The sequence below is a fragment of the Haliotis cracherodii genome, unplaced genomic scaffold, assembly GCF_022045235.1.
Source record: "Haliotis cracherodii isolate W230 unplaced genomic scaffold, xgHalCrac1.p SCAF_10, whole genome shotgun sequence".
Taxonomy (NCBI): Eukaryota; Metazoa; Mollusca; class Gastropoda; order Lepetellida; family Haliotidae; genus Haliotis; species Haliotis cracherodii.
Genome location: NW_027266265.1, coordinates 10,560,720 through 10,632,808, shown reverse-complemented (window position 1 = coordinate 10,632,808; position 72,089 = coordinate 10,560,720). Strand labels below are relative to the sequence as shown.

Sequence of the window (72,089 nt, the reverse complement as noted above, 5' to 3'; positions counted from 1 at the left end):
TGACGTCCAGCTATTGTTACTGCAGTTGATTCTGAGCCAGGAATTCACCTTTGGGGCTCGTTGATTCTATTTCCGGAATCAACAGATTTGAGTGATTTCTCCATTTCTGAATGAATGAAAAAGCTTACCCTGACAACACACGAAACCCCACCCCACAACATATGCCCATCCCACACGTGCATCTTCATCCCCACCTCGCTTCAAGCCCCCATCCCACTTCAACCGCCATCCCACTTCAACCCCCGACCCACTTCAACCCCTGCCCCCATCCATGTACATATCCACCAACACATACAGCAGCTATAGGACGTATGAATGAATGGGATCCACGAAACAAGCGCCTCGGCACATAACAATAGTATTTTCACTATTATCAGATCAACGCGGAAACATGACATTTGCGGCTACCTAATGCCGTTACCTAGGCTCCCGGTGGCTTCTGTCGCTCCTCGAGGGCTCGAAATACTAATCCTTGTCATTCTTAACTATTTAAAAACCGCTTCCTTGAACTATTGTTTTCGCGTGTAGGTGTGATGGTTTTTTTAGGCTATACATGTACTTAACTAAACTCGGCCACGGAAATCGGCTTTAAAATTTCCGAATGCGGTTTTTAAGAAGGAAAAGTTCAAATTAATTCAATCTAAATCTGATTTATACAACGGAGGCCCTATGCGTGATTGATGTTTGTCTTGAGAAACATAGGTAGGGCTGTTAAAATACGCAGGCATGTGTTCCTGGAGTTGGTCGTGCTCATTACAAATAATGATGGCTTGTTATCCGCTCGCTAAATGGCTGACACTGGGTGTCATGGTATTGGTTCTGATGAGTGATGGCTAGTTTAAACAAATCTAGATAATTTTGAGATGACATGTTAGTGTGGGGCGGGTTGATTGTTTACTTCAATGAACGTGTCAACTCGTCCGCATTTGTGAAAAATGATGTGGATACGCTGAGGGGATACTGATGATATTGCTGTGGTGGAGAGGACGGGTGTGAATGTAGTTGAGATGATGTATGTATGTGTGTGTGTGTGTGTGTGTGTGTGTGTGTGTGTGTGTGTGTGTGTGTGTGTGTGTGTGTGTGTGTGTGTATAGGGTGCTAATATTGCGAAGGTACCCACTCGATGTCACATAGGGTGCTACTGAATATCGTAAAGATAAACACTCGATGTCTCATAGGATGCTAATATTGCGAAGGTACCCTCTCGATGTCTCATAGGGTGCTAATATTGCGAAGGTACCCACTTGATGTCTCATAGGGTGCTTATATTGCGAAGGTACCCACTCGATGTCTTATAGGGTGCTAATATTGCGAAGGTACCCACTCGGTGTCTCATAGGGTGCTAATATTGCGAAGTCACCCACTCGATGTCTCATAGGGTGCTAATATTGTGAAGTCACCCACTCGATGTCTCATTGGGTGCTTACATTGTGAAGTCATCCACTCGGTGTCTAATAGGGTGCTAATATTGTGAAGTCACCCACTCGATGTCTCATTGGGTGCTAATATTGTGAAGTCATCCACTCGATGTCTCATTGGGTGCTTACATTGTGAAGTCATCCACTCGGTGTCTAATAGGGTGCTAATATTGTGAAGTCACCCACTCGATGTCTCATAGGGTGCTTATATTGCGAAGGTACCCACTCGATGTCTCATAGGGTGCTAATATTGCGAAGTCATCCACTCGGTGTCTAATAGGGCGCTAATTCTGCGAAATTACCCACTCGATGCCTCATAGGGTGCTAATATTGTGAAGTGATCCACTCGGTGTCTAATAGGGTGCTAATATTGCGAAGTCACCAACTCGATGTCTCATTGGGTGCTAATATTGTGAAGTCATCCACTCGATGTCTCATAGGGTGCTAATATTGTGAAGTCATCCACTCGGTGTCTAATAGGGTGCTAATATTGTGAAGTCATCCACTCGATGTCTCATAGGGTGCTAATATTGCGAAGGTAACCACTCGATGTCTCATAGGGTGCTAATATTGTGAAGGTACCCACTCGATGTCTCATAGGGTTCTAATATTGCGAAGTCATCCACTCGGTGTCTAACAGGGTGCTAATTCTGCGAAGTTACCCACTCGATGTCTCATAGGGTGCTAATATTGCGAAGTCATCCACTCGGTGTCTAATAGGGTGCTAATTCTGCGATGTTACCCACTCGATGCCTCATAGGGTGCTAATATTGTGAAGTGATCCACTCGGTGTCTAATAGGGTGCTAATATTGTGAAGTCACCCACTCGATGTCTCATTGGGTGCTAATATTGTGAAGTGATCCACTCGGTGTCTAATAGGGTGCTAATATTGTGAAGATACCCACTCGATGTCTCATAGGGTGCTAATATTGCGAAGTCTCATGCAGAAGTTATGCCGGACATTGAGATCACATCCCCCCAAAGTCCATAAGAAATTTCAATCATGAATATTCAATGCAACATAACATATTTCTTAAATGAGTGAGTTTGTGAATTGATCATAGTTGTTGAAGCGCTTTCCTTGACTCCCTGATGTCCAACAATTGACGGGTTCTGTTTAAACGCAGAAAGATATGGATTCGCACTGGCCAAAGGGTGCTACACGTCGCTTGATTTGTTGGTCATTTTCAAGTAAAGTTGTAAAAGTGATATGGTGAAGCAGAAACTGTCTCGCCTCGCATTACGTGTGCTGCCTTGGATTGTTTAATTCGCCACAAATGATGGTAATTCTCCAACAAACAAAGTGCAGTACTGGAAATAATGGTTCTTGTATAACTCACTTTAAATAATGCATGTAAATTGAGGCTTTTATCACTCACGCCGAAGTCTTTTTCTTGTTTTCAATCCTGACAAAATCGTCAGATCTTCTCGCTCAATGCGAAAATAACATGAATTTGGTCGTAAGTGCTACCGATATTTGAATATAATCTTTCTGCGGCGATGAAATATACGAAGGCTATAATTTGCGAAGCGATTTGCCACTTATATCCGGAATTCTATCGGCGAATTCTTCATCTCTATTCATAACGTTCATACAGGTTATCGGAAACGCTGGCCAAACCGTCACGATGATTGCAGAGCGTGTTTATTACATGGGAAGGCAATACGGCTCCCTATAACGCCAATTACAGCTTATGTGTTCCTAGTATATGCTCACGATGTATTACCGCAATTACCCTCGCTGACCGGTAATATGGAACCACGATATTTTCTCGCTCGATTTATGGCCTTCTTCCAATAAAAAGGTACAAAGTTGGTGGGAGAAGACCACTATTAACAGTTGTTATTTGGATGCTAATATTTGTAAGAGATCCTTTGCGATGCGCCTCTGCCAACAGAGCGTCTTAACATTCAATCAGTGTAGCAAACTATCATAAATAAAAGTCGTGAAAACGAAATCGCTCGTTTCGTATTTCGTCAGGTGAGTTATGTCCCCTTGTCAAATGAAAAACGTACACGCAATAACAGCAGCTATCATGAATTAAGATAATAGTACCATTAGCAGGAAGCTAGCGTGTTCACAATATCCCAGAAGACCAAGGGACCAGGCCCGAATTGAAGCAAGACTATATGAGAAGATTTGCAACGGGAATTAACTTTGACAATCTCGAATGACTTTAGCTGGGCCCAACAAAGCTGTCATCCCCTTGCTTGATTTCTCAAAGGAGAACGCCCTGGTATTAGACTTTGACACGGGGTGCAAGTCGCTTCATAAACACAGCGATGAGTACCATTTTGCCCATCCCTCTAATATCGCCTGTGATCCTCGTATGAATATTGACACTTCGAGACAATCTGCTACTTCCATTAATCATATTTTCATCCGTGAATCATAATAGTCAGTTGGCCACAACGTGGCTGATTCATCCGCTTCATAATTACTGCAGCAAATATGCTAAATACGCCGGTGTCTGAAGTGTAAAATTGAAGAGATGTATTTCAACTTTTAGAAGGAACCCTTGATCCTTCGATTTGTTGGATTCGATCCGTCATTGTATTTGACTTGGCCTTTTTTAGATTTTACCATCGAAAGGACTGCCTGGGCACATTGAAAACTATTCCTGAGAACTTCGAGTTACTGTCTGGGTCTGTTGAGAACTGTTGTTCCTCAGATCGTCGAAATGACTGAATGGATCTGTTCCTAAAAACGTCGAAAAGACTGACTGGATCTGTTTCTTAGATCGTAGAAATGACTGAATGGATCTGTTCCTATAAACGTCGAAATGACTGACTGGATCTGTTGAGAACTGTTCCTTAGATCGTCGAAATGACTGGATCTGTTCCTATAAACGTCGAAATGACTGACTGGATCTGTTGAGAACTGTTCCTTAGATCGTCGAAATGACTGACTGGATCTGTTAATATTAACATCAAAATGACAGACTGGATCTGTTCGAAAAAACGCCAACGACATGTTTGGTTGAATTCCTCAAGATGTCTTCATCCGACATGACTGACGGCATCCTCCTGTGCTCGTATTGGTCATTTTACATGTTTGTTTCTGGTGTTTCTGGTGTGGTGTTGCTAGAATTATTATAAAAACGACGTAAAACCTCACTCACTCACTCTTGAAGAACAAAGATAATTTAGATCTTAAATGAGACTTACCACTCACCATTTCTGGAGTGGTGGTGTTGGATTGTTATAAAAGAGACTCACTCACTCACTCACTCACTCGTTCTGTTCATCATCAGTTTCTGGCGTAAGAAAAACGATCACGTGGTCCGGCTCGGTGACGTAGTTGACGTGTGTCATCGTATCCCAATTGCCTATGTCGATGCGGTTTATTTGGTCCAGACTCGATTATTTACAGACCGCCGTCATACAGCTGGAATTTTTTGCTGAGTGCGGCGTCAAACAACACATAATAAATTCACCAGTCAAAGATAATCAACAGGGGCAATTCTTTTGTCTAACGCCTCAGCCAGCATGAACACGGTTATCTCCCGCAGGCCTGTAATTAACGAATTTGCTTCCGCCATACCAGTGTTTGACAGCATGAGAACGCCATTGGAATATATTAAAAAGGGACTCGTTCCACAAAGGATCGTTAGCGCTAAGACAACTCCAGTACTTTACATTGACTTTAATACCATATTAGTAGCGCAACGATAGCATTGTGGGTGGGTGTTTTAGCCAGCTGTGGGGCAAACATCTAGGCTTTAGTGGGTACAGGTGGTCGCAGAGGGTAGGGGTGCGTTTGGGATGGGGTGGTCAGGTGGGGGTGCGTTTGGGGTAGAGATGATCGGGGTAGGGGTGCGTTTAGGGTCGGGGTGTTCGGGTGGGGGTTGCGTTTAGGGTCGGGGTGGTCGGGGTAGGGGGTGCGTTTGGGGTCGGGGTGGTCAGGTGGGGGTTGCGTTTAGGGTCGGGGTGGTCGGGGTAGGGGGTGCGTTTGGGGTCGGGGTGGTCAGGTGGGGGTTGCGTTTAGGGTCGGGGTGGTGGTGTGAGGGGTGCGTTTGGGGTAGAAGTGATCGGGGTTGGGGTTGCGTTTGGGGTAGAGGTGATCGGGGTAGGTAGTGCGTTTGGGGTAGAGGCGATCGGGGTAGGGGATGCGTTTGGGGTAGAAGTGGTCGGGGTAGGGGTGCATTTGGGGTAGAGGCGATCGGGGTAGGGTTTAGGGTGCGTTTAGGGTCTGGGTGTTCAGGTGGGGGTGCGTTTGGGGTAGAGGAGGTCGGGGTGAGGGTTGCGTTTGGGGTAGAAGTGGTCGGGGTTGGGGGTGCGTTTGGGGCTGATGATGTGTTTCTTGTTACGTATATCCGTTTTATCCTGACCTTTTGTGCAGAGCTGTGAATTCATATGTCCCGGATTAAAAGTGCAAATGACGATGAATACGACCCCTACTGTTCGACGTTGAACTTCTGGTACATGTCAACAATAACCTGACTATTATATCTTCAGTATTTACTATCAAATAGTCAATATTTGATATGCTTGTAGATTGCGTGATAGTTCTGTTCCCAAAGCCCATATTAGATAAGTGATGACTAGAGACATAACCTTTACATCAATCTTGACTTACAGTCTTCGGTTTCATTTCTTGGGAGTTGGGTTGGCAGTGTTCTTCATCCGGCTGAGGTCTCCGCGTCTCAAACATAATGGGTTGTATGACAGGTAGGTCGGAGAATGTAAGTATAATTAGTGGTGCGGCAACCAGGTTACGGACAGCAGACGTCATGGGAAGGAATAGCTGTGTTTAATATCTGTGCGAACATCAGTGGTGTGTGTGTGTGTGTGTGTGTGTGTGTGTGTGTGTGTGTGTGTGTGGATGTATGTGTGGGTGTAGATGTAAGTGTGGGTGTATGTGTGGATGTGGATGTGTGTTGATGTTATCATGGTTGTGGATGTAAGTGTGGGTGTGGATGTTATCATGGTTGTGGATGTAAGTGTGGGTGTGGATGTATGTGTGGGTGTGGATGTAAGTGTGGGTGTATGTGTGGATGTGGATGTGTGTTGATGTTATCATGGTTGTGGATGTAAGTGTGGGTGTGGATGTAAGTGTGGATGTGGATGTATGTGTGGGTGTGGATGTAAGTGTGGGTGTATGTGTGGATGTGGATGTGTGTTGATGTTATCATGGTTGTGGATGTAAGTGTGGATGTGGATGTATGTGTTGATGTGGATGTGTGTTGATGTTATCATGGTTGTGGATGTAAGTGTGGGTGTGGATGTAAGTGTGGACGTGAGTGTAGATGTAAGTGTGTTTGGAAGTGTGACTGTAGATGAGAAAATTAGCTGGCCTTATTTCAACAAACATATTCACCATGTGGCGACAAATCAACACAGTGGCCACATTCTAGCTATGCCGCTCGTCATTTGAGCAAAGTCACCCATCACATTACAACAAAGCCACTCGTTACATTTTAGCAAAGGTCGGCACGTTGTACCCAGTCTAGCTAAAGCACTCGTCACATGGCTGTTGGACTACATACACTCTCTTCAAACAATAATTATACCTGGACAATTATATTCCTCCTCGGCTGTCGGCAGTAATGAGACCTGAAAAATATGCTGGCATTTCTCGCCAACAATGATCCTTTACCTACAGCTCTCGTGTGTATATATTCTCAAATTTTGTATAAATGGCAATTTTTCGAATGTGAATCCTATTAGCAAGGAGGCATTGTTGAGACATACGAGAGTTCAGAATGCCATGGAACAACCTATTACCTCGTATGACGCCTTCAAACCCAATTTGTCTATTTGCATCAGAAATCCTAGACGTCTTGCTAAATAAGCAATCTTCCTGATGTATCTCTATCGAGTGCTTACCTCTTCAAGTGTGTTTGCCCCTATATATGTAACTGAATATCTACATATGAGCCGCATTCAAGCTTAATCATTATCTCTCAATCCACGTCCGTTTATAGCCATGGGAGCGAACTTGGGCAAGTTATTATAAGATTCTAAGATAATGACATGGTAGCAGTTACTTCGGTGTTTAAATTAAAATTACAATGAGATCGCAACCGGATTCATCAGAGCAAGAAAGGATTTCAACATTAACACATTAAGCTGGGAGGGTAGCTGCGCTTAACTGGTAAGGATGTTTAGTACACTAAACAGTTTTCATGTATTTTTCATACAATACTTTGCACGCTTTAACGCTTCATTTGGACAAAATACACAACATTGCAATATATTTTTGCAGGGATGAAAGTGACTAGGTATTCTCTGGTGATGGAAATGGACAAAATTGGCTACGCGCCGTCCCCTTTTTTTCCAACTGAGGGTCTACTCCATGGTGTCGCGTCCAGGAGATGATGCTCCTTCCTTTGGTGGGCAGAAGAGTTCCCGAGAAGAGCGAGCCACGAAGATGATCCAAGATCAGGAAGACCTTCAACTGCAACCACGAAGGAACATGTCGATAAACTACATGATATGATTATTGAAGGTCGATGACTCATCCCACGTCACATGCCCAATACTGCCCAATACTACATGATATGATTATTGAAGGTCGATGACTCATCCCACGTCACATGCCCAATACTGTTGGCATGTTCCATGAGGGAGTTGAGAACATTCTGAGGAATGAACTCGGCATGACAAAGGTTTCACCACGCGGGGTTCCAGGACTTCTGATCCCGATCAGGTTCATCCTCCTTCGTGACAATTTACCTCATTTTGTTTGTTTGTTTGTTTGTTTCGAGTTATATGACGTTGTTCTGTAAATAATCGAGTCTGGACCAGACAATCTGGTGATTGAGCATCGATCCACGCAATTGGGATACGATGACATGCATCAACCAAGTCAGCGAGCCTGACCACCCGATCCCGTTAGTCGCCTCTTACGACAAGCATATACGCCTTTTACGGCAAGCATGGGTTGCTGAAGACATATTCTATCCCGGATCTTCGTTTGGAAGCAGACCCAGCTGATTTTGTTCAGCGATTTGTACCCTTAGATAACTCTGGGGTTCTCAACCATATTCTAAAAAACAGCTAAAGCAGTAGAAACATCTAATGTCTCCTCCGACGAAGAAGGCAAATGTTTTCCATCTGCTGCCAATGTGGTGGTGGTTTCGGTTTTCTGGTATTCCAAAAGAATCCCACCTCTGGACTAACTCCCTCATAGTCGGACCATTAATAGCCAACATAATCCCGAAAGGCAACTGCGTGAGAATGTCAGGCTAAACGTCGTGTAGGTTTGGCGTTCCACCAGGACAAGTCTGTTGTCGCTATGGTTGCTAATCATGACTGGCACTGAACTCATTGGACAACCTCCGTAATCACCATATTTGGCACTGTCACAATTCCATCTCTACTTAAACTAGAAGAAAGAACTGTCAAGAAATGGCAAGCATTATTCAAATCATGATGACGTAATTTCTGCCATGGAGAACATTTTACCCCACCAGTGGGATCCAGGCACTCCAATATCGTTGGCAGAAGTGTGTGGACCTCGGAAGGGTCCATCAACTCCATCGACGGAATCCATCGTAGTTTGGCTCAGAACTTTTCAGCCACTATCAAACTATCGTTCCGTCGGGAAACCATGTTGGCAGAAGTTCTGAAGAATACCAAGCAAAACTTTATGCTTTTCATATCTGGGGGTTACGAAAGACCGAATCATTTCAGAACATAAAAAAATGAAATATGAATATTATATGATATTATAAAATAACGCGAAGATGGTACCCGGAAGTTGGGTATGCTTGTTATTTTCATATGGAACAATATCAACTTGTCGCCATGGTCGTTTATCATGACTGGCACTGAACTCATTGAACATCCTCCGTATTCACCATATTTGGCACCGTCAGAATTCCACCTCTTCTCAAACATCTACCTCTCCCCAAACGTCCCCTCGTACAAATATTCTGGAACGATTATTTTTAATACATGTATCATATCGATACAAAATTAGTTTCTTCTTTTGCAATGTATTAGTCGTTGAGTAATTCAGAAAGGTGAGAAAATGACAATTAATTGGATGTGTTCCACATTGGAATTTAGTAAGGCATTTGTTAAAGTATTAACACCATTTACATACAGTATATAAGCAACCCGCGGGGTCGTGTGACTAATACTAACCAAACTCTCTGGAGTTTTTGCCGCAAATACATAGATATATATCAATATTTCTTTAATCGTTTAATGGAATCTAACTTGCCATTGTGTTGTATGTGTGCATGTAAAACCACAGTTTGAGTCGGAACGATTTTGTGCTTTAACCACCCTACTGCTTTTATATAAATGTCAGGGCATTATCGTTTTGAAGGCGGTATATATTATGCACATGGTGCCTATTTTTTTTACTACTGCCATCTCGAGGTTGCTGAGGGCGCATCAGAAATCACTAAGAAGAGTAGCCCATGGGTACAGGATGTATCAGTTAGAGTGAGTGAGTGAGTACGCCGCTTTTGGCAATATTCAAGCAAAATCTCGGCGGGGGACACCAGAAATGGGCTTCACATATTGTACCCATGTCGGGAATCGAACCCGGGTCTTCGGTGTGACGATCGAACAAACTAACATACTGTTATGATGTGTGAACCGACGCTAATAAACGCATCACGCGTGACGTCATAGATCCATGACTCCAGATGCACTATTTCTCTCGCGCAGGATTAGCGTGTAAAGTTTGGAAATCACGTGCAGCATATCGTGGTAAGAATAAAAACACTCTGTGGTAACCCTGACTGATTGGTGGTGAGTATATAATCTTATCAATGAGCTAATGGTGGACTGATCCGTGATCCATTAGATTTAGAGAGCGGAAGGTCCTTGGCTCGATCCCCTTGTCGCGTCATACCAAAAGATGATTGTTGTTACCATGCCTGGCGCTCGGCATTGAGGAGAATAAACAAGGACTGGTCGGCTTGGAGTATTCTGTGTCTGAGTGGGTATCCATGTTAAACAGCGGGATGGTATCTCTGTGGCCTAGTACCATAAAAGCGGCATTAGTTCGGACTAGTACAAGCACACACACGCACACGCACGCACGCACGCACGCACGCACACACACACACACACACACACGTCGCTATATAAATGTAACGATCTTGTTCAGGATGACAAGGGCATCATAATTCTATTATTGGTAGCTGGAATGTGATTTATATGTATGAGGTGTGGTTAACACACACCGCCGACGCCCTCAACACATATATAATCATAATAGCACCAAAACATTTATGAAAATCCACGACATGTAAATTACAAACACGACCAACACATCGCTTATATCTCAACTTCAGAGCTCACAACCGGGATCACTTGAGGTCACATTCCTCTCCTAGCAGACATTGTTGGAACCAATATTTGGGATATTCCATAGTGATACGGAACGGATGGACAGGTGCGTCTCTTTGATGTGGCCTGCCATTGTCTAAGTTATGACACCCAAGTGACAATATTCCCGATATGCTCCACTCAGAGGAATTCAAAATATTCAGCCAATAATCTTCGTAAATATTGGTCACGTGATACGGTCAGCTCGCAAATATTAGTCACGTGACCTACATGTCCCTCCCTGCGGCGTCTCAAATTCCAGGAATGTTGTCATAGAATTGCGGCATACTAACTCTAGCGTCAAAGCCGACGGGCTCATGTCGCATAGATGGTGCGAAAGAAACTTCGAAATAACCACGAATATGTTTCTAATAATTCTCTTTCTCTCTGTTGTGTCTTTCAAATGTTATTCAATAAAAAAATATCAAACTAGCGTTCCGTAGGGAAACCATGTTGGCAGAAGTTCTGAAGAATACCGAGCAAAACTATGTGTTTTTCATATCCGGGGGTTAAGAAAGACCGCAACATTTGAGAACATAAAAAAATGAAATATGAATATACGCCATGAGTCACTGCGGGGGCGAGCAGTGGCAGAATTATAACATTTTGTTTTTCTATGATATTATAAAATAACGCGGAGGGCTCACACCCTGCTTTAGGATGCAGACCAGATGGTACCCGGAAGTTGGGTATGCTTGTTATTTTCATATGGAACAATATCAAAACAACTTGTCAGACCTGCAATGCAAGCTATTCACTTTATGATCTGATTCGCGTGCTGCCAAGCTCGGAGTCAACAAGTGATGGGGGTTTTGGGGAGCACTCGACCGCCCTGAAAAGGACCGGACTGGTCAGTGTCGGCGGCGGAAGGAGATGGTCATCTGGAGTTGGCGTCGATGTATAAATGTGTATGATGCGGCGGAATAGCAAACTCAGGCATGGTGATGATGGTTACATATCGCATTCTTTTCGAGACGTGTCGCGTTCTTTGTTTGCTGACAATGTGTAATTTGAATGAAAATCAACAAATTTTGTCCATAGCATCCGGTCTTTATGGCTCTGTGGCTATTTGTACAAAATTGCTGACATCAACAAAAAAGTCCACACGTGTACCGGCTATGCCGATATGCGGATCTGCTATTTGCCCACTCGCTAAATTTCTGAAAAATATTGATACAGGCTGTTCGGTGTTTGTATGTTATCATTTGCATCAGTAAGGGCTAACTCACAAACGAATTTTCTCGTGTTTTCTCGCAGTAAGACGGGGTTAAAACATTCTCCGAGGCATTGTGAAATGAAATAGCGAAATGACTGTCATATCTTTTCGTTAGCACGTATAACGTGTCATAAGAGGCCCACGACGACAAGTTAGGATTTGGACGGTTTGCTCTGGGATCAACACCGTCTCGGGAAAACTGAATATTAGTTTATAATATTACTGCCAAAACGGGCGGATCAAGGGTCATAACGTTATCACGGTGTAAACGAGCGGCGTTATGTACTTTTCTCAAGACCTGACTCTTGTTAAAAGAAAATCAGTACGTGAAAATATGGACATTGTTAATATAGCATGTCCGACAACTGACTCCCTGCCGTCGGGGTCAATTACACAGGAACAATGGAGCCGTTGCATATTCTACATGACCATGTACTGACCGGTACAACTAAATATACCTTTGTAATACATAATATTTGATGTTTTGAAGTATGATTCAATATTGTTCGAGTTATTGAAGATAACGTAAATAGAAAACACGTAATGCTTTCCAAGAAACATATCTCACTGAGTGAGTAGGTTAAGTAATGGGGAAATCATGAGAAGCTGCTGATTCGGAAGTGGAATCAAATATCCCCGAACGGACTCGTTGATTCTACTTCCTTAATCAGCTGATTTCTTCATTACTTAAGTCACATAAACCATATAAAATCTCTCCATCTCCGCATAACCTAGTGTTGCGTCAGTTTTACTTGAACAAAATGCCCGTTCAGAATGGCCAGTGAATTCGTAAATTAGTGAGTGAGTGAGTTGTGTTTAACGCCGCTTTTAACAGTATTCCAGTTATATCACGACGTGCCAGCTTTATGTGGGAGGAAAGCCCGAAGTGATGCAGGTCTCAGACGTTTACCACTTCGGGCTTTCCTCCAACGGTTTACGTCCGTGTATGAGAAAGGTTTCACGCCAATGCATGGGAGGTGCTTGACGTTTTTCTTTTGTTTATTAAAGGGGTCTGACGGTTTACTTCGGTGTATGAGAGAGGTTTGACGTTAAACGTCCGTTTTTGAGTGAGGTTTGACTTTTTACGTCCGTTTATGAGACAGGTTTGACGTTTTACGTCCGTTTATGAGACAGGTGTGACGGTTTAGTCCGTTTATGAGACGGGTTTGACGTTTTACGTCAGCAATGGTTCACCTATGTCACAGTAGTTACTACTGACTAATCGTGTTTGGAGAGACAGAACCATTATATGAGCATCGACCCACGACCCCGGGGCACGATGACAAACTGCTTCAGCCAAGCTACGGGGGAGAGAAAACTTATCAGGTCGTCAACTATCCCACAATTTCCTCTAAATATCTCTATTGACGACTATTGGCCACCCAACCCCCATTTGTGTATTTGTGTATTTGCCTAGCACATGGTGACGTCAACCCACCCTAAAAGTCGCGACCATTCCCCGGATGCGTGGAACAACTAGTCTACTGACATTTCTACCAACAGTGACCGGCGTGAACGAGTATTTGCGCATGCGCACTGATTTCTCCAAGTATCCTTGCTTTACGCTCCCGCGTACGCACGTGGGTACACGCATGATCAGCAAAAAGAAGATCAAACGTGTCTTTCATATGTGCTTTGTTGCCGAACTGAAAAATGTGTTACTTTATCAAAATATATTAATTAATTATACTTTAGGAAGATTTACAAAAGCTATTTTATTAAAACGGTTAAATGCCCTCGTTTGAAAGTAACGTTTTGTTATTTTGTAACGTAACATTTATGAAAACTGAAAGATAATTTCTTATATAATAACAGTATAGAAACGTAAAAATGGACGAACAATATGCTATTTTTTTGTAATCAATGATTTTTTCATTCCAACCCAAATCAAGATATTGTTGAAAGCTTGGGAGAGGAAATTCGCTTACGAGGTTTGTCTTCCGGTGTTCGTGGTCAAGGGGAAATAACTCTTGTTTGTGGTAATTAGTAACTTGTTTGTGGACATTTTAAGATGGAAAAACATGAAAATAGTTCAAAATCAGGACAAAATGTTTCAAGATAACAAGACTTACTAACCACACACGCCAGCATAATTTCTTGCAGCCCAGATCTCAAGATTGCGTTTTATTGAGAGTGGTGTATAAATCTCGAAGCTTGGCCAATTGCTTGTAATCTGACAAATGACAATGAGTTAAGTGTCATAATAAAAGAAAATAGACGTCAGCTAAAACCGCCATCTCGTAAAGTCTCGTAACTCATCGATTATTCTCGTATTAGCGTGTATCTCACCTGCACGTCCAGCGGCCGCCGGAATTAAGCACGCGCGAGCCGCGTAGAGCCAGTCCCGTGATGTGAATGGAGAGTAGCGGTAATGATATGTAGAATCATAATACACCGTACCCTCAGCGATGCCGGCAAACATTCCTCGTCATCAAAGCGACATGGCGATGTCGCGGGGTAGTTATCGTAAATAACGACATGGTTTTCATCAGGCACTACAGCACAAATCCATTATGTACAATTATTTGATTATTTCCCTGCGTTCTATGCCTCGTCAAATAAACATTCTGCGCTTTTATGAAACTAATAATTTTTCTGTATGAAACCAGTTCACGTTTGTTGCCGTGACTGTTTGAGTCCGTCGCTAATATACTTCTCTTTGATCTGCACGTGCAGTCCATGGCTCGTGCAAAGGCCGCTCCACTAACGCTACAGTGAACATACGACATTCTATCCTACAAGCGCCAAGCCTGTTCCTGGCGGAGATGGTATCTTTGATAGGACGTCATCTTGACGACCCTACGGTCAGTAAAACTCGCTATCTATAGTAACTTTTCATGTTATGATCGGAGAGTTTCCTCGGCGTATATATCCATTTAATATTACGTCTTTTGGTCTATTAAATCAAAGCCGCATTCGGATATACGCACCGCATCTGACAATTAATACCATTTCCACCGATACCTCATTAATGGCGTGTTTTACAGTAAAGTTATTTCAACATTTAGCAATTATCCTGTTTATCATGATCGGCACAATAAATCTTGGCGTATAAAAATAACAGTAATCGAAAACATGACGTATCTAAGGCCCCGCTGATGGGCAGTAATTGCGGGACATGGTTTTGACATTTCCATATAACGTCATTACCAATTAATTGAGATTAGTTGCGTTAAATATGTATTGTGATCATTTATATTTGTTCGGTCCATACAAACATCATGTTCGACCAAAATGTCGTAAATCCTTCTGAATGAATGGCGGGGAATTGAAATCTGTTAAAAGGCGGAAATACCAATTTAACGTCAAAGTTCAAACACATGATGGGTAATATTATTCCATATTGTGTGAAATATATCTCAGTTTAAATAATGAAATAAATAATCGTCTTCACCCACATTGATTCTGTCTCATCCACCCGTGCATCATGTCGACAAGGGGCGGTCGGGTAGCCTAGTGGTTAAAGCGTTCGCTCGTCACGCCGAAGACCCGGGTTCGATTCCCATGGGTACAATGTGTGAAACCCATTTCTGGTGTCCCCCGCCGTGATATTGCTGGAATATTGCTAAAAGCGGCGTAAAACCATACTCACTCATGTCGACAAGGGAGGTAACTCGGCTTATCGCACCAGCAAACATACATCTTCGAGTTGTTTTTTTCCAAAGTGCGATTACATGTGGATATGATGGAAAGGATTGTTTTGAAAGAAATCGATGTGCAGTGTTGCATCCCTTTTTCATTGGTTTGAATCCCAAATTGGCCCTGGATGGGAACACCATTGCGCGTGGGTGTCACAAAAGTGGTTAACGTCTACGCCTGCATACGTTCAGGAACTCCTCACATACGGACTCAATCTTAATCCTACGATGACCGGGTAGTGTTACCGGTACATTGGTCTGATCAAAAGGCTGATCATGTCGATTCTTTTGGTGATCCAATCATTCGATGGTTGACTTCACGGTTGATTCGGCTTGATGTCCTAACCGGTGAGAAACGACTTGATGTCCTACCCGGCTGTTTACGGCTTGATGTCCCATCCGGCTGTTTACGGCTTGATGCCCTATCCGTATGGTCACGGCTTGATGTCCTATCCGGCGGGTCACGGCTTGATGCCCTATCCGTCTGGTCGCGGCTTGATGTCCTACCCGGCTGGTCGCGGCTTGATGTCCTACCCGGCTGGTCGCGGCTTGATGTCCTATCCGGCTGGTCACGGCTTGATGTCCTATCCGGCTGGTCACGGCTTGATGTCCTATCCGGCGGGTCACGGCCTGATGTCCTATCCGGCTGGTCACGGCTTGATGTCCTGTCCGGCTGGTCACGGCTTGATGTCCTATCCTGCTAGTCACGGCTTGATGTCCTATCCGGCTGGTCACGGCTTGATGCCCTATCCGGCTGGTCACGGCTTGATGTCCTGTCCGGCTGGTCACGGCCTGATGTCCTATCCGGCTAGTCACGGCTTGATGTCCTATCCGGCGGGTCACGGCCTGATGTCCTATCCGGCGGGTCACGGCTTGATTTCCTGTCCGGCTGGTCACGGCCTGATGTCCTATCCGGCTGGTCACGGCCTGATGTCCTATCCGGCTGATCACGGCTTGATGTCCTATCCGGCGGGTCACGGCTTGATGTCCTGTCCGGCTGGTCACGGCCTGATGTCCTATCCGGCGGGTCACGGCTTGATGTCCTATCCGGCTGGTCACGGCCTGATGTCCTATCCGTCTGGTCACGGCCTGATGTCCTATCCGGCGGGTCACGGCTTGATGTCCTATCCGGCGGGTCACGGCCTGATGTCCTATCCGGCGGGTCACGGCTTGATGTTACATCCGGCATGTTACGGCGTGGTAGCCCTCCCAGCGGATCACGGCTTGATATCCGACATGGCGGGTAACGGCTCTATATGAGACCAGCTATTAATATACACTACACACCGGCATGGTATGACATGACTTCATTCGCAAATACACAGACAAACCCCTTTACATTATGCTTCTTTCTGATAATGCATGCCCTTCAAAACAGCATATTTCTTGACTTACATACAGATAGCTTCCCAAGAGCCGTTGAAAAAAGATGTTGTCGAATCGATTCCTTCGAGAGTTAAGGCCCCTTTGTTTCTACATGAAAACGCCTGGCTGTATTGGTGTGATTTCCTACTCCAACGTCATGTATCGATTTTTGATAGTAACAGTTTACTTTGTTCCGCGCAGCAAATACACATGAAAGACAGAATAATACCAGCAGTGTACCTTAAATATACAATTACCCAATGAAATTCCAGACACCAGTGCAGCATCTTCAGACTTGGTCGGATGTTCTGCGACAACCATCCTCCGTAATGTTCTATTTTGCGATATGATATTACCCTGTCAACTGCTAATAGATGCCATCGAGCGTCTGTCGATCATACCCCAGACGGTTGCTCGTGTTAAACGTGTCTAATGAGAGATTGAAGAATCCAAGAAAAACAGTAGGAAGTGATCCATAACCCAATGTTATTGGGGGCAGAATACCAGGTCATTTCTGCGCCATATACACACAGGTCTGACATGGCTTGGACATAACACGGAAATCATTTCAATATGTCCGCCAAGAAAATTGACGCTCCGATTATACCGTGTATGTGAAGGCCAAAACCCAATATCCTGAGTATGATAAATTGCTGTATAATAACCAGTTTAAATAATGTCAAATATGGAAATAACCGATCGGGATAATCTCCAAGATTGCCCCAAACAGTACGAGTCCATTATACCCCATCAGGCGATTTCCTTTCGTGTTTATGCTCTATGATCAAAATTCACTTAGTTCCAAAGATCAATGTCATGTAGCCATCAGATAATAGCCGGGTTATTAACATGACAGATTCGAATCAACACAATCAGTCATTACACTTTGTATGTCGATTTCATGGATGAACAATGTCGGCCTTTATCGCTTATTCTTCGTTTATGTATTCCGTAATAAGCCAGAGTAAGCGATGCGCCTGATGGATGTAAGAGGACTATTACTGGTGAGATTTTGAATGCGAGATCATCGAAAACTGGGACCAGGCTTTTTCCATTCATTTTGCAGCCGGATTCGGCTCATATGAGGCAATTTAACGTAGTTTCAGAAATTTCATTTTCTACTTTATGAATGTTTGTGTCGTGTATTATATCCTTTGATGTTTGGGCTATAAATTATCCAAAGGCTGCGGTTTATGACTAGGGAAAACACGCGCACAAGGCAATGCAGCCGGGGGATATTTTCTCTGTTTATGAAAAAGCAACATATTGTTGATTTAAACTTTATTTAGATTGTCGTATTCTCTGTTTCGCTTCGCGTCTGTCATGGCATCACCTACGCGCTTCCATAACGGCTATTGATACGTCACTTTAAAGGAACGTTTTGAGTCGGGTTAAAAACTTGTCACCAATAGAAAAACAAATGTAGCCATTTTGGAAATTAGACTCGGGACCAAAGGGAATGATGGTATGTTTTTCTCACGCCCAAAATTGGGGATTGTCATATGAGATATCTGGCTGTAATTGATTGAGTGCCCGTTATGGCTTTCAATACAAACTCTCATCCCTGAATTCCCGATGATTCAGCCAGGTGCTTTTATCTGAGTCAATAGCAATGACCCTGTTTGTGAATAGGTTGCTTTGGGTGCGGTTGTAACAGCTCATCAGAATGTGTGAATTAAAAAGTAAAAACGAAAAATACCACCAACAAAAGATTTTGAAAACCCTCAAGCTCCTCCAAGACGTCAAAGTCAGGTCAGTTTCAACATTGTTAGTGAGAGTATGGTTTTACGTTGTTTATATGGCAATATTACAACAATATCATGACGGGGGACATGAGAGGCGGGCTTCACGCGTGAAGACAGCGTGAAGTATGAAACAGTGTCGGGGTACGATGACTTACACACAGGTCACACTTTGTAATCACACGAACCTATTTGTACGTGGCTCCTGCCACCAGTATTGGGGATGCTAGGTTCTGTTCTTCCCCGGAACCAGGGGGCACGGGTGGCTCAGTTGTTTAAGGCGCCGCGATTCGTTGTGCAGAGTTGCGTCCCTTGGGCACGCCAGAAACCTATGATTGTAGGTTCGAATCCCAGTTCACCCCGATTATGTTTCTAGGTTTGTCAGCACCATACCCGTGCTCGTGGGTTTCACCGAAGTGGTAAACGTCTGACATCTGCATCATTTGGGGCTTTCCTCCCACATTCAGCTGACACGTCGTGATATGACTGGAATACTTTTAAAAGCGGCGTTAAACCTAACTCACTCACTCACTCTTCCCCGGAACTCCCTTGGAAGTCAATCATGTGAGTGAGTGAGTGTGAGTGTGAGTGAGTGAGTGAGTGAGTGAGTGAGTGTGTGTGTGTGTGTGTGTGAGAGAGAGAGAGAGAGAGAGAGAGAGAGAGAGTGTGTGTGTGAGAGTGAGTGTGTGAGAGTGAGTGTGAGTGTGAGTGTGAGTGTGTGTGTGTGTGTGTGTGTGTGTGTGTGTGTGGTTATATACAACTGCATGCACTATCACAACGAGGAACACCAAAAAAGGGCTTCTCTCATTGTGCCTACGTTGGGACCGATTTTGATAAAAAAATAAAAGATTGAGTTGTATAATAGTAATGACGATGATGATGAGTGGGTATTGTTTTACGGCGCTTTTCGCAATATTCCATCAATATCAAATGGGCTTCGCACATTGTGCACACAATTTGACTGACATGGATTAAAAGATACAAGATTGAGTTGTATAATGATGATGATGATGAGTGTGAATATGGTTTTACGCCGCTATGAGCAATATTCCAGCAATATCAAGGCAGGGGACACCGTAAAGTGGGCTTCAATCATTGTACCCATTTGGGGAATCGAATCCGGGTCTTCGGCGTGACAAGCCGACGCGTTAACCACTCGTCTATGATGATGATGATGATGATGATGATGATATGAGCCGAGTTGTACTTCCTAACGATATGGGATCATTCGCTTATTTGTTTCAACCCAGCGTTCAGGTGAAGCAGTGTTTTTTCTTTCATGTTAACTCAATATAACTGTGAACAAACGCATCGCCACGACAGTTGAGATTAACACAGATTAACGACGCCTTGCGTGTGCGTGCTTTCATATGTTTATTCAAGTTGTTGGCCATACTTTATGAGCTTGTTTCAAACAGTGATTGATTATAATCCACATTCATACGCTGAGTTTTCACAGGAAGGTCCCGTGTGAATTCTGGGAATAAATAGGCCCCCAGTTGGCTATGCTTGTCGTAGAGTTGGCTTCATTGTAAGATCGAGTGGTTATACATTATAAGCTGGTTGCGTGTCAATGATACGTAATGTTAAATATCATTACTCATGCTGTCAACCACTCGTTTGCCTGACCCAGACTCGATCATGTCATCGTGTAGCTGTAGCATTGCATACTGCGGCATAAAACATCGCATCAATCCAAACAATTAAACGTGTCTCTAAATCTTATTCGCGTTAAATGGCTAAGCGTTACATGGTTTAGCTCAACGCTAAGGGGGCGGTCGTGTAGCCTAGTGGTTAAAACGTTCGCTAGTCACGCCGAAGACCCGGGTTCGATTCCCGACATAGGTACAATGTGTGAAGCCCATTTCTGGTGTACCCCGCCGTGATATTGCTGGAATATTGCTAAAGGCGGCGTAAAACCATACTCACTAACTCAACGCCAAGATGTCTTATAGAACTCCCCGACCATACAATACACGAACACACACACACACACACGCACGCACGCACGCACGCACGCACGCACGCACGCACACACACACACTGCACTCACTTACTCTTGCAGAACGAAGATAATCTAGATCTTAAAGGATCTCTTACCACTTGCCATTTCTGGTGTAATGTTGCTGTATTGTTATAAAAGCGACTCACTCACTCACTCAAACGCGCAACCCACACACACACTCACGCATGATGTTCATTGTTAACGCCCACTGTAGACTCTGATAGGTGTAGATTGGGTGACTTATTTGTAATCGTAATCGCCACTGGTTTGTCTGACTCCAGCTCGAATACTTTCAGGTCGTGGTGATTGAGATGTGATGGATTCTCCTTGGATGATTTTACACCAACAAGTACAGGTCGCTATTACAGTTCACTTTTACTATTACACTTTTACTATTACAGGTCACCTTTACTATGACAGGTCACCTTTACTATGACAGGTCACTATTTCCATTACAGGTCACTATTACCATTACAGGTCACTATTACTATTACAGGTCACTATTACTATTACAGGTCACTACTACAGGTCACTATTACTATTACAGGTCACTACTACAGGTCACTATTACCATTACAGATCACTATTACAGGTCACTACTACAGGCCACTATTACTATTACAGGTCACTCTTACATATCACTAATACTATTACAGGTCACTATTACTATTACAGGTCACTACTACTATTACAGGTCACTATTACATGTCACTACTACTATTACAGGTCACTATTACAGGTCACTACTACAGGCCACTATTACTATTACAGGTCACTATTACATGTCACTTATACTATTACAGGTCACTATTACTATTACAGGTCACTACTACAGCTTACTATTACAGGTCACTATTACATGTCACTATTACTATTACAGGTCACTATTACTATTACAGGTCATAATTACTATTACATGTCACTATTACAGGTCACTATTAACATTACGCGTCACTATTACTTTTACAGGTCACTAATACTATAACAGGTCACTTTTACTATAACAGGTCACTATTCATATTACATGCCACTATTACAGGTCACTATTACTATTACAGGTCACTATAACTGGTCACTATTACTATTACAGGTCACTATTACATGTCACTATTACTATTACAGGTCACTATTACATGCCACTTATACTACTACAGGTCACTACTACAAGTCACTATTACTATTACAGGTCATAATTACTATTACATGTCACTATTACAGGTCACTATTAACATTACACGTCACTATTACTATTACAGGTCACTATTACTATAACAGGTCACTTTTACTATAACAGGTCACTATTAATATTACATGCCGCTATTACAGGTCACTATTACTATTACAGGTCACTATAACAGGTCACTATTACTATTACAGGTCACTATTACATGTCACTATTACTATTACAGGTCACTATTACTATTACAGGTCACTATTACATATCACTTATACTACTACAGGTCACTATTACTATTACAGGTCACTACTACAAGTCACTATTACTATTACAGGTCACAATTACAGGTCGCTATTACAGGTCACTATTACAGGTCACTATTACTATTACAGGTCACTATTACATGTCACTATTACTATTACAGGTCACTATTACTATTACAGGTCACTATTACATATCACTTATACTACTACAGGTCACTATTACTATTACAGGTCACTACTACAAGTCACTATTACTATTACAGGTCACAATTACAGGTCGCTATTACAGGTCACTATTACTATAACAGGTCACTATTACAGGTCACTATTACTATTACAGGTCACTATTACTATAACAGATCACTATTACAGGTCACTATTACAGGCCACTATTACTATTACAGGTCACTATTACAGGTCACTGATACAGGTCACTATTCCAGTCACTATAACATGTCACTACTACAGGTCATCCTTACAGGTTGATGGTGTTGTAATCTTTGCTCACGCCATCAGCCACAAGCTGTGACCTGTCCCATTGAAGGGCATACCTGGACGCCGTGAACTTGTGTTAAGTAGACTGTCCATCATTCTCTTTCAACATGCGTACTTGGCCAGGAGATTCCCGGCATAGTAGGTACCCAGGGCCCAAGTACCTCAGTTCGCCTTGCTCGTCTCCCTGTAGGGATTCGGGGGCAGACTAGGTGCCCAGTTCGCCTTGCTTGTCTCCCTGTAGGGATTCGGGGGCAGACTAGGTGCCCAGTTCGCCTTGCTTGTCTCCCTGTGGGGATTCGGGGGCAGACTAGGTGCCCAGTTCGCCTTGCTTGTCTCCCTGTAGGGATTCTGGGGGCGGACTAGGTGCCCAGTTCGCCTTGCTTGTCTCCCTGTGGGGATTCGGGGGCAGACTAGGTGCCCAGTTCGCCTTGCTTGTCTCCCTGTGGGGATTCGGGGGCAGACTAGGTGCCCAGTTCGCCTTGCTTGTCTCCCTGTGGGGATTCGGGGGCAGACTAGGTGCACAGTACTCCATGCTTGTCTCCCTGTGGGGATTCGGGGCAGAATAGGTCCATAGTACCCCATGCGTTTCTCACTGTGTGATTTGGGGATAGAATAGGTTCACAGAACTCCATGCGTATCTCTCTGTGGGATTTGGGGATAGAATAGGTTCACAGTACTCCATGCCTATCTCACTGTGGGATTTGGGGATAGAATAGGTTCACAGAACTCCATGCCTATATCACTGTGGTATTTGGGGATAGAATAGGTTCACAGAACTCCATGCGTATCTCACTGTGGGGATCGGGGACAGAATAGGTTCACAGTACTCCATGCGTATCTCACTGTGGGATTTGGGGATAGAATAGGTTCACAGTACTCCATGCGTATCTCACTGTGGGATTTGGGGACAGAATTGGTCCACAGAACTCCATGCGTATCTCACTGTGAGGATCGGGGACAGAATTGGTCCACAGAACTCCATGAGTTTCTCACTGTGGGATTTGGGGACAGAATAGGTTCAATGTAATCCATGCGTATCTCACTGTGGGATTTGGGGATAGAATTGGTCCACAATACTCCATGCCTATCTCACTGTGGGATTTGGGGATAGAATTGGTTCACAGAACTCCATGCGTATCTCACTGTGGGATTTGGGGATAGAATTGGTCCAAAATACACATGCTTATCCCACTGTGGGATTTGGGGATAGAATTGGTCCACAGAACTCCATGCGTATCTCACTTTTGGATTTCGGGATACCCCATGCTTATCTCCCTGTGATAGAATTGGTCCACAATACCCCATGCTTATCTCCCTGTGATAGAATTGGTCCACAGTACCCATGCTTATCTCCCGGTGATAGAATTGGTCCACAGTACCACATGCTTATCTCCCTGTGATAGAATTGGTCCACAGTACCCCATGCTTATCCTCCTGTGATAGAATTGGTCCACAGTACCCCATGCTTATCTCCCTGTGATAGAATTGGTCCACAGTACCCCATTCTTATCACCCTGTGATAGAATGGTCCACAGTACCCCATGCTTATCTCCTTGTGATAGAATTGGTCCACAGTACTCCATGCTTATCTTCCTGTGATAGAATTGGTCCACAGTACCCCATGCTTATCTCCCTGTGATAGAATTGGTCCACAGTACCCCATGTTTATCTCCCCGTGATAGAATTGGTTCACAGTACACCATGCTTATTACCCTGCGATAGAATTGGTCCACAGTACACCATGCTTATCTCCCGGTGATAGAATTGGTCCACAGTTCCCCATGCTTATCTCTCTGTGATAGAATTGGTCCACAGTACCCCATGCTTATCTCCCTGTGATAGAATTGGTCCACAGTACCCCATGCTTATCTCCCTGTGATAGAATTGGTCCACAGTACCCCATGCTTATCTCCTTGTGATAGAATTGGTCCACAGTACCCCATGCTTATCTCCCTGTGATAGAATTGGTCCACAGTACCCCATGCTTATCTCCCTGTGATAGAATTGGTCCACAGTACCCCATGCTTATCTCCCTGTGATAGAATTGGTCCACAGTACCCCATGCTTACCTCCCTGTGATAGAATTTGTCCTCAATACCCCATGCTTATCTCCCTGTGATAGAATTGGTCCACAGTACCCCATGCTTTTCTCCCTGTGATAGAATTGGTCCACAGTACACATTGCTTATCACCCTGTGATAGAATTTGTCCACAATACCCCATGCTTATCTCCCTGTGATAGAATTGGTCCACAGTACCCCATGCTTATCTCCCTGTGATAGAATTGGTCCACAGTACCCCATGCTTATCTCCCTGTGATAGAATTGGTCCACAGTACACATTGCTTATCACCCTGTGATAGAATTTGTCCACAATACCCCATGCTTATCTCCCTGTGATAGAATTGGTCCACAGTACCCAATGCTTATCTCCCTGTGATAGAATTGGTCCACAGTACCCCATGCTTATCTCCCTGTGATAGAATTGGTCCACAGTACCCCATGCTTACCTCCCTGTGATAGAATTTGTCCTCAATACCCCATGCTTATCTCCCTGTGATAGAATTGGTCCACAGTACCCCATGCTTATCTCCCTGTTATAGAATTGGTCCACAGTACCCCATGCTTATCTCCCTGCGATAGAATTGGTCCACAGTACACCATGCTTATCACCCTGTGATAGAATTGGTCTACAGTACCCCATGCTTATCTCACTGGTATGCGATTTATGTATGTTCTCCACAGACTTTATATTGTGTTTGCAATGACCAGATGTTATAAACAATTATCAATTGTATGTAAGTATTTAACAGTTAATTTAGTGTATCTTTTTCAGTTTTAATCCATCAAAAGTATAGCGATCGGGCAAATGTAAATATGTTTCAGCTATACTTCGTATGTTTTCTTAATTGTTCTATATTTCTTTGTCTCCGGTCGGTCGCATTTGTAAACTGAGAAATGGTCGGTTTGTTGGTTGGTTGGTTGTTTAACGCCGCACTCAGCAATATTCCAGCTATATGACGGTGGTCTGTAAATAATCGAGTCTGGACCAGACAATCCAGTGTCTGATATCATGAGCATCGATCCACGCAATTGGGATACGATGACATGCATCAACCAAGTCAGCGAGCTTGACCACCCGATCCCGTTAGTCGCCTTTTACGACAAGCATAGTCACCTTTTACATAGTCACCTTTGCTGAAGACCTATTCTACCCCGTAATCTTCACGGGTCTGAGAAATGGTAGAATGGTACTTTACTTTATTACACGTTTTCTTTTTCTTTTTCATGTGGGAGTTTCTATCTTTGTTAAGAATAGGCATTTATTAACGTTTTATTTTTGCCTGTATTTTAACACCGTTTGATATATAACAACCGGTCCCATTCCGCCCTTTTATTTTACTACCTTTTATGATTGAAGCATAAATGTGTGATCGTCCCAAGTCTATTCCTGATTCTCTTTGAAACGGAAATGTTTGTTAGATTATAGAAAAGAGCTGGGATGTTCTTCCAACATCTAAATGTCCATCTGAGACTGGAACGCATTGCCTCTTTTAGTCAAACAGTAAATTCTGTAAAACCTATTTCAGCTTTTAGGTACATCAAAGTAAGAGAGCCGTGTGGCATTGCCATGTGAAGAACGTGCACAATACTCGCTGAACTCTCTATTCATTCACTGTTGCTTGTCGCTGCTCGAGCAGAAACACACAGCCTCATTTGATCGATCGTTTACAAATGGACTTTTTGTGTTGACAGCGATTTTAGGAGAGCTTCACTGCTTTCGTGCACTAGTTTGATTGCTTGTCAATCTGTTTCAGAAAATAATCATCCGATAAATTTCCATAACAACAAAGCTTAAATATTTTCGGATTACTGTTTTTCTCATCCTTGAAAGAATAGTTAAAAAACGGGACAAACAACAATACCTCGGACGAGAGACTGGAAGAGGTACGGTCAAAGGGAAGTAACTCTACATCACCAGCGCCGTTGCTTTTTGTAAATGTGTTAATGAGCAAAACGAGCTCGAAGCCATTTCTGTGTGTTCTGTCATATTTAAAGTAAAAATATTACCGCGGAATAGTTTCACGAGTGCTGTTTGAGAAAAGGATGATTTGACGGCTCAGCTGTGAGTGTATGAGAAATTATAGCAATCATCACTAAGATTTTGGTTTGGTTTGGTTTGTTGTTTAACGCCCCACTCAGCAATATTCCAGCTATATGACGGCGGTCTTTAAAATAATCGAGTCTGGACCAGACAATCCAGTGATTGATATCATGAGCAATTGGAATCGATGACCTGCATGAACCAAGTCAGCGAGCCTGACCACCCGATCCCGTTAGTCGCCTTTTACGACAAGCATAGTCACCTTTTATGGCAAGCATGGGTTGCTGAAGACCTATTCTACCCCGGATCTTCACGGGCACTTAGAAACAAACAAGAAAGGATCTTGTTATAGAAGCGATGACAAACTGATATCGACAATTTTGCAAGTTGGTGCAATGTTTTATAAAATATAAAAATGTCTCGAAAATGTGGTGGCTGTAAGAAGATGAACTTTTGACCTGATGCACTATTTAAACGGCATCAGACCGGATGATAGACTAACTTATTTTAAGATGTGCAAATCACAGACAAAATGACATACAATACCGGACTAAGGACACCGAGGCAATCGCTACTCCCCTTATAACGGTCACAGGGGCGATCGGGTAGCCTAGTGGTTAAAGCGTTCGCTCGTCACGCCGAAGACCCGGGTTCGATTCCCGACATGGGTACAATGTGTGAAGCCCATTTGCGGTGTCCCCCGCCGTGATATTGCTGGAATATTACTAAAAGTGGCGTAAAACCATACTCACTCACTATAACGGTCACCTCGGTTAAGCGGACAACCACATCTGCTCCTCTGCTGACTTGAGTATCATGATCGTATTATCTATGTCGTATATTTCTCAGACCAATTTTGATGATTATTCGTGGTTCTGAGTTAATTTGTAAATTGACCAATTTGTTTATCATATATTTGTTGTCAATGGTAGAAGATCATCTTATACTCAACATACAAACCAAAAGAAGAAAAAGGCATGCATTCGAGTTAACATGATGTTGTTTATGCCCCGATCAGCAAACGCGTCAAGTCACGACGTCTCCTGGCTGTCAATTATGACTCACAAAAATAGTATCCTCGATTATCCAGATTATTATATCTCCATTATATATCTATTCAGGTAAATTTTGGATATATTCGCCACCATAGCTTAGTTTCGGAAGTGACGTCACCACCATTCCTTTCAGCAGAGATTTTCTCTCGCTCATTGGAGTAATTTGATTGGTCGGTTGTATTAAACGTCGTGTCATTGGAATCAGGCTCAAAACGAAGCTGACCCGTGAAGATCCGGGGTAGAGGTTTTCAGCAACCCATGCTTGCCGTAAAAAGCGACTATGCTTGTCGTAAGAGGCGACTAACGGCACCGGGTGGTCAGGCCTGCAGACTTGGTTGATGCATGTCATCGTATTCCAATTGCGTGGATCGATGCTCATGATATCAGACACTGGATTGTCTGGTCCAGACTCGATTATTTACATACCGCCGTCATATAGCAGGAATATTGCTGAGTGCGGCGTTAAAGAACAAACAAACTCACATCAAACAAAATGAAGCCGTGGTAACGAATGAGGTGTGGGTATTTATCAAAATAAAATTGACAATAAGACTCAGATAATCGAAGATGTATACACATTCTATTCGGGGTATCTGAGAACGACAGAAACAACGACAATACTGGAGATCTACCAAGATGAAATCACCATCTTTAAGTTTAATAATCACAACCGAACTGTAGACAAAATGTTTGTCAAAACGTATTTCTTATTTACCTGTCATAAAATCCATAACCGTTATAACGTACAAACCATGACCAAAGCCTGGCTAATAAATGTTTAATAAAAAAAAAAAAAAAAGTCTAAAAAACTCCAAACACAATTTCATCTGTCAGTCATATGTCAGTCTGTCGATTATCCAGTGTTTTATTGAAAACATAGATATACATGTAATATACTGTATAATCGAGGATTTCATGTGGATTTTATTTCCCCCGCATCTTTGAATTTATAATTAGGTGCCTGGTACTCCATTTCGTTCGGGTTGACGATCGGTTGATGACAATGTGTGGTTTGATTGTGTATTATATTTCACTGATGGCGTGGGGAGATGCTGTAATAGGCTTTGTTTAGACCCGACATTTGTAACAGTCGTGATAATGGCGGCTTGATGGATATTTTATTAGCGCTTCTATTTTCCATTACCTCATCCTTTTACTGACATATTGTTTAATCATTTATGACCATTGTCTAAATAATAAAATATTTATGTTCGATAAAATATGCTTCAAACATAACTACATGTATGTTAAATACGCAGAATACTTGAACTTGGTCTGTCATGGATTGGGCGTCGTCAGCTTCGCGTCAGCCGAGGCGATTACAGTCAAAGGGAGGCAACTCTAACTATTACAACAGTGTCGTCATCAAGTACAGAACACTGGATTGTCTGGTCCAGACTCTATTATTTATGTGTCGATGTCATATAGCTGAGTTCGGCGTTAAACAAACAAACAAACAAACAAACAAACATGCAAACACACGTTCCTGATCAGAAGAGATACAAGCGCGCCTCGTGAATGTGAGAGTCTAGAAACTGAAGATCAGGTGCTCACACTGTGCGTGCTCTGAATGCTTGTCGTAAGAGGCGACTAACGGCACCGGGTGGTCAAGCTCGCTGACTTGGTTGAAGCATGTCATCAATCCCAATTGCGTGGATCGATGCTCATGATATCAACCACTGGACTGTCTGGTCCAGACTCGATTATTTACAGACCGCCGTCATATAGTTGGAGTATTCCTGAGTGCGGCGTAAAACAACAAACCAACCAAATCTGAATGAGTGATCGTGCCCCGGTGGCATGGGTCGGTGCTCTCAGAGACTTATAGACAGGGGGTAAGCGCCGGAAACCGGAAATTGGTAGATAGCTCGCTAGTTGATATTTTGAGCTAAATCTAACTAATATAGTTCGCCGAAGAGCTTCCGGACCATAACCTTAAAAGTATTTAAATCCAACTCAATAGAAAATTGAATAATTATATCTATACTTTTGATGTTATTTAGCGGGTCGGGTCGGTCGGCTAGCCTAGTGGTTAAAGCGTTCGCTCGTCGCGCCGAAGACCCGGGTTTGATTCCCGACATGGGTACAATGTGTGAACCCATTTCTGGTGTCTCCCGCCGTGATATTGCTGGAATATTGCTATCAGCGGCGTAAAACCATACTCACTCACTTTAGCACAAAGAGACGAGTCGAAAACTAAATATTTTTCAGGGCGAAAACGACATTATTATTTATATACCAGCGCACTTTTGTGTCAGTTTTCAGATTATCATAGGGCTATTTTAGAATTTGTATCTATGTATAACCTTTGTGTGGTGTATATATTCTGAGTTACGTAACAAAACAAAATCTGTACGAGTTGATGTTAGCTGTGAGAACAGATGTACAGTCAAGGTTGTTGGAATAATGCTGTCTCGGTCGTTAGCTGATAGAGAGTCTCACCCGAGTGTCTTTTGATATCAAATATATCAACACGAGTTGAAACAAGCCTCGGAGTTTTTGCCCTTTTATCAAAAGACACGAGGGTGAGATTTTATTTATCATCCAACATCATTCTTCCAACTTTTTCGGTTTGAAGACAGCAATAAGCAGTGTCTCAGCGTAAAGAAGTACTGCTAACAGTTTCAGTAGCAGAGCCATTGGTAATGTCATTTGATTGTGTCGTCATGTAACAGTGACGTCACAATGGTTTGCTAAGCATTGTGATGCAATTTCATTATTACCCACGTGGTGAAGCTTCAGGTGGTTAGATAAGCTGGTTCCCGGCTCCCTATGCGCGTCGTCAACTTACGCCAAGCTATATTGTGATATTGGAGACGGGGCCCAGCTTACGACTCGTGACCCTCTCGTGGCCATTTTTGCGACCGGGTTCCGTCTTAGCGCAAACAGGCATTCCTAAAACAGTTGTCAACTCATTGCGTTATGGTTCATAAATACTTCCCCATATATTATATATATTTCAGATGCAATTTATAGCACATCTAGTCAGGCGGAATTATACAGTATGGTGGAACACATTTGACTGTGTCTTGGGTAAAATTTTAGATGCAAGACATATGTAAAATCAAAAATTATTTCTGAGGGATTCTTTGACGAAGAACTTGAAATCATACGCGCATTCTGATTGGTTTGTCGTATTTTCGCACATAACATTCATCGATAGGGGGGCGAGTCTTCTTGCAGGTTACGGAAAGGGGCGAGTGGTTCTTGCAGGTTACGGAAAGGGGCGAGTGGTGACGAATGTGGATAACCATGACTTCTGTCACACCGGAACTACTTTTTTCATTCATAAAATATTCGGGAGACGTCATTCGCTTGCTCAACTACAAAGCAGAACTAAAGAAATCTCACGAAAGCGAGAGACATTTACACACACTTTGTTAAACCAAACAAGATCGTCACACGCATTGAATTTGCTTTGCATTCTATATTAGTTATGCATGGAGCAACTGCAGTCATTATATAATCGAGCCATGCAGATCCGTATGCAATGTCTACCGATGGATCGAGGGTACCAATGAGCGTCACGCACACGACCACTTTCAATTTGATATAGTAAAAGGTTAAGCGTGGTGAAATGAAGTCAGTTTAAACTATCTGGACAGATATCGGTCGATGCTCCGGTTGTGCCACCACTGTCGCCATTCGAAGCGTATTTTGTGGCATAGCTTCCGGAGGTGTTTGTTCATGAATGAACATGCACGACAGCACGACCAGATCACTAAAAGTGAACATTTCCGATACAAATCATTCGAAAACTCCGTAAAAGTGTGCCTGACTTTTGGTTATGTGATCCAAAACATGCAAAATGTGAACAATAACATTCCCTATCTCAAGCGTAAAACGCTGTTAGTAGATCACGGTTGTCTTTTCTTATTCCGGTGGTGACCTTGCCCTTCTTTCGAAACTGTCGCTGACACGCACATTCGTCACCACTCGCCCCTTTCCGTAACCTGCAATTCGGCTTGTCCGGGAATAACACGAGTTGGTCACGAATGATGGTGTCTCGTGACTTAAGTCTGCGGACACCTACGAATGATCCAGATGCCATTTGGCACATACGTCCCATTCCGTAATCTACAAGATACCGAATGGTGAGGAATGAGCCGATATGGCGCGAACTGAAAACTTCTCCAGGCGTCAGACGTCGAACTCGCGAGTACGCATGAATGATATATGGTATTTAATAATTCGTCGGGTGATTTTTGTGACAGAAAAGTGTGGTAGGGAACACTGTAAGGATGATGTAGATAATAGTAAGGAACGAGGGAGGCATGAGCATGGCTGGTGACCACGCAACGGTGAGTTCGCTTTTGAGTCAGTCCTGAAAAATGAAGCATGTGAAAGTGGCATGTGTGAATGTTCCAAGACAGTTTCCAGTGGCCAAAATATTCGACACAAAACCATTTCATCCTTTTAATTCGACGTTTTTGTGTGAAGAATATCAGGAGCCGCTGTAAAATCTATAATAGCCACTAAACGGGTACCTAACCCATCGTAAAGGGGTGATTGATCGTAAAGCGGATCCAAGGTCTAAGGATAGAGTTCTGGGTAATCTACCCTAACACTGGCGACTTGGATGTATTCAGCGCCAATATAATATCCCTAATAAACTGCTTTCTTTTGCATGATAATGAAAATTGATCAACCGAAAAAATATATATATATTAGTTCCCATTTATAACCATTTTTGCCTCATTAATTACCAGAAAAACGAAATGAAAATATATATATATATAAACAAAATGTGCTATCGTAAACTAGCGTTTGCTCTAAAATGCGCCGTCGCAAACAAACATTCAAAACTCTCAACATCGCTGGACGTATTCAATGACATTGCGTGTAGAGATGATAGATCACTGGGAGGAGCTTATGCACACTCGATGACCCCTGACGTCACAGGGCATTGTTTCGCCGGTATGACTGGCAACACAACACTAATACTACAAATTACGTCATGGGTATTGTCACGTGTTTGAAAAGTCTGTGGTACTGTATTCTAAAGGTAGGCCGACATTCTTCCAAAAGGATCTTGAGCGTCGGTGCTGTAATGTTTCCTATGTTGTGAATGCGTATGCATAAAAATGTCAACAATACCCATGTTTGGGCATTTATCAATATTCATGCGCAACCAGATTTTGCAACCGGTTTCAGTTTGGTCTGTCAACGAACAAATGTTATTATGTATTTATTCCTAATGCAGGATATTTACCATCCTCAAACACGCTCGCGTGATAACCTCTATATCTCACCCATGCGATATCTCCTGTTGGGGCCAGTTTTGGATGATAACGTTGATTTGAACAGACTTAAACAGAAGGGAAATTGATGAAAACAGTTCCTGTTGAGGACATTTTCGGTCGTAGTGTTTGTCAATTTTTTCCTTCCTTATTTCAACTACCTTCTTTAGGTCGCAAATTTCCTCATGTGGCGTTAACCTTCAACACACTCACACTCGTGTTTATAACTAGCGACGAAAACACCTCCTTAAACGTAAAAAAACCCCGAATGTTGTAACCTTGATCAAATAACTTTTTGTTGTATGGCGTTCTTTGAAATCATCTTCCTAAGACAGGGTGTTAACTGACTACAAAAATCTAGTTTCATTTACTTCAAAATAGGGGCGGTCGGGTAGCCTAGTGGTTAAAGCGTTCGCTCGTCACGCCGAAGACCCGGGTTCGATTCCCGACATGGGTACAATGTGTGAAGCCCATTTCTGGTGTCCCCCGCCGTGATATTGCTGGAATAGTGCTAAAAGCGGCGTAAAACCACACTCACTCACTCACTACTTCAAAATATTAGGTAAAAGGGCTAAAACACTCTGCTCCATGTCTTCAGGTGAAATAAAATACTTGGTAAAATGGTAATTGCTACCTACCAACTTTGTTTTTTCGCATGGACAGCACTTAACCCCCGTTGATATACAAGTCGCCGTGATATAGTTAAACTATTGCTGACTGCGGCATTAAACAACATTCACTCACTGATACAGTATCGACTATTGTTTGATATCGCAATAAATCATAAATATAACAAAACTAACGTTTCTTAACGGGATCAGGTTATCAGGCTCTGCTGGACCCGTGAAGATCCGGTTTAGAATTGCTCTTCAGCAACTCATGCTTGTCGTAAGAGGCGACTAACGGGATAGGGTGGTCAGGCTCTATGACTTGGTTGATGTATGTCATCGTATCCCAACACACACACGCACGCACGCACGCACGCGCGCGCACAAGCACACAGTCACCTCACCAACTCTGCGCCTACTGAGATATTTGATACGTTTTCGCTTCTCGATCTCATCTCTTTTTGTGAAGAAGGGGCAATCAAATGTTTCAAATTTAGTCTCGTGTTCGCATGTATTTCATGATTTACGGTTCACTGTGTTTAAAGCATTGTCATCGTCACAGGGAAAATGTAGCCAGGCGGCAGCTACCATTCATTCCGTGAAGGTCATACATGCACTGCGATATATATTGCCGTTCTTGAAAGGGTTTAATCATCAGCGGTTTAATCATCACTCGACAGTCGATGTACACGCGTGACTCTACTCGACTCAACTAATTCCCTGAAAAAAACCCACCCACTGTGGTACATGAGATACACTTATATACAATTTTCAATGCGTACACAATGGCAGCATTTACTACGAGTAATGAAAATAGGGTACGTAGACCTTTTGATTTCTCTCTCTCTCCTTCTCTCTCTGTGTGTGTGTGTGTGTGTGTGTGAGAGAGAGAGTGAGTGAGTGAGAGACAGAGAGACAACACAGCTCATAATTTTGCGAAAATAAAAAACTCAGCCTCCGTCTGCTTGAAAAGAAAATCTCATCCTCAAAATACAGAATATTTCGTGAGCAAAGCAATATATCGAGACATGAGCATGATATTGACAGTATGTCTGTAGCACTTATCTATTAATAATCATTTCAAATCTCCCATTTCAAGATGCCGTATCGTGCATGTCACTCAGTCGTATCCATGGACAAGGTAATGATTTCACTTGTCCTGCTGTGATATGACTGAAACAGTTGTTGGCTGTAATGAGAAACGACCATTAAGCACCATTTACCCTTACTTCAGAAAAACTACAACATAAACATACTTGTATTGTCAAAAGACATGAATTATATATCAACATCATTACAAGTTAGGGGGCGGTCGGGTAGCCCAGTGGTTAAAGCGTTCGCTCGTCACGCCGAAGACCCGGGTTCGATTCGCGACATGGGTACAAAGTTTGAAGCCCAATTCTGGTGTCCCCCGCTGTGATATTGCTGGAATATTGCTAAAAGCGTCGTAAAACCATACTCACTCACTCACTCATTACAAGTTATGCCATGAATGAGAGCAAAAGAGAAGGTACCGTGTCCACAGTTTGGAGGATGGGGTCAGTTGTTCAGTATTCGATCAACCATCAAGACTGACATCAGCTCTTGAAACTCTGATCTGTCTTGCCTTGGCTACAGATGCCGTAAAAGAGGATAAATGATGCCGAATTGAAGGACCAAAGATACCGCATTGACAGGACTAAAGATGCTGCGTTGACTGGGCTAAGACCTATTGGTGCCACACTGACAGGGCTACAGATGCTGCCACCTCCAAACGGCTCGACACCTTGAATGCAACAATGTTCTGCTTTTCGGAGGTTGACACAAACACGTACGATTGCCCGGTATATGGACCAAACCTGTCCTGCAATAATGGGAGATCGCCGCATACATCATAACGCTGCCCCCACCGAACCTGTTCACTTCCTGTATACGCAGTTTCCGGCGTAACGTTCTACCCGACGTCTGTTGACCGTGCTCTTCCATCCCCTCGACGGAGGAGAAATCTTGTTTCGTCGCTGAACCAGACATCTCTCCAACGCAGTTGAGGCAATACCATGTGTTGACGACACCAATGCAGTCGTTGTTGACGATGTTGTCGACTCAATATGACGCGTCGAAAAGGACGGTCGTATACCTGCTGCTCTTAAACGGTTTCGCACGGTCCGGTCGGAGATTCTGCGCTGTCCGTGTATTTGCGATGCGGTCTTGGGCGGGGTTGGTTACTCTTAAAAAATTGGTCGTCCCGACCTTGGTCGATCACGTGTTGACCCAGGCTGTTGAAACAGATCCCATAGTCGTGCTGGGCGCTACATTGAAAACCCTGGCTTCAGCTGATCGGGATTTCCCTTCCTGCAAGCGGTCTATGACGTTGTTTCTTTGCACTTCTGATAATCTTGGCATGTTGTTGAACTGTCACTGTTCGATAGACCCAGATGCCAGGCAATCAAAAGTGCGTGCAGCTCCGTGGCCCTTTTGTTAATGCACTGGGTGCGTTTTTCCGAATCGTACGTGTTTCCCGACTAATGGCTTGCATGACCTTCTTGTGATCATTTTGATCCGGGAAATTAATTAACCCACAAGTATATACAAATGTATTTACAATCGTCTCCCAAACAGTGGAGACATGTTGTTTGCTTTTGTTAACAGTTGGTTCTGTTAAATATAAATTCAAGGTCCCTTACTGGGACTAGTTTCCCCTGTTGCCCATCTGACAACAGTCTGACCTAACCAAGATCAGCTTTGAGCCAAGCCCAACAAACATCCCTTACCGGGATTAATGGATATGTTGCCCCTTTGACAACCCAGGCTAGACTGATTAGTGCATGTATTTTGAAGCCACAGTTGGACTTCGAATCACGGATTTCACGTGCGTTTTTCCGCGAAGCATTTTACGTTTTTAGTCTTGTTTTTTACTCCAGAAACGGGTGTTCTCCAACCCATCTGTCACTGACACTATAACACATTAAACCTCTTCATTTTGCACCTCTTGGTTCGCTTATTTTGCTTTTATGGCTAAAAATATCCGTATTGCGTTTCTTATTTTGAAGAGTATATTTTGTGTTAATTTGCAGTGCGTTAACTATGCTTTCTATATGCAGTATTATTCACTTGTAAATGAATGGAGTCAGTTGATTTCGAAGGCCCAAAGGTATCACACGTGCACATGTCATTGGAGGGTATACACTCAACATTAATCCTGACCCAAATGTCGTTATATTGAGAGAACAAGTAATATATCAACAGATAAGATGATCATATCAGCTTTCATATACTAAAGATCAAACGAAACAAGTATCATACTTGTCCACTTCATTGCATTATCTTGATGAGTGGCTTCAAGTAAAATGACCCGGCATACACATATACATTATCTACACTTGCCTCCACAGGAGATGTCGCTTGGTTGAGATGTACAGATTACATACTTACAGCATATGAGTCAAACTGATTTTACGAAACGAGTGTCAGAATTCTTGTATTTCCCGAGCGAGAGCGATGGTAATACATGCATGACACCTTACACGAGATTCGTAAAGTCAGTAAGAGGCACATGCGAGTGTTATAATTTCCTTATTACCCACCAGCGAAGATCCGGGTGAGAATAGGTCTTCCGCATCCCATGCTTACCGCAAAAGGTGACTTTGTAAAAAAGTTTCTAGCAGGTACTGCGGCTGTATGAGGTGAGGTGAGGTGAAATGGGGTTTAACGTCGCGTCCAAGATTATTGCACTTATATAGCGACGTGCATGTACATGTGTGTGTTTGTGTGGCTGCTTGTACTAGTCCGGACTGATGCAGATTTATAGTGCTAGCACACTGAGATACCATGCCGCAGTTTAACATGAATACCCCACTCAGGCACAGTATACTGACTCCGAGCCGACCAGTCCTTGTTTTAGCCCCTTAATGCAAAGCGCCAGACAGGGTAACAACAAGTACCATCTTTTAACGCCTTTTGGTATGACGCGGCTGGGGATCGAACCCCGGACCTTCCGCTCTCCGGGCGGACGCTCTACCACTAGACCACGGAGGCGGTCTTTCGGCTGTATGAACACAACGGAGGTGATGTTCAGGCCACGATGACGTCACCGTAGGCACATCCGTCTTCTACACCCAGATTGTAGTGTTTGCCCTCTCCATCCTTGTACTTGCTGGTCACTGTACGGTATCAGCCATGCTCGCCCTGAAAAAAGCAGAAAGAGTTTAAGTGAGCCACAGAACATGGCTTTTCCTTCGAAGAGAAATTGATTTTTCCTCAGGTAAACATAATTGACACAAGAGTCGAAAGCTCACCTTTAAATAAATCAAGCTACAGTCCATTTGTGAAAATCCGTGTTAGAATAGGTCTTCAGTAACCCATTCTTGTCGTAAAAGACTAACGGTTTCGGATGGTCAGGCTCGCTGACTTGGTTGATGCATGTAATCGTATCTCGATTGCGTGGATCGATGCTCATGCTATCAATCACTGCATTGTCTGGTCCAGACTCGATTATTTACAGATCGCCGTCATATAGCAGGAATATTGCTGAGTGTGGACTAAACAACAAACAAATCTTTATTACCCAGTATTTCTTGGTTCTTTTGAGCTCCACTTTAGAAAAATCAGAGACCAAATATCGGTATATGATCCCTGGAAAAATGCACTGATCACGACCACAATCTCAGAAAACCACAATTGTCGAAAAACAGTCTTCAGCTATGACTTCGTTTCTAGTGTGACGTCATTCTGACCTTACGTCACACTAACATTTGAATGACATCGACAATGGCATCTGGAGGACCTAAACAAAACACTGATTAGCGGGAGGGGTATTTTCACTAGAGCAAATACAATTTTTATGAACTCGGTAATTTCTACTTGACTAATAGGCCAGATTTAGAGCCAAAAGTGGGGGAACCCAAAACAAATTGCAGCAGAAACAAATTGTTTTGTTTTTAGGTCAGAAATACCTGTATTCACATACAAAACGTCTTAAGATATCTTAGGTGGGAAAATCAAGGTTAATTATGAACATGCCAACACTTTAAAAAAAATCATAAACTGTTTTTTTAAATATTTTTTAAAGAAATATCTTGAAACTTTGTATTTTTAAGCAATATGTCTAGTGAAAGGTTATAATTTTATCTTTATATTGATATAAATCTGAAAATGTTAATTTAAAACAGTAAAAAATATTTAAGATTTATATGCAATTTTGTACCCATTTTGACATCGATGGATGGATACATTTCTAGCCCTACACGAGCAATGCGAGCACCTTGGAGTGAAATTGCATCATAATGATTTTCCTACCATTGTGACGTCATTAGTTACCACTGCGTCACAATGAAATAGCATCACTAATTTCTCTGCTACTGAAGCCGGCTCGCTGTACTTTTCACACGCAACATTTGACGATAAAAGTGTACAAAAAGACACGCGGGTGAGATTCGCTATGTATGTATTCATAGTTCATACTTCATTCGGCCCACATGATTTCTTTCGTATAATTTTTTTTTTCGGAAAGGACCGTAAGCCTGTTTGACACAGAATATTTTTTCCGGTCTGGCTCCAAGACATACAATTTCACTAAAATGCAAGAGCAAAACAATTTGAGTGTGGTGTGTGCGTGTGGTTTGTGTATGATGTGTGTGTGTGTGGTGTTTGTTTGTGTCTATGTGTGCTACTCTCTCTCTCTCTGTGTGTGTGTGTGTGTGTGTGTGTGCGTGCGTGCGTGCCTATTAATATCCATCCCCTTCTCTTTCTTAAAACGAAAAGTTACCTAGTTTCAGTACATTCCGGAGATATATAAGCCTTACATTGACTCAGTGTGATATTGTAACTATGCCGTTAACGATATTTATCATCCAACACTGGCTCCCATAGGAGATATATAGAATACTAAAAGAGCTCCCGTGTAATACCAATTTTATGAAACGAGTGAATAGCGAGCGAAAGCGAGTCAGATACCATAGCGAGTCAGATACCATAACTATTCACGAGTTTCATAAAATTGGTTTTACACGGGAGCGAGTTTAGTATTTTATTTATTATTGGCCATTTATAACGTTTTTAGAATTATACTGTTGAGTGTGAATAGGCTGACACCTACACGATCCATGGCATAACCCAACTGAGTTTAACACAGTAACACTTCAAATACGTCAAAAGTTGAAACGTATGAACTTAATACCATCCAACGGTCCACCTTTAGAATTCAGGCGTCCGTTCCACAAAATTATCGTAGCGTTAAGGTTATCGCAACTCATATACTTTAACTTAGACCGACTGTCGTTGCGCTACCGCACGATCGCCTTGTGGAACGGGGCCTTGCACCTCAAAGTTTACAATGACGTCACTATACCGATGACGTAATTTGTGGAATTGTGTTGCAAGATCCTACGGCGAAACAATGCCATGTGACGTCAACCTAGCAACAAGGTTGCTGGGGTCATCGAGTGTGCATAAGCTCCTCTCAGTGATCTATCATCGCCACACGCAATGTCGTTGAATAAGCCAAGGGATGTTGAGAGCTTTCAATATTTGTTCGTGAAACGTGTTCCGAGAGTACAAAAGCACGCGTTTTGGTATTACACAATGTGTAATAAAGCTGTATGTTTATTAAACGGGTGATCTCTTCACGGGCAAGTAATAAATCGCTTGGATGAGATCAAGCGATATCTACACTGTAGATATCGCTGCAATGAAATTACATCACAATGCTTTGCAGACCATTGTGACGTCACTGTTACCATGACGTCACAATCAAATGCCATCACTAATGGTTCTGCTACTGAAGCTGTTAGCAGTACTTTTTACACTTAAGACACTGCTTATTACTGTCTACAAATTGAAAAAGTTTGAGAATGATATTGGATGATAAATAAAATCTCACCCTCGTGTCTTTTGATATCAAATATACCAACACTCGTTGATAAAAGTGGCAAAAATCCTCGGCAAGCCTCGGAATGTTCCCATTTATATCAACTTGTGTTGATATATTTGACATCAAAAGACACTCGGGTGAGATTCTCTCTCTATATATATATAAAACAAATCCTCGTGAACGATCATGTCCTGCATCTAGGTCGTTGTACAGTAAGTATGAAACTATATTTAAACTCCCTATCATCATATCATTCCCATTTCACGTGACCCATCACATGGTTTGTATATATTAGGTCGACCTTATCAGGCGTATCCATCAAATTGTGACGGGGAGTGGCGAACAAAGCCGAAAATACACGAATGGTTTGTATCACGTGGTAATTCCTTGTGAGGCCCATCATGTGACTTCAGAATAAACAGCAACATGGCGAGGGAGGTTGTGGTCGTCTTAGCGTTTGTGTGTCTATCGTGTTTTGCAACTGCGTTTGAATGGAAAAGGAAAGAATATGTAGAGTTTATGGAGATAAAGGAAGCTGAAGTCCCTAAAAAGACACATAAATATTGTTTTCATCCCAAGTTCAACCAAGGAATCAAGACCGTCAAGTGAGTATGCTTCGAAGCCATAATCTATTCATACTATCTTGGTCTCTTTGTTTAACCCCCGCCCCCCAACTCTAATCATTAACCCACGGGTCCTTGAATGTGAAACGTCAATAGCGCCCCCACCCTTACCTCTGCAAAATATCGAACTTAGAAATTTGGACGACATTGCTTTAATTCATCTGTGATCAGCTAGATCTGTATAAATAATTAAATCTGTAACACTTCGTTTCAAGAAGTCTTCAACTTCCGTGTGTAGTGTTGAATTACGTCATTCGCAAGTGTTTTCTAAGAAATAAAATTTCACATTCGGGGGCTAATATCTATTTCTAGACTAGCAAGTAGTATTTTGACTTGCCCTTTGTGACGCTGGGCTCTGACTTCTGTTATTTAGGTTACCAATACCTGTTATCAAGTCTTGGCAAGAATGGCATTAGAAGTGAAACACAGAAGGAATAGAATTTGTCCATTGAGCTTCCGTATGTCCATTGCTAATCACCTATCAGTGCCAATAAACTGTTGTCTTCCTTTATTAAGTTTCCACCATGTTGTTATCTTATTACTTTTGTTATTCTTACAGGTACTGGTCACCGACCAGTTATTGCCATTTTATTCATGTTTTTTAAGTTGACTGTACCAATAACAGTTTTTGTGAAACTATGAGCAAATGCGCTTCTTTCTGTCCGTGGAATAAGGTTCAGTTGATTTCTGTTATAACGCTACGATATAGAATCAAAACAGTGGAAATAGAACCTTCCCGTTGACTTACTGTACCAGTTATCACCATTGTCTTAACAGCATGTTATACAAAGTAGAACATTTTTTTAGTATCCAGGGTATCACACTCAATTGTTTTTATACATCAAAATGAATGAGGAATGCTATTATCATGATTATCAATTTGTCGTCTGCAAACTGCCAAGAACCAATATTCCCTAAATTCGATCTACACATACTTATCCCTAACACTAAGTACTATGGATTTCGTTCTGTATACAGGCTATGCATTTATGTAAAACAGCTCAAACGGGTTTCAGAATTGTATTTTGGGGAAGAAATGACAGATAGAAAGCAATGACAGAACTGGAAACGCATCATGTTGTTTCATTTATATTTTCGCATGACTTGGTCACATGACTTTTCTAAAGTTGTATTTGAGCAAGGTGATTATGGTATTGTTTTTTAAAATTTTCTCACAAGAATCTGTTTTGTTCATTTTTGGATGAAAACCAGCAAAAGTAAAATGAGATGCGATCACGTGAGCTTAATGGGGAGTTGATGATAACTGGTCCTCAGCGATAGCATTTATTCTTTTGATGAAGGTGTAAGCATATACTCTGCTCCTCATAATAAAGAAGTTGACATCCATAAATCCTCGTCCTTGATACCTGTAACTTAATAAAGACTGACCCTGGTCTTCCATCATTTATCAAAATGTTTGTCTTCAGCAGGTTTCAATTTCAACATCATCTCTAAAGAGTTTAAGCTCCATGTGGGGGTAGATGAGTAATCCTATCTGGACATGGTTGTGATACTGATAATTTGCTGATAATTTGATTATCAGTGCAAAATTGTCTTTTTGTATGAATCCTATAATGATTTGACGTAAAATTACATCCCTGTTAAGTACTTGTACACTTATGATTATCATCAAATTAAAATTTTCACGAACATATTGTTAATTAATGTCTTTTTATTGTTGATTTCATTGAGAAAGCAACTGTTGACTCGAACTTGATAAATATTGTTATACAATTCATGCATTACTTTATTATTTCTTGTTTATGAACTTGATGCATTGAATACAATAAACCATCTTGATAGTGTTAAACAACCAACAGATGATATATTTTCAATGTTTTGGGGCGGTCGTGGAGCCTAGTGGTTAAAGCGTTCGCTTGTCACGCTGAAGACCTGGGTTTGATTCCAGACATGGGAACAATGCGTGAAGCCCATTTCTGGTGGGTGGCACCAAGATAGTGTTGGAATATTGGTAAAAGCGTCATAAAACCATACTTAATCACTATCAATGTGGTTTTTTATGTGTTTGGAACACAAGAGGGCGAGAGATCGATGAATAAATTCCCCATGTGTGTATATCTGTCTCGGTCCATTAAGTTCTAGGTTAGAATAAGTCCCTAGCAACCTCGTGGTAGTAAGAGTCTACCAAATGGATCTGGTGGTCAGACTCATTGACTTGCTCGATTGGTTGGTAGATGTTGAACGCATTCAGCAATATTCCAGCTATATGACGGCGGTCTGTAAATCCAGTCTGGGCTTGACAAGCTAGTGATTGGTATCATGAGCATCGACCTACACAATTGGGATACAATGACATCAACCAAGTCAGTAAGCCTGACCAGCCGATTCTGTTAGTCGCCTCTTACGACAAGCACAGTCCCCTTTTACAGCAAGCATAGGTTGCTGAAGACCTATTGTACCCTGGATGTTACCGGGTTGACGTGCTTGATCATACCCTGATGACATATCGATCACTGGATTGTCCGTTCCAGGCTATTTACAGACTGTGACCATCTAGAATGTCACTGAGTGCTGCGTTAAACAACAAACCAACCAAACAAATGTCTGTTTCAGGACCTACCCTCGTCCTCATGAGTACATGGACATGGCCTCCCTGCCCGAGGCTCTGGACTGGAGGAACGTGAACGGCACCAACTACTGCAGCACCACCCGGAACCAGCACATCCCACAGTGTGAGTGACGGATTAGCCCTTAAGTATTTACCTTGGAGAGAAAAATCTCCCCGGTCCAAAGCAATGAGATTTGGGGGAGTGTGATGAGATTTAGGGGAGCATGACGAGATTTAGGGGAGAGTGGCGAGATTTTGCCGATTATCAGAGATATTTCGCCCTCAGTGGAAAGTTCTGTATTTTGATTTTTACTATTTGCGACTGGAATTATGATGCGGATAATGTTTCTAGATTATGTAGATGTCTCCTCATGTATACTATTTTGAACACTGAATTATTCCACTGCAAATATATAAAAATATGTAAATCAATAATATTATTGGATAATAAGCAGTCAATTGAAAAACAATACTTATTACATTATTATGTATGTATTTTATTCTTGTCGACTTCAGAAGGATTTTAAAATACTAATTACATCTATATTTATTTCTAACTGATGTTTATTGTTCAGTGTCAATGTGGCTCTTACCCAGCAGGGAGGTGGAAATCACTTCTTGTTTGATTTTCGTTATGGGACTACAGGGATTTCTTGAATCTGTCATAGCATTAACTATGGTAATTTCAAAGAATTGGGTTTCTTTAACTTCTTTCAAACCTGGTTATAAACTTTTAGGGTACCGAGTATTAGAATGGTGGTTTTAGCAGCTGGTGGCCGCGGTAAGAATGGCTAATAAAATACAAGCTGCATGTATGTGTGATGCCTTATGCTTCAACCCGTGAAGATCCAGGGTAGAATAGGTCTTCAGCAACCCACATTTGTCGTAAGAGGCGACTAATGGGATCGGGTGGTCATGCTCGCTGACTTGGTTGATGCATGTCCTTGTATCCCAAATGTGTGGATCGATGCTCATGATATCAATCACTGGATTGTCTGGTCCAGACTTGATTATTTACAGACTGCTGTCATGTAGCTGGAATATTGCGGAGTTAAACAACCTGAAACAAACACTGGCTGGGAGGATTTCTCACTGTGTATTGGACAGTAAACAAGCAAGGCTGGGGAAATCATGACTCCCAAATTTAGAAAATGACTCTCCCCCCCCAAATATGTGTTCAGTGTTAAGACTCCCATTTTTACAAGGGGCAGCACAGTTGCCTTTGGCGCCGTGATTCACTGTGCAGAGTTGCATCCTTTGGGCACGCCAGAAACCTATGATTGTGGGTTTGAATCCCGATTCGCCCCGATTATGTTTCTAGGTTTGTCCGCACCATACCCATGTTTGTGGGTTTCATCAAGTGGTAAATGTCTGAGACATCACTTCGGCTTTCCTCCCACATTAAGCTGACACGCCATGATATAACCAGAATACTGTAAAAAGCTGCGTTAAACCCAACTCACTCAATCATTTTTACAAGGCTATGTGTAGCAATATTTCTACTGTTCAGTCGGGCATGTAGGTATACATTTCATCTATCCTGACAGGCATGTTACCAGCCACGGGATAGCAGATATTTCGTACTCTGGGCCTGAAACCACATTAACTTACCAGCAGTAGAAACAGAGTTTCTGTCCACTAGTCCTTATAATGATAACATAGCAAAACCCTTAAAAATGGCACATTTCTACTAGTCCTTTTGATACCTTAATTATTGGGAAGTTTGACATGGACAACAGGAGTTTCTAAACGCTGCTTGGGCGGTCAGGTAGCCTAGTGGTTAAAGCGTTCGCTCGTCATGCCGAAGACCCGGTTTCGAATCCCGACATGAGTAAAATCTGTGAAGCCCATTTCTGGTGTCCCCTGCCGTGATATTGCTGGAATATTGCTAATAGCGGCATAAAACCAAACTCACTCTAACGCTGCTTACTCTTAGCCTTCAATTTCAGACTGTGGTTCCTGTTGGGCTATGGGTTCTACTAGTGCTCTGGCCGACCGCATCAACATTCAGAGGAAGGGTGCCTGGCCATCCGCCTACCTGTCGGTACAGAACGTCATCGACTGTGGCAATGCAGGCTCTTGCGAGGGTGGCGGGGACCTGGGGGTGTACAGCTACGCCAACAAGAATGGTATTCCTGATGAGACTTGCAACAACTACCAAGCCAAGGACCAGAGTGAGTGATAGAGCATCCACGCTTGTTCACCACCAGCTTCAGTTCTTGTTGTAAATAACTCTACTCAGCAATATGATGTGGCCTGTCAAATTGGACCAGATGAACCAGTGATTAGTTGTGTGCAATGATTCACGTAGTAGTACACATTCTTTTCTTTTGGAAAGTTGGGGGCGGTGGAGTAGTCTAAGGGTCAAAGTGTTCGCTTGTCACACTGAAGGCCCATATTCGATTCCCCACATGGATACACTGTGTAAAGTCCATTTCTGGTGTCCCTGTGATGTTGATAAATGCAGCATTAAACTCACTCAATGCCGATATATACTGCTCAAAAGATGTTAATGAACATAAAGAATCTGGTGTTCTTTGTTTTGAGAGGGGTGGTCGGGTAGCCTAGTGGTTAAAGCGTTGACCCGGGTTCGATTCCCGAAATGGGTAAAATGTGTGAAGCCCATTTCTGGTGTCCCCCCGCCGTGATATTGCTAAAAGCGGTGTAAAACCATATTCACTCACTGTTTTGAGTAGTATGTAACTGGAATATTGCTGACAGCTGCTTTTAGCAACAGAGCCTACTGACCTTTGAGTTAGGGGTGTAACAATTCACCCCATTTTCTGGCAATACTGCCATTATACGAGTATCACATCAGCATGATCAGCTAGTCATGCATCAATAAACCAACATTCGCAGGGGGAGATTGAACAACAAAGTTATATATACACTCAGATGGGCCTGCTCCTTTCAAAAGTTACTGGCCCAAAGTAAATGTTGGAGGCCACGATTTAGAACTCCTTACCCTAAAAGGTCATTTCCTGCCCTCTGAAATCTTGGCTTGCATTTGCCTTGTTTCTTGGTTATTTTATGAGGAAATGAAAATATTATTGTACAGAACATTACAAAATGCTGGTTTCACCAAATTGATCTGTGAGCCAACCATTCACACGTCCTCATCCCCCCTAAATGTTTAAATCGAAATTACCCGATTCATACATTGTCATAAGCAGTGTTCAATTAAAAAATTAAATCTACACAGACAAGGAGGGAAATTTTGACTAACTAGACGGGCCATCTACTTTGTTTCAGCAAGCCTTTGGTAATTTTAACTGGCTACCAGTTAAATCGACCCTGATTTGTATACTACTCAACTTTAACACAAACATTTGATTGTTTTTGTATGTACGAGAGCTACTATAAGATGTACCAAGCCTCTGGTTTGTTGACTTGGGTTGCTATTCACGTCCTTTGCGTGTCGAGCTATCATGTGTCAACGTGTGTGATGGTATACAAGCGAAGTATAGAGTTGCAGCCCTGTGTTGATCTGCTTCAGAATGTGTGACGTTCAACCAGTGTGGAACCTGCACAACATTCGGGGAGTGTGCCAACATTCAGAACTATACCCGCTATAAGGTTGGCGACTTCGGCAGTGTCAAGGGCAGGGACAATATGATGGCCGAGATATCCAAGAATGGACCCATCAGGTAAAGCTTCATCCTGGATTGTCTTTGGTTTATTTATGCGCATCTTTTGTTTATTCATGCGCACTCTGCAATATTCCAGCTGTATGACGGTGGTCTGTAAACTTCCGAAATATGGAGAGACAATCCAGTGTTTGACATGATGAGCATCAATCTGCAACTGGGATACGAAGACATGCATCAACCAAGCCAGAGAGTCTGACAACTCAATCCCGTTTATCGGCTCTTACCGAAGCGTAGTGCCACCAGTGGCTATTACGAGTTATGTCCCTCCTATTAACCAATCACATGCCACCTCTCATATCACTTGCATTTGCTTCACATAATATGGTGACGGTCTGAGTGTCTTTCTTCTTGAAAGAAATCATGTGAGCACCTTGACTAAAAACGTCAGATATGTTATGTCGAGTTGCTTGAAGACATGCCTTGCAAATCCTGCAGTTGATCTAAATCTGCACATAAGCAATTTTGATGACTATGCATAGACTTGTTAGACCAACCAATATACATTCTGGCCTACATTGGCAAGGATAAAAACTGGACTTTTAAAAACTGGACTTTTAAAGTCAGTTAACTCCCTTGCCTCGGGGAAAATGGTTAGCATTAATATAAAACTGGTCCAGTCGGCGCACATGCAACCTTAAACCCTACTTCACCTCACCAGGTTAATTTTTTGTTCATTAGTAATGGTAAGAACTCGTTACGTTTCAGCTGTTCCATCATGGCCACCGACAGCCTGGAGAAGTACACTGGGGGAATATTCAAAGAGTTTCATCTTATGAGCATGGTGAGTTTATCATTGTCCATCAGGCCATACCTCATTCTCAGATGTCATAATTGTTTGGTTTGGTTGTTTTACGCCGCACTCAGCAATATTCCAGCTATATCATATCCATATGAAGGCGGTCTGTACTGTAAATAATCGAGTCTGGACCAGACTTACATCATGAACAATGATCCAAGTCAGCGAGCCTGACCACCCGATCCCGTTAGTCGCCTCTTACGGCAAGCATGGGTCTAAGAATTATTCTAGCCCGGATCTTCACGGGACTGTCACAATAGGTGGAGTGGTGATCATATTTCTGGGCATGGTTAAACAAAATATATCTGACATGGAGATCATTGATTAAGATGCGTAATTTGAAGCCAGGAAATCACTTTCATATTTTTCATTGTATGAAACAACAATTAGGTGTGTCAGTAACCTGATGGTGGATTCAATTGATTTTGATGTGTGGGCTTCACTAAAGTGGCGACACCTTCTGGCTTTCCTCCCACATCAAACAGACATGTGATATAGACAGTATTAAACAACCTCACTCTCTAACATGTAATATGTTTCAGCCTAACCATGTCATCTCGGTAGCTGGATGGGGCGTTGATAAAGCATCAGGCCTGGAGTACTGGATTGTCCGCAACTCCTGGGGAGAGCCATGGGTAACTAGACTTCTCATTCTAACGACTACTTGAGCTGGACAGCTCTGAATGGTTTTTACCCATGCAAGGATGTCATGATGAGCTAGGTCACCTAACGATGAGAGTGTGTGACCTACTTGATTGTGATTGGGTTATCAGGCTGTCATCATATCAACATTGTGTCAGTCCGGACAAGCAATCCAGTGCATGTTTACAGACTGCTGGAATATAGCTGCCAGTATGTCTGAAAGTGGTATAAAAAAAATACTCATGTAATAGCTTTATTTATTTACCTCAGAGGACAATTGTTTCTTTGTTGTTTGACGCCACACTCAGCAATATTCCATCTGTATGGCGGCATGTAAATAATCAAGTCTGGACTGAAAATCCAGTGATTGACATCATGAGCATCGATCTAGGCAATTAGAATACAATTACATGCATCAACCAAGTCAGTGAGCCTGACTTTCCGAAACCGTTAGTTGTCTTTCACGGCAAGAATGGGTTGCTGAAGACCTATTTTAACACAGATTTTCCCAAATGGACTTTAGCTTGATTTATTCACAAGTGAGCTTTCGACTCTTGTGACTGTCAATTTTGTTCATACGATTAGTTTCTCTTCCAAGGTAAAGCCATGTGGCTCACTAACTCTTTCTGCTTTTTCAGGGCGAGCATGGCTGGTACCGTACAGTGACCAGCAAGTACAAGGATGGAGAGGGCAAACACTACAATCTGGGTATAGAAGACGGATGTGCCTACGGTGACGTCATCGTGGCCTGAACATCACCCCCGTTGTGTTCATACAGCCGCAGTACTTGCTAGAAACTATTTTACACCTGCTACGTTTTTAAGATGTTTTTGTAACTATTCCACATTGTCTTACTATCACATTTTTATTGAAGATTTTTTAGAAGGCATTCCTGAATATTTGAAATCTGCTACTGCTGTGATATTAAAGGTTTACCAGTTTCGTGTGTATTTTGTTCATCATTTGCCTGGTTTAAAAGCCAGGGTTTCATAATGAAGGAAAGTTGCTAGGATTTGTGCACAAATTTGATATTTTTAAAAGCCCTTTTAGATCAATTAAGAAACAATTCAGCAACTACTTCAGGGCCATATATATCCTCCTTTCAAGGAACGTGAAAGGACACATTAAAGTAGCGCTGTTACTATCAAAGCATGGGAGGGATTGATAGTCATAATGTCCTGGTAATTATGAAACTAATTTGAAGGGAAATGAACCACAAATAATTTTATTGCCGTGATATTCAAGTGACCTTATTTAATGAATAACTTCCGGTTATGTCATGTGTACCTACCACTGCACTAAAGTGTGACAATAGTTATTTCAGATGTCTAAAATAAAGTTGAGGGGTGATTGATAAGTATTGAGCTTCACATTGAAATGTGTTGTAGACATGACGTGTTAAGAGGTATATCCACAAAAATTGTCAATTGAGCAAATTGCTTTCCTTAAATGAAGTTGGTTTCGGTGACTTTTGATAGACCATCCTGAGGAATGTACATTGATCAAGTACTTGCAGAAAAAGGGCTTTACGCCAAAAGCAGATACGAACACTAGGGAAGGATTCCCTTTTCTTTGCCATCATGAAGAGGTGGGCAGGAGAGACAGATTCCATTATCAAAGACTTTGGCAATGAAGAAAGTATCAGCTACTTGATAACCTAGCTGTTAGAAGCTGATTCAGAAAGGTTCTTGCAACAATTTGTTTCTATGGTGGTGGGTGAAATGAGGTTTAACATTGCGTTCTGTGCATGTGCACACTTGTTGGGATTAATGCCGATTTATTAGTGCTAGACCACTGAGATACCATGCAGCAGTTTAACATGAATACCCCACTCAGACAGTGCAATCCTCATTTTTAGTCCCTTAATGCAGAGCGCCATGATGAAAACTTTCACCACATTGTTCTTGGATGCCCCAGGTGTCAGCATTGAGGCCTTCTGAAAGGGTGCACCGTGTGGCAATTACAAGAAGCTGCACCTTTGTGGCAAGACAAAGAGGCATGGGTAGCCATGCTCTTCCACCAGCACAATGTGCCAGTGCACAAATAAGTCATTGCCACATGTGTCCTTTGAACTGCTTTAGCACCCACCTTATAGTCCTGATCTGGTTTCCGACAGACTTCCATCTGTCCAACATTAACCTCTAGCTGGAATCAATTTCGACCGGAAAGATGATGTTGTCGTAGCTGCTATGGAGACCGCTTTGTACAGCAGAGAGCACTTCTACATAACTTGGATAAAGTCGTTAGCAATAGTATTTAAGGGGATGGGGATTATGTAAAAAAATAAATATTTTTTTATGTCTTTAGGTCAAGTCTTTCCACATGTTTGTTTGTTGTTTGTTTAATGCCGCACTCCGCAATATTACAGCTATATGATGGCGATCTGTAAAAATTCGAGTCTGGACCAGACAATCCAGTGATTGATATCATGAGCATCGATCCACGCAATTGGGATCGATGACATGCATCAACCAAGTCAGCGAGCCTGACCACCCGATCCCCTTAGTTGCCTTTTACGACAAGCATAGCCAACTTTTACGGCCAGCATGGGTTGCTGAAGACATATTCTACCCTGGAATCTTCACGGGTCCTTTCCACATGTGAGGCTCAGAACCTACCAATCCTCGTGAGCCACATTCAACACTCTTCAGCTACATTAGGGAAGCCGCTAAATTAATGGGATATTTAAAAATATAATTTGTTCCAGAGACAAATGGAAACGATGTTTGCTTCGAGTTTTACACAGAAGTCTATGTAAATTGGGATATTTGAAGGTTTTGTCAGAATTTCGCTGAATGTCCTAAAATATATATTTGATAAATCTGCTCTTCCTTGCAGTGTTGGGATCTGTGACCGAATAAGTGAATAGTCTGTTTTACATACACCCCATAATTGCTCTAATGTTTAAAAATTTGTAAATCTTCGTGTTAAGAGGCGTGCATAAAGCATCAATTATGGTTTATAAAAAGTCGAAATAAGTAAAATATAATACTGAACATTTATTCAGAATGGTATGATTTTTCTTACGATGAAAGTTTATTTACATAATCAGGGTAAACACCTGGATCAAGGCAGTATAATGTCGCCAAAATTACACCTGTTTTCAACCCCAAGGTTGTAGTGGCCGTCTCGATAGGTGCTCGTCACAATTCTGAACCATCCATGTTCACCCTGAAATACATGAACAATAATAAAATTATTGGACATTTGTTACATCAGTTGCAGAGAATGCATTGTCTTACTTATGTTTGTTGTTTAACGCTGCAGTCAGCACTATTACAGCTTTATGACGGTCGTCCGTAATTAATCGAGTTTGGACCAGACAATCCATTGACTGATATCACGAGCATCGATCTACGCAATTGGGATCGATGACATGCATCAACCAAGTCAGCAAGCCTGACCACCCGATCCCGTTAGTCACCTCTTACTACAAGCATTGTCGCCTTTTAGTGCAAGCATGGGTTGCTGAAGACCATATAACCCGGATCTTCATGGGTATGTTCATTTCAGTTATATCAGAGCCAATTAAGGTTGAGTGAGTGAGTGGTTTTACACAGTTACAGCAATATCCCTGTTAGGGGTTGTAATGTTTGTTTTTGTATGTTGTTTAATGCCGGACTCTGCAATAGTCAAGCTATATGACTGTGATTTGTCAATAACCGAGTATGTACCAGACAATCTAGTGACTGACTTCATGAGCATTGATATACAATAGGGACACTATGACACGCATTAGCCAAGTCCGCGAGCCTGACCCAGAATAAATGTCCCTTCTCTTCAACTCTCACTTTGGAGTGTCAAATGAAATTCAACATACATCACACACACAGATACAAGTTACAGTTTTGAATATTGTGGGAAAATCCCTGTTCTGTGATATCATCCACTGTCATTTTAGGCAAATCAAAATGACCTCTGAAAATGAGGTACATTGTAAATGTCGCAATTTTTGACATTACTAATGATCATTCCAAAATGTCGCCGATAGCCAATCGCGAAGAATGTTTCGGTAAATACGCAAACACGAACGTAGAAGTAATTGCCACAAGGTGTAGCCATTGTGGACATTGTTTACAAAAATCACGTTTCACGTATACCGGTTATGAGGCGCCTGTAATATTTCAAAAGCACCTGCGATACCTATATCCATAGCTAATTCTCAATAAGCTGCCTGAGTTACAATAAACTAGACGAAGTATAGTGGAGTTAAGCCAATCTCATTTAAATCAGATCTTAGTTCTCGCTATCGATAAATAAAGATTTAGACCTCCCATTACGGGCTCACGTCGGAACGACCTTTCATCCGACCAATCAAAGCGTTGCTCACCAGATCATGAAAGTGACAGTCGGAATGCGTTTTCTAATCATGCAACCTCGAAAACGTTAACACGGGGTATTCCGAACGACCCCTACGGAACCATTCGTCACCACTCGCCCCTTTCCGTAACCTGCAAGAAGGCTTGTCCCGGAATAACACGAGTTGGTCACGAATGTTACGGACCGCACGACTGATTCAGTCAAAATTATCGTCTATCTCTCGCTTCCGTCGGATAAACATTTGATGTACGTGGGAAGCACTGCTATACAATCTCAACCATATAGTAGACATTCCGGAATGTTCGTTTGTTCAGTTTTCAAAAATGTAATCGAGAACTGTGTCAACCTATTTTTCTACTGAAATGGAAGTCGCCAGGTTGAAACCGTAAAGCTCGAGAAAGCTGCTTTCTAATTGGCTGATGTCGACTTCTTGTTGGTCGTTTCAGTGGTCGGTCAATGTTTGCGGAAGTCGTTCTGACGTGATCCGTTATTGGATGTCCTCAGATCTTTGTTTAGCGGCAGCGAGAACTTAGATCTGATTTTAATGAGATTGACACTTCGTCTTTTTCACCAACAGACAGGAAATTTAATATTCTACATCTCTGCGTAATTTTATAGTCCGAGGTAGATCCAATGCCGCGTGAGTGCAATTCTCGCACAACCTTCACTTTTCATATCTTAGGTTGGTTGGTTTGTTGTTTAACGCCGCAGGGAGCAATATTACAGCTATATGACGGCGGTCTGTAAATAATCGAGTCTGGACCAGACAATCCAGTGACTGATATCATGAGCATCTATCCACGCAATTCGGATCGATGACATGCATCAACCAAGTCAGCGACCCTGACCACCCTACCCCGTAAGTGGCCTTTCACAACAAGCATAGTCACCTTGGGTTGCTGAAGACCTATTCTACCCCGGAATCTTCACGGGTCTCAGATCTTAGGAAAATGTGCATCTGAAAATGTTTCAGCTATATGAGGGCGGTATATAAATAATCAGTTGGGATGCGATAACATGCATCAACCAAGTCAGCGTGACCATCCGATCCCGTTAGTCGCCTCTTACGACAATCATGGGTTGCTGAAGACCAATTGCAACCCGATCTTCACGGGGCACCGCGGTAAGTAAATATTCAGATCTGGGCCAGACAAACCACAGATGTGACACAGATCCTGACCCCCATCTCCAATATAGTTAGCTCCGACGACAAGCCTGGAATATATCCTGACCCTACCTTGAAGAGGCTACGGCAACTTATTGAGTCCAAGCAATACCACTTTGAGTGAGTGAGTTGGGTTTAACGCCGCTTTTAACAGTATTCCAGTAATATCGTGGCGTTGTCAGCTTAATGTGGGAGGAAAGCCCGAAGAGATGCAGGTCTCAGACGTTTACCACTTCGGTGAAACCCACGAGCACGGGTATGGTGCTGACAAACCTAGAAATAATCCGGGCGAACAGGGATTCAAACCAACAATCATAGGTTTCTGGCGTGCCCAAGGGACGCAACTCTGCACGGCGAATCGCGGCGCCTTAGATGACTGGGCCACCCGTGCCCCCAATACCACGTTGAGTGAGGTGGAGTGGCGTTTTGTCATGATGAGAAGGGGGTGTGAGGGTGGACCTACCCATGGCTCTCCCCAGGAGTTTCTACCAATCCAGTATTCGGTACCCGTGCCCTCTTCCACGCCCCACCCTACCAGGGCTATCATGTGATTACTCTGAAAAAGACAAGACAGCTTATGACTCTCGAGACCTGAAATTTTCTGAAAGAGGCCCAAACGGGGAGAATGAAATCACGTGGGAAACAGCAAATACTCCGTGTGCGCTGTGCATCCTGTTGGGAGTGTACATTTTATTATTACTAACAATACTATAAAAAACAAACACACCGACAATACAAATAGCAAAAGAGGCAAAATGCAATCGACACTTTCCGTCTCGGTCTCACTCGTAGAAGCAAAACGGTCCAGATAATACGAGACCAGCACGAGATGTTTGACCTTCTAACCTTCCCAAAGCAGTTTGTTTAACGCCGCACTCGGCAATATTCTAGCTATATGACGGCGGTCTGTAAATAATCGAGTCTGGACCAGACAATCCAGTAATTGACATGAACATCGATCCACGCATTTGGGATCGATTATATGCAACAAACAAGTCAGCGAGTCTTACCACCCGTTAGTCGTATTTCACGACAAGCATAGTCGCCTTTTACGGCATGCGTTGGTTGCTCAAGACCTATTCTACCCCGGATCTTCACGGGACCAGTATCAAGTTGGTATCAATACGGCAGGTAAAAACAATCACATTCCAACAATTCATCAACATACCAGAGGGTTCAAGTTGAATTCTCGATAGATTCCTCCAGTATAAGCATGGAATTTCTTTGTTGTGACGATAGAGCAACTGTAATGATATGAAAGGAATACAATATAATAAACAAAACCTCAACGACTGTAGCCTATTGTCAATTCAAACTATTGTAACTAGGAACACAAACACTATTCAAAAACTGGAAACTGAAATATGTACACGTACCTATTAATATGTGATGAGTTTAGTTTATTACGATCTGAGCGCACTATGTCTCCATTCTATACTACTCCACTTTTTATAGGGATAACATTTTTTATCTTTCCATGATGCACACAAAGTTGTGTAGTATATCATTAGAGATACCTACGGTGGCCCATAAGGGCCATGGAGTATGTTTTTCAATATTTTGATATTTCACTTACTGTTATCGTAACCTTTTGCAAATTATGACGATTTGTCATACAAATATGTGATGAATCATTTATAAAGAAGATATTGAATCGCTGAAAAGTGAAGCGAAAATGTCAAAAAAAACTAAATGATAATGTCAAAAAACTAAAATGAAAATGTCAAAAACTAAAATGAAAAGGTCAAAAACAAAAACGAAAAGGTCAAAAACTAAAATGAAATGTGTTAATTTGCAAAAGGTTACGATAAAAGTAAGTGAAATATCAAAATATTGAAAAACAGACTCCATGTCCCTTATGGGCCACCGTAGATACCCAAGATCTATTTGCCACCATGGTTTCTTTTGAGAAGTGATATAACCCCATCGTTTCTATCTCGAACTTAGCACAAACATTTTCTCGCTCCTGAAAGCGATCTGATTGGATTTTAAGTTTCGTGCCATTCAAACAGGGCTTCAAAACGAAGGCATTGTAGCGAATAGGTCCTGGGAATTTATCAAATTAAAACGGAGTTATAATGCACTAGATGATTCAAGGCATAAAATAATGGACAAACTTACTACCGCCTACCTCCCTACCCTGATGATGTTACTAGATAATTTCACCAAACCCCAATACCTGTAGCATTAAACGACACGAATTGGCCACAAGACCGTAATTATTTAAACTTCAGAGGGAATAAATTTGTCAGCTTTGACCAGGCTAATATTGTGAGCCGGTGCACACGCTACAGGTACCTTTTGTCAGATGCTTACATTGTATGACGGAGATGGCAATGAGGGATTGTACAGTGCGAAATTTAGAGTGTTCCCGACTGAATGGTTTCGTTAAATGCATATCGTGTATTTTGCCATTGGTTTAACAACTGATCTTCCTCCAATACAGAGGTTTCAAGATCCGCTCTTTGAGGATGCGCTCTGGTTGAGATTCATGGTTTGTCAGCACCATATGTGTTTGTGAGTTTCACCAAAGTTTGTTGTTTAAGGCCGCACTCAGCAATATTCCAGCTGTATGACGGCAGTCTGTAAATAATCGAGTCTGGACCAGACCAGACAGTCCAGTGATTGACAGGAGCATGGATCCACGCCATAGAGTTGGTTGGTTGGTTTGTTGTTTAACGCCGCACTCAGCAATATTCCAGCTATATGACGGCGGTCTGTAAATAATCGAGTCTGAACCAGATAATCCAGTGATTGATATCATGCGCGTATATAAATAATCAATTGGGATGCGACGACATGCATCAACCAAGCCAGCGAGCCTAACCACCCGATCCCGTTAATTGCCTTCTACAAGTATGGGTTGCTGAAGATCTTTCTTCAAGGGACGAATAATAAAATGTTTCTGGTAGTTACCTTACTGGTCCGTTCTTGAATATTTCCGCCATCAACACCTCTCTTCCACTGATGGTACCATAATCAGCGACAAACCATCTTGTGTAGTTCTGAATGTACTCACACTGGTTTCCAGGGCGGCACGTTCCGCACTGGTTAAACTGGTTGCACTCTGTAGACCATTGTAAAACATTTTACACACGCTTCAAATACCTATAGGCCATATGCTACTAAACCAACCAAAACAGTTCATATTTTCTCAGAACGTCCGATGAACGGTTGTTTTGGTGTAAAATTCGAAGCCAACTGTGTTCAGTATTTAAGGAAACAATTTGTTTAATAAAACGTACCACAATTAACGACGGAAAGTTTGTCACGGTTTACCGGTGATATTTGTTGTTTAACGCCGCACTCAGCACTATTACAGCTTCTGGCGGCGGTCTATCCAGTGACTGACATCATGAGCATCGATCCACGTAATTGGGATGCGAGTCAGCGAGCCTGACCACCCGATCCCGTTAGTCGCCTCTTACGACAAGCATGGGTTGCTGAAGACCTATTCTACCCGGATCTTCACGGGTCAGTCAACCAGTAAAATAAGATATGCATAACTCATGGACGTCAAATGAGCCCTATACCGCGCTTGAAATTTCTACGAATCCTAACGTTGACCAATATTGAAGTACTCCGTGGAGCTTGTACGATGTAATCTGGGCGCTCATTGGCCAGAAGACTCGCTGCCCTTGAAGTTGTACCATGCTGTGGTTTATTCGTTGGTTAAAAATAGCAGCTACGCCTCATAAAGGCCGTATGTATTCACGTGTTATGGAGGAGCGTAGTGTCTACAAACTTGTGACGTAGGATCTTCGTGCCGGACAAGAGAAATGCTAACCCTGATCTTTGGCTTGAAAGTTGTTGCACGTTTCGTCAGGGATACCGTCTCTGTGGGCGTATCTGTAGACCGCCAGATCCCCACCCCCTTCACAAGACCCCGCCCCTCCACAGTCGATCACGTTCTGGACCGAGAGGTAAGCTGATGGCCACGCCCCCTTCCTGAGTATATTGATGCGGTCAGCCAATGAGCTTGTAGAACTCATTCCCCAGCAGGACGCACAGACTAAGAAATGAAACAATTAAAATAATTGACTCGATGCACTTACTAAAGTACTCACGCAGATTTTAAATAAATGCATTTGATATACAAAATATATAAATATTCAAACAACTCAATTAGTACCAATTGGGCCTTGGCACAAATACAGCGTATCAAAGGATTTTATGTCTTTTTACACGTAAAAGTGTGTAAAAATATGAACAAAACAGACTTGTGAAACTGAGCATAACCAGGTGTTAGTAGATCAAGGTGAATGTCCATGACCTATGACACCTTGACGACAGGTGAAAACATGTGCTTGAAAGCCACGTGCATATGATTTGTCAGTGGTTAGTGATTTGTGAGTGGCATCGCCGTCAAAATATCAGAACGTAAAAGCAACATATTCCCTTCTCAAACAACAACTTACATGTCGTTATTATTATGTACATAAACATAGCTGATATTTTTATTGTTGTTTTGATAATTTTTTTCCAGGCTAATTTGCATAATGCCTATAACCTGTTTCTGCCATATCAATTTGGACTTTTATTTTGAATGTTGCAAGTGCCTACAAATTACCTCCTGTAAAGTACATTTTGTATTGAGCACTGAGATCCAACTAGCAAATCCAGACTAGTACTTTTCCAGTTGTTTAGTTATTTCGTATTTACATCTACGCAATGCTTTGTGTCGATTATTAAATCCAGCAAAACAGGGTTTTTTTCATTTCCATGAGTACATAAGGCATTCACCTGATGAAGGAGCAAGAAGTAGCTCTGAAACGTCGTACACATAATAAGAACTTGCTATCCTTACACAAGTGTCATGTATTCATGTTCTCCCAACCTCTAAATGCCAATCAAAAACGTCAATGTGTTTACAGTGGGCTCAACTGGGTACTTATCACATATCGAGTCTTTAATGTGTCGATATATTCTAAAGGGATTCGTTATCACTGAGGCAATTGTTGTCTGAATATTTCATTAAAAACTCATGGCAGGATACAAGATCGAGAACAGTTTATGATTCTATTGGTATTAAGAGTGCATTCAAAAATATTCGACTCAAAAGGTTAAAGCCAATTTTTCATATGACTAATCTGAAATATGACAGATTAACTGTAGTCATATGAAGAAATCGTGTGTACTTTAACGTCTTTTGAGTAGTTGGGCTTTTGTCATTGTACAGGATATTGATGCCCAAATAAGTTTTACCTAGTTTACTTGTTGTTTAACGCCGCGATATTCCAGCTATATGACGGCGGTCTGTAATAATCGAGTCTGGATCAGACAATCCTGTGATTGAACATCACGAACATCGATCCAAGTAATTGGGATACGATGACATGCATCCACCAAGTCAGCGAGCCTGACTACCCGATCCCGTTAGTCGCCCCTAAAGACATGGGTTGCTGCCCAAATAAGTAAAACCAAAGGAAAAAAAACAACAAAAAAAACATGACAAGTTTTACTTGAAAGGAAAAACTCAGTCAAAAAACAGTTGTAAAACACGAATAAGACACGAGGTTGACATGCTTTATTTTGAACCATAAATTCAATTGACCCTGATGTCTGTACAGGTCCATCTCCAGCCACAGCAGCCGTTGATGGAACAGGCATCACATCCTGATTTGGGCTTCTGTCTTAGGCTTCTTAGAAGAACATACTCAAAAGAAGTTAAAGAACACCCGATTTGTAAGAGAATTTATCGATGTCAGCGTCTTTATAATAAGGAACATCACTTTTCAGAGTATTAAAATATGCTTACTCCATCAGGTGATGAAGGATAAAGCATATACAGTAAACTACGGTTATAACGAACACGCTTATAACGAACTGACGGATATAACGAACTTACTTTTTGGTCCCGACTACTTGCTGTAGTCATGTTGTATATGTACTTATAACGAACTACGGTTATAACGAACTAAAATCAGCAGTCCCTCTGAGTTCGTTATAACCGTAGTTTACTGTACTCCGAAATGTTGTGTTCCTCATAATAAAGTTGCCATTCATAAATATCTCTTATATCATGTCTAAATGCCATTCAAAGACCTAACACCCGATTTATTTGTGTTTCTAGATTAGTTATGGTAATATGAAAGAATCAGGTTTTCTTTACCTTCACCTAGTAGTATATGTTAGAAAGGCTTATCAAAAATTACTTTCTGTTCATCATTGGTCCTTTTATAGATCCTGATAACTTCTTCTGTGACAAGTCACTCACACGTTCTGAGTGTAGATATTTATGTTGAATAAGGCACGCTTCCTTTGTTTTCAGAACCTGGCGCACTAAATTGTAAACATTTTACATTAAACTACGTTTATAACGAACACGCTTATAATGAACTTCCAGATATAACGAACTGTTTCTTGGTTCCGTCCATTTTGTGTTTATATTTTGTACATATGCTTATAACGAACTCCGGTTATAACGAATTAAAATTAGTGGTTCATTTGAGTTCGTTATAACCGTAATTTACTGTACAGCATTTTAGTTAACCACTTTTTTAAATAGCAATAATGTACTTACAGTTGTTATAAGGCAGTGTAATCTGCTGTTATACAATGTTGTAATTGTATTGAATTGTTTCTGCTAAGATTTAGAAATAGTTCATAACATTTTGATATAACTATTAGTTGTCAGGAATGTATTATTGTCTAATTTTAGCAGAAGTAGTGTTGAAGTTGCTATATTTAGATGCTTGTGTAGTCAAGTGTAATTTAGAATCTTTTGGAATGTTCTAGTGCAGCTAGACTTAGAGTGAGTATAGCTTTACGCCGCTTTTAGCAATATTCCAGCAATATCACGGCGGGGGACACCAGAAATTGGCTCCGCACATTGTACCCATGTCGGGAATCGAACCCGGGTCTTCGTCGTGACGAGCGGACGCTTTAACCACTAGGCTACCCGACCGCCCCAGACTAATCAGAACCTTCCAGACGGAATTTAGACTATAAAAGGGGACATAAGCGTGTCCCTCTCATCTCACAATACATCAAGATCAGCGGTCGTGTGAAAATATTTATTTTCACCCTAGATATCCAGCCTCGGCCTATTTTGGAAGCTTGACAACTGTTGTTGTTAGGTGAATATTATTACCACTTTTCTCATAATATATATTGCCAATTTACATGTACTGCCATTTTGAATTTAGTTGGTTGGTTTATTGTTTTACGCCACACTGAGCAATATTCCAGCTATATGACGGCTGTCTGTAAATAATCGAGTCTGGACCAGACAATCCAGTGATCGACTTGAATTTTGTACTGCCATTCTATTGTGTACAGTCATTGTAATTGCTGTGCAGTAATTAGTATTGATTTGTAAACTTTGTTAATCATATGATAAAATTGTTAATTGTATACCATTTCATTGTTTTTTGTTGGTTTTACACTGAATTAATTTACGTACAGATTTCTGGGTTAACTTTATGTTTTCGAAAGCGGAATTATCAAACGAAACACAGACCTCTGCCACATTCAATGACAGTCAGCACTGAGAGAACATTACTCCATTGCAAGAAAATTACTCACCCTAGTAATCTCCACTTTTCGAAGGGAACAAAGCATATCTTTCGCACGTCTACGTCCATCTTTCATGGTCGTCACTGAAGACTGGGGTCAGCCACGTGCGTGAAACCCGCGTATTGCACGTGAGGCTCGTGACTCTCGCCTTGTGTTATTCCGGATTACTGACAATCTTATGAACCGGTTTCAGATTTGAGAAGGTTGTGCACGAATTGCGCTCGTGCGGCAATGAATCTACCTCCGGCAATAAAATTACGCAAAGTTACAGAATATTATATTTCCAGACGGATGGTGTAAATTCCACTGCAAATATTAAACCGGTTTGAAAAAAAAGACACTGCTAAGTGTTACCCGATAATTTATTCTGCGTTGAAAGACAGACAATTTCTCCGCTTTTTATCGTACACCGATAAAAGTACTGTGAGACGATATCTTATATTTAGCAGCTTTACGGATACTGTGAGCTAACAAAATACTGCCAAATATCTGGACGACATAAATATTTATGAAATGGGTTTATATGCTTATGTATAACGTTATACATTCAATACCAAAAATGTCTTGCCGTAAATGACGAAAACTGATTTTCCTGCACTCATTCTCAATAAACTGTTGCATTAAAGTCTCTGGCGTTTCTCTTGTTTACTGTATTGAGTAACCAGAAATTATTGTTTCTATGAATTACATGGCCATCTATGCTACATACAACACACACGCATTCGTTTGGTTAAAAGAAAGAAAAGAAAGATGTTTTTTGGCTTAATGAACCTCATTTGTAATGTATGTTACTGTCGCCCGAAAGGTTTTAAAAGTTTAACCCCTGATACCTGAGAATACATAACATAATTTAGAGGTTTAAAACTAATCAATTTTATGAAACATACCTGAGTTCTCATTAAACTATCAGAGAAAGTCATGTCAACCTCATTCCATCAGGGTTAAATAACTTATCAAAACAATTATTTCAATATTTCAGTTAAAATCAATTAATATAAGTAGGATCTTAACTCCGAGTTTGAAGGTTATGAATAAGAATGTACGTGACCATCGCTTACACAATAATTATAGTGATTTTATTACCGTTTCAAACGATAAACATTAGCTCAACGAGTAAATACAGTGATAATTCCAAACTATATCTCGCTACTATTTAAGTCTATGGTCAAAAACTACCTTTGGTTGGAATGTACGTTACCCGAAATGCGAAACTACCAGCAAGCTGCTATGAAATAAACCCTAGCTTTGTGATTCCAACGTGGGACGTTGCCGCCATTTTATATGCGTTAAATGGACGTCATGAAGAGTATTTATGAGTGAGTGAGTGAGTGAGTTGGGTTTAACGCCGCTTTTAACAGTATTCCAGTTATATCGCGGCGTGTCAGCTTAATGTGGGAGGAAAGCCCGAAGTGATGCAGGTCTCAGACGTTTACAACTTCGGTGAAACCCACGAGCACGGGTATGGTGCTGACAAACCTAGAAACATAATCGGGGCGAACCAGGATTCGAACCCACAATCATAGGTTTCTGGCGTGCCCAAGGGACGCAACTCTGCACAGCGAATCGCGGCGCCTTAGACGACTGGGCCACCCGTGCCCCCTGAGTATTTATGATGCTGCAGACCTGTTAGGTGAGTTGGCACCCTACCCTTATAATCTGATGTGTGTTTTATAATAATAATTAGCTTTGATAACAAATGTGAATTGTATTTTTGCCAAAAATATGTTGTATTTTCTGAAAAGAAAACGTTCTCAAATTATTGATTTATGACATGCAAGATACAAGGTGTAATTTGAACAGAAATGTACGTTACCATGACATTGGATTGCGATCAGGAAATCATAGCATCATAGTAAAATGTCATGTGGAAGTATTCCTGTCATATATTGTATTTGATGTAGGCAGAATGTAACAGGTCTGACAAGTGGAGGATGTATAGCGACCAGTTAATGTAAATTGCAACATTGAGTATTTTTTAAAATGTACGTTACCAAACCAAAATCATGATTCTATTTTAAAAATAAAATATTTGGTTTTAAAGCGAGTGTTCATAAGAAAATCAAGAAGTTTTAATTTTAATTTCAAATTAGTGTTTTGAAATTTTGAAGATGTGTAAAAAGTGTACTGTTCTTTCAGTAATGTATGTTATATTTGAAGGCTTGTATTCAAACCTGATTGTCTCTAATCAGTGGTAAAGAAATTCAACATTTATTGTTTAAAGGTTTTATACTGTGGATGATTTTTGTGTTTTTCCTTAATGTTATTTGAAAGAACTTTCAGTAATTGTCTTATAAAAAACGACACACAACACGATTAAGAAAGATCATGCATTTTTGGGGGTCAACAATGATACATTATTTTGAAATGCCTGTATTTTTTAGTGTTTCAATAGGATATCATTACCTTTAATCAGTTTTGAGAGTTGTTGTTACAGTTGATGTTGTTTTCAAGTTGAATATTGAAAAGGAATATTTCTTTCATGTTTAAAGAATTTTAAAAACTGACACTCATTGTATCACGTACATTGTGTGTCTTGTTGGTGAATTTTCTCCAATAATGTCAAATGCTGATCGTATGAAAACCAAATGCAATTATGTGATAGTTTTGTTGTTTCGAGTTACCTCACACACTTATGTTTTGAGAAATAAAAAGAATTTATTTCAAGCATGAAGTTTATTTAATAAAATGTTGACAAATCAAATAAACGGTTTCGTCAACAGCCGACAGAGAAGATACAAACGTACAACGTACAACTCCGCTTAACACTATTGTATTGTGGACACTTAGGTCACTTGGTGAGAATTAGCTGTGGATAAGGACAATATATTTTGGTGGTGTTTTGTTCGTGAAGAGTGACTGAGTGAGTGAGAATGGTTTTACGCCGCTTTTAGCAATATTCCAGCAATATGCGGGTGACACCGGAAAATGGGCTTCCCTTATTGTACCTATGTGGGGGGTCGGACCCGGGTCTTCGGCGAGACGCGCCAACGCTTTAACCACTAGGCTACCCGACGCCCCTGTTCACGAAAAACCAGACTATTCCAAGAAAAATGTTAATATTGACACTGTATGCGTTTAGGTAAAAAACCCGAAAGAAATGATGAAACAGTACTGAATATAAATGACAGTAATAGCGAAATAGGTGGCCCTATAAATTAGTCCTTAGATTCTAACATTCACCTGATCGTACAAATGTAATACAAGTATGGAGCACTGTCATCAAATGTAATAAATTACTTCAAAAATGACGCCATTCTATTTGACGTCATGGCTGGTTTGACGTTTTTGATAACGTCGGAGAACGACGTCACTGGTGTTTTGATATCTCCCCTAAGTGTCGTTCATGCTATGGCTAATCTCGATGTGTAGAACGAAATTTGACGCCTTTTCCACACAAAATAAAATGGCTGCTTTCACAAAGTAAATAATGTCTTGAATAGATACAAAATTAGATAGTTTACCGTATGTCTTAATTTGACAAGACACGCACCTGTTTAGCATCAATTTTACGTAATCAAATACCAGAAAGAATATTTCAAAACAAAGTTATATTCAGTATTCGACATGTCTTTGTTCATTATTGTGTGATTATTTCTCTTTATCTCGTCTCAGAAGGATAAAATAAAAGATGCGAAGAAAGCCTCTTTGGTATAGAATTATCAGGATAATCGTATAAGGTTTGACGAACGAGGTACATGACACGGTTTATATTTTTTATACTTTTTACACTTCTTGGAGAAATAAAGTAAACAGTTTAATATCCTGTGATCCAAATATTTTAAAAAGGGGAAACCCATTGATTACATGATACGAAACGAGAGGAATAATTCGTAAATCGTTTGTGACTAACTTTGATTGTGACCTTGATTCTGATAAAAACAATTCCACAAAGACAATTCTTCTTAAGATGTGTGCCTATATTTTAACGACAAATATTTTTCATTTTGTTAAAGTCATATATTTAGTTTTAGTTATGAAATAAAATGAAACGGCTATTAATTAACCTGTTTATATGAAATTACAGTACTGACTATTACAGTTACTATTAAATAGTCAGAAATTCCGCTGTCGTTTTACTTAATTTTGGATCCTGCAGAGCGTCACGCAGGACGGAAACTTTGACAATTTCTGTTGAATTTATCAAATAATTGCAATGTATCAATTTGTAATTTCCTAATTCTTCCTACGATTCTCTCCTCATGCATATTCTGAAAATGTTGAGCCAGTGTACGCAACGAGTAAGCGAATGGATAGCTCAAAATAGGAGAAAATGCTACAGTGTAAAATCGGAATTTTACTTTGTTTACATTTCAAACATTTTCCCGAGCACAACGTTCGTTTTCACACCTTATTTACTTTGCTTGATTTCATTTTGCACTTTGCATTTGTGGCAAAGACAATTTGTCCTTTGATTTTAGAATTATGAGGAATTCTAGGATATATGGATCGCAGCTAAGTTTGAAATATACGTGATGTTACAGGCATCTCATAACCGGTATACGTAAAACTTAATTTTGTAAACACTTTCAATATGGCTGAAAATTCACTTCGGCGTTCGTGTTTATTTGCGTATTTTCCAAAATATTCTTAACAATTCTGGGGCTATCGACGATATTGGAATGATCATTGGTGATTTGGTAAAAGGCAGATACCAGTGATCACTAATATGCTATTTTTGAAATTCATTTCTCCGAATAACTATCCGAAATGTAGATATTAAAACATGCTTGAAATAACGCCGTGAATGGTGATTTAGTAATGGCGACATTTACGATGTACCTTATTTTCAGATGTCGTTTTCAGTAATTTTGCTTTAACAGACATGACAGTGGGTGATATCACAGAACAGGGAATTTTCCACAGTATGCAAAACTGTGAACTCTATTTGTGTGCGTGATGCGTGTGGAATTATATTCGACTTCAAAGTGAGGGTTAAAGAGGAGGGACATGTATGTCCCTCTGAAACAGCCGCCCTCTCCCGGGTATATTTGTTTCTGCTCGTTACAGTCTGACAGGTCCTATGAACATTGTTTTGATCTCACCCTCCGTTGATTGGCTACTGACCTTGTAGGCGTGGCAAGATATGTGCATAAATTAAACAATTATCTGATTCGTTTTACGCCACAGTATGTATTTCTACTTCTGGAATGTTTATCAATCTCGTCATTTTTGTCTGCTTTTATATATACAACTGTTTTTGGTTAAACTATTGTAGATTCATACAGTTTGCACATGGATTTTCCGATTCATACCTCAATGAACCGAAAAAATATCAGTCAATTCTAAAATAAATGAAATTACACCACAATGCTTTGTAGATCGTTGTGATGTCATCGGTTAACATGACGTCACAATCAAAACACATCACTAATCTCTCACCAACTCGTATATATAGAGGTCATGACGCAAATGTGTTTAAGGATGGTAACTATCCTGTATCAAGAATACACATTGTATTGAGCGAGCCTTGGCGAGGTAAATACATATAGTCCTTGGTCCCAATATGTTTTATGTTACCTTGGAAGACAGTTCTTAGGACAACACTTCACTTTTTAACAAGATGGACATAAAGTCTTCACGAATCTCAACCACTCAGCATAAAGAGGGATTGCATGTTATCTCTGACTATTTAGACATGTTCTCTCATGTTGACCTTGACCTTGGACACACTAGTGCATGTAGGTACCATGAATTCAAGTGAGACTTAGTTGTGTTTCAATGAAATTGTTGATGGAGAATCAGTAGACAAAACCTTAATGACAATCAAGATTGCTAACAGATTCTATTTTCTATTATTAGGATTTTAATACCTTGTGGTGGACAAAATCATGTCCAACTTACAAAAAAGGTCTAAAATAATTACATATTATCATTTCACAACCCAGATGAGCATACATATGGCTATATGATATTAAAGTATCAATAAGACATACATATTTATGCTTAAATGGGTAAAAGGGACAGAAAGTCTTTCATTTCCAATGTTTAATATTTGTTACAATTTTTAGACACCCTCAAATGTCAAAGGTCATTTCTATAAATAAACTGCCGTAAAAACCTTGCTATCATATCATAATATGACTAATGTATACTAGGCTGTACAAAAATGCATATGTCCCTTTGCCCCCCCCCCCCCCCCCCCATCGTCAAGTGGTACCAATTTGCCAAATTTTCTTTCTGGGACCAAGGACTAATAGTTTATATTCCTATAACAGGATATGTACCATCCGCCAATGAGTTATATCAACTCCATAAATGCCCATCTGCCATTATTTTGCCTTGTCAGTGTGGAACTAACGTAAACAGGACGTCAACAGTTTGTGTACGAGGAGACGCTTACGATAAAGGGAGGCAATTTGAGGGGAGGTAATTCTTGTATGACAATAGTCCCGTCAAAGTGTTATGTTCACTGCAGTGAAATATCAAGTGTTATGTTCACTCCAGTGAGATAATAAGTGTTATGTTCACCGCAATGAAAATATCACTTTCACACTGAAGTATATAATTAGTTTGATATCAAGAGAAACTTGGGTTGATTCTCTTTGTAACCTCTCAACAATTACTGTTGTGTTAAATATTCTTATTGGTCTGAAGTGTACATCAGTTTAAACCAGGTTTAAAACATAAAACTAGCCCGCTAGCCCGGGGCTAGTACAAATTCCAGCAGGCGAGTGCAAATTTCCCCATTTCCCCATTGTTTTAACATTTCAAGTGCATTTTATCTTTACCCGGCTAGTAAAGCTTTGAGTTTAGTCTAACCCTGTTAAAACACTTATTTGTTGTCTGTGTGTGTAAATGAAGGATATCTATTAATAATTTAATTGTTATTATTCTCCATGATTCAAACTATACATATATTCAGCCTACCTGTTCATTTAAAGAAAGTGGTGAGAAAAACCAATGCAACGGATATTTAACATGTAGCACTCACACTGCGGGATGTGCTGGTTCCGGGTGGGACTGCAGTAGTTCGTGCCGTTCACGTTTCTCCAGTCCCAGACTTTGGGCAGATCAGCCAGCTTCATGTAGTCAGAAGGACGGGGCTTCGTTCTGAACAGACAGATTCAATTAATCTCACAGTGGGTTTAACGGACCCGTGAAGATCCAGGGTAGAGTAGGTCTTCAGCAACCCATGTTTGCCGTAAAAGGCGACTGTGCTTGTCGTAAGAGGCGACCAACGGGATCAGGTGCTCAGGCTCGCTGACTTGGTTGATGCACGTCATCGATGGTCATGATGTCTATCACTGGATTGTCTGGTCCAGACTCGATTATTTACAGACCACCGTCATACAGCTGGAATGAGTGCAGCGTTAAACAACAAACAAACAAAACAAAGTAGGTTTAATGTCGTTTTGAAAAGGATTTCAGTTATAACAGGATATATCAGCTTAATGTGAGATGGAAGCCCAAGAGACGCGGGTCTTACACGTTTACCCCTTTGGTTAAACCCACGAGTATGGATAAGATTGTAACAAACCAATCTGGGCGTATCTGGGATTCGAACCCATGATCCTGACACGCCCAAGGGACTCATCTTAGTACAGGTGAGTGAGTCAGTAGGGTTTTACATGGCGGGTGACACCGGAAATGGGCTTCACACATTGTACCCATGTCGGGAATCGAACCCATGTCTTCGGCGTGACAAGCGAACGCTTTAACCGCTAGGCTACCCGACCGCCCCCTTTGTACTGGACCGCCGTCATATAGATATTGGTGATATTGCTGTGTGGGGCGTTATTTAACTACAAATATACAGACCCGTGAAGATCCGGGGTAGAATAGGTCTTCACCAACCCATGCTTGCCATGAAAGGCGACTATGCTTGTCGTAAAAGGCGACTAATGGGATCAGGTGGTCAGGCTCGCTGACTTGGTTGATGCACGTCATCTATCCCAATTGCGGGGATCGATGGTCATCATGATGTCTATCACTGAATTGTTTGGTCCAGACTCGATTATTTACAGACCGCTTCATATAGCTGGAATATTGGTAAGTGCGGCGTTAAACAACAAACAAACAAATAAACAACCAGTAGCGGGTGTACGGGGTGTTATATCCTTACGTAGTGCACAGGCTCACTGAGGTCCGTACACCCGGTACACCCTGCTAGTGACATGCAAGTATGTAACACATTATTCTGCTCGGTACTGTACATAGTGTGTCACGTTGCACCTACCTCACCTCTTCGACATCCTCGTCAAACTTCGGGTGATAGCATGCCGGAACTTCTCCTGTCATGTGACCAGACGCATACGCCAAAAAACTAAATAGGTAGATAAACCGCGTTGCCATGGTAACGTTCCTGCAATGACAGATTGAACATCACGCCCCCTTGTAACAACAGGCATTGAAACACCAACACATGATCGTCTGATAAACAACTTTTACTACCCATCATGAAAATGTCTCAAATTAGTGTTTGAATGGACCAATCAACCAATTTCGTACCATTAAGGACGAATTGTTGCTCTGGGATTTATATCGATGTTGCATTTCATCGGTACCCTTGACACTCGTGTGTGTTTTATTTCGAGCCCTATTCGAAAGGAACGAAACTACAAAAAGGTCTTCAGCAACCAATGCTTGCCGTAAATGGCGACTATGCTTGTCGTAAGAGGCGACTAACGGGATCGGGTGGTCAGGCTCGCTGATTTGGTTGATGCATGTCATCGTAACCCGATTGCGTGGATTGATATCGCCTTAAACGGCAAGCATGGGTTGCTGAAGACCTATTCTAACCCGGATCTTCACGGGTATGTTATACAATATGCACGAAATGTACCTTGCTGTGCGTACCCCCGTTGTCAGTTGTGGACAGTCTCGGTTGACTCGGGAGAGTTGTACGCTTGTCGGCAGCATTACTGACGGGCGCCTTCTGACCCATGACTCACTGATAACACATCTACCGTGTGATAACAGGGACCTCAATACACCTGATATACGCTGATATACTCAAAATAAGTAATAGGTACAATCAAACGTCACATGCACCAAGCTGTTTCAATATTCACATATAAGAAGTGAATATTGACTCGTGAAGATCCGCGGTAGAATAAATCTTTAGCAGCTCATGAATGTCGTAAAAGGCGACTATGCTTGTCGTAAGAGGCGACTATGCTTGTCGCAAGAGGCGACTAACGGGATCGGGTGGTCAGGCTCGCTTACTTGGTTGATGCACGTCATTGTATCCCAATTACCTGGATCGATGCTAATGATGCCAATCACTGGATTATCTGGTCCAGACTATTATTTATAGACCGCCGTCATATAGCTGGGATATTACTGAGTGCGGCGTTAAACAACAAACACAACAACTTATAATGTTAATAATCGAGTCTGGACCAGACAATCCATTGACTGACATCATGGTATCGATCCACGCATTTGGGATACGGTGACATGCATCAACCAAGTAAGCGAGCCTGTAACTGACTTATAGCATCCCTGAAGACCCTATGACCATGATTGTCTGTTTTGTTTACAGGCAGCAGACACTTCTTTATGCAAATTGTATGAGTGGTGAGCGCAACCGGTGAGTGAGTTAAAATTCACCGTCGCATCGCATTCAGCCATATAACCAGTAGGGCAGGACATGCTTACCCTCTTTGCGAAACCTAGTGTCATCGCTAGTTTTCAGTGATCCATTTATATAATTTTCACTCTTATTTTGCCTTTTGCGCTCAAAGGAATCTGTTTAGGGGATAATCGAGATTGATTAATCTGTGGCATTGACGTTTTCTACTAAACAATGATGACAACTTGAATACGCAGATGTTGGGAATGTTGCAACGTTAACAATTGAGTATCGCTTAATTTCAGCGCTTTTCTAACGAGGAAAAGTGCCATCTGTCTTTGTGTTTGTTTGCTTGATGTTTAACCCTACACTCAGCAACATTCCAGCTATATGATGGCGGCATGTAAATAATCGTGTCTGAACCAGACAATCGATCTCGATTCCGTTGTCGGGATTGTCGGGCTTTGGCTCATTTTGACACTTTTTGCTTGTTTTTGTAAGTGCGACAAGGCGGCAACGTCCCTTCTAGGATTCCATACATTACCGCGCAGTAAAACATTGGCAGATAACATACTCTTTTTCATGTTTAGAGGTTTCAATACCTAATTGGGATACAATGACATGCATCAACCAAGTCAGCGAGCCTAACTACCCATCCCGTTGGTCACCTCTTACGACAAGCTTAGTCGCCTGTTTACGGGTTTATGGGTTGCTGAATACCTATTCTACCTCTGATCTTCACGGGTCTCTTTTTGTGACCTTCTTTCCCCGCCAAGGTGAGGAATCTTTGTTGAATTGCCAGATGAAATACAAATTATATTTTA

The 72,089-nt window shown here is 41.6% G+C and overlaps 3 protein-coding genes across 3 annotated transcripts; 1 reads left to right on the top strand and 2 right to left on the bottom strand.

Moving 5' to 3' along the window:
- Nucleotides 1-16,375: 16,375 nt before the first annotated feature.
- On the bottom strand, nucleotides 16,376-16,756 carry LOC139448065 (uncharacterized). The gene has a single exon (XM_071229571.1). It carries the CDS (start codon nucleotides 16,754-16,756, stop codon nucleotides 16,376-16,378), a length of 381 nt encoding a protein of 126 aa, XP_071085672.1.
- Nucleotides 16,757-40,865: 24,109 nt separating this feature from the next.
- Nucleotides 40,866-49,680, top strand: LOC139454053 (cathepsin Z-like). The gene is made up of 7 exons (XM_071235542.1): nucleotides 40,866-41,073; nucleotides 43,666-43,784; nucleotides 45,610-45,834; nucleotides 47,157-47,307; nucleotides 48,016-48,091; nucleotides 48,649-48,741; nucleotides 49,387-49,680. Exons 1-7 carry the CDS (start codon nucleotides 40,895-40,897, stop codon nucleotides 49,498-49,500), a joined length of 957 nt encoding a protein of 318 aa, XP_071091643.1. The 5' UTR covers nucleotides 40,866-40,894; the 3' UTR covers nucleotides 49,501-49,680.
- A 2,054-nt stretch (nucleotides 49,681-51,734) lies between these two features.
- On the bottom strand, nucleotides 51,735-70,602 carry LOC139454054 (cathepsin Z-like). The gene is made up of 8 exons (XM_071235543.1): nucleotides 70,534-70,602; nucleotides 69,928-70,053; nucleotides 68,683-68,801; nucleotides 58,021-58,245; nucleotides 57,150-57,300; nucleotides 55,402-55,477; nucleotides 54,697-54,789; nucleotides 51,735-51,919 (listed from the first exon to the last, which is right to left on the bottom strand). The coding sequence occupies exons 2-8, from the start codon at nucleotides 70,041-70,043 to the stop codon at nucleotides 51,815-51,817; spliced, it is 885 nt and encodes a 294-aa protein (XP_071091644.1). The 5' UTR covers nucleotides 70,044-70,053; nucleotides 70,534-70,602; the 3' UTR covers nucleotides 51,735-51,814.
- Between the last annotated feature and the right edge of the window lie 1,487 nt (nucleotides 70,603-72,089).

Coding starts and splice junctions, on each gene's coding strand:
- LOC139448065 (XM_071229571.1), bottom strand. CDS start 16,756: ATGCCGGATGTAACATCAAGCCGTGACCCGCCGGATAGGACATCAGGC.
- LOC139454053 (XM_071235542.1), top strand. CDS start 40,895: ATGGCGAGGGAGGTTGTGGTCGTCTTAGCGTTTGTGTGTCTATCGTGT. Junction 47,308..48,015: donor TCCAAGAATGGACCCATCAG/GTAAAGCTTCAT, acceptor GTTACGTTTCAG/CTGTTCCATCATGGCCACCG. Junction 48,742..49,386: donor ACTCCTGGGGAGAGCCATGG/GTAACTAGACTT, acceptor CTGCTTTTTCAG/GGCGAGCATGGCTGGTACCG.
- LOC139454054 (XM_071235543.1), bottom strand. CDS start 70,043: ATGGCAACGCGGTTTATCTACCTATTTAGTTTTTTGGCGTATGCGTCT. Junction 58,246..68,682: donor GAACCAGCACATCCCGCAGT/GTGAGTGCTACA, acceptor TTCATTTCTTAG/TCTGTGCGTCCTGCTGGGGA. Junction 51,920..54,696: donor ACTCCTGGGGAGAGCCATGG/GTAGGTCCACCC, acceptor CATGTATTTCAG/GGTGAACATGGATGGTTCAG.